General features: G+C 39.3%; 2 protein-coding genes and 2 long non-coding RNA genes across 12 annotated transcripts in view; 2 read left to right on the top strand and 2 right to left on the bottom strand.

The window, feature by feature from the left end:
* Positions 1-424: 424 nt before the first annotated feature.
* On the top strand, positions 425-23,105 carry ptgesl (prostaglandin E synthase 2-like). Of its 6 annotated transcripts, XM_036578606.1 has the most exons (10): positions 602-752; positions 7,850-7,891; positions 11,825-11,899; positions 13,520-13,563; positions 18,996-19,190; positions 19,287-19,342; positions 19,486-19,626; positions 19,710-19,910; positions 20,403-20,517; positions 22,384-23,105. In XM_036578606.1, exons 3-10 carry the CDS (start codon positions 11,866-11,868, stop codon positions 22,510-22,512), a joined length of 915 nt encoding a protein of 304 aa, XP_036434499.1. In that variant the 5' UTR covers positions 602-752; positions 7,850-7,891; positions 11,825-11,865; the 3' UTR covers positions 22,513-23,105. The 6 variants fall into 6 exon arrangements, with proteins under 6 accessions (XP_036434494.1, XP_036434495.1, XP_036434499.1 ...); XM_036578603.1 differs by lacking the exon at positions 602-752 and having other exon boundaries at positions 7,590-7,891; XM_036578601.1 differs by lacking the exons at positions 11,825-11,899; positions 13,520-13,563 and having other exon boundaries at positions 425-752.
* On the bottom strand, positions 7,426-13,582 carry LOC118813335. The gene is made up of 2 exons (XR_005007628.1): positions 13,262-13,582; positions 7,426-7,591 (listed from the first exon to the last, which is right to left on the bottom strand). It is a non-coding gene; the product is annotated as an uncharacterized LOC118813335 (long non-coding RNA).
* A 1,153-nt stretch (positions 23,106-24,258) lies between the features above and the next one.
* On the top strand, positions 24,259-26,274 carry LOC118813332. 2 transcript variants are annotated; one of them, XR_005007627.1, is made up of 3 exons: positions 24,259-24,578; positions 25,922-25,988; positions 26,186-26,274. It is a non-coding gene; the product is annotated as an uncharacterized LOC118813332 (long non-coding RNA). The 2 variants fall into 2 exon arrangements; XR_005007626.1 differs by having other exon boundaries at positions 25,918-25,988.
* Positions 26,275-40,740: 14,466 nt separating this feature from the next.
* The window catches only part of snrnp200 (small nuclear ribonucleoprotein 200 (U5)), a 77,219-nt gene continuing 57,011 nt past the window's right edge, over positions 40,741-60,948 (bottom strand). For all 3 annotated transcript variants that reach the window (XM_036578598.1, XM_036578599.1, XM_036578600.1), the window contains exons 24-46: positions 57,609-57,689; positions 57,406-57,489; positions 56,287-56,393; positions 53,667-53,785; positions 53,349-53,503; positions 53,009-53,198; positions 52,723-52,896; positions 52,010-52,170; positions 50,429-50,656; positions 50,093-50,284; positions 48,812-48,990; positions 48,421-48,572; positions 48,172-48,280; positions 47,942-48,050; positions 47,669-47,858; positions 46,987-47,151; positions 45,742-45,863; positions 45,521-45,664; positions 45,182-45,358; positions 44,937-45,097; positions 41,650-41,731; positions 41,417-41,509; positions 40,741-41,252 (exon numbers count right to left, since the gene is read on the bottom strand). In XM_036578598.1, coding sequence (XP_036434491.1) covers positions 41,103-41,252; positions 41,417-41,509; positions 41,650-41,731; positions 44,937-45,097; positions 45,182-45,358; positions 45,521-45,664; positions 45,742-45,863; positions 46,987-47,151; positions 47,669-47,858; positions 47,942-48,050; positions 48,172-48,280; positions 48,421-48,572; positions 48,812-48,990; positions 50,093-50,284; positions 50,429-50,656; positions 52,010-52,170; positions 52,723-52,896; positions 53,009-53,198; positions 53,349-53,503; positions 53,667-53,785; positions 56,287-56,393; positions 57,406-57,489; positions 57,609-57,689 — 3,324 coding nt within the window. In that variant the 3' untranslated portion in view covers positions 40,741-41,102. The remainder of the gene's footprint in view (positions 41,253-41,416; positions 41,510-41,649; positions 41,732-44,936; positions 45,098-45,181; positions 45,359-45,520; positions 45,665-45,741; positions 45,864-46,986; positions 47,152-47,668; positions 47,859-47,941; positions 48,051-48,171; positions 48,281-48,420; positions 48,573-48,811; positions 48,991-50,092; positions 50,285-50,428; positions 50,657-52,009; positions 52,171-52,722; positions 52,897-53,008; positions 53,199-53,348; positions 53,504-53,666; positions 53,786-56,286; positions 56,394-57,405; positions 57,490-57,608; positions 57,690-60,948) is intronic.

Below are 60,948 nucleotides of genomic sequence, written 5' to 3'. Positions count from 1 at the left end.
TTAAAGCTATAAAATGATTGACAGGCCTGTGGATCAAATGACACAGAGTCCCTTGTCTGTAGAAGAGGACAGGGCCATGAGGTGAATAAAACAAGACATAAGTTAATCTACACAAGTATCAAACAACAACAAAGAAAGGTCGCAAGGCAATACAAAAACCGATAATAAAAGAAAGAATAAAGAGCAAGAACCATTTTTTGTTCTTTTGCTAGGTTTCTTCAAAAAATATAAACTTTAAAGTAATTGGGAATCAGCCTGATGAAATTAATGAAAGTGAATGGAAAGCCCTCTCGAATGGTCCTCTCATGCCTGAGCAAATTGCTTCCTATAGCACGCGTTTGAAGGCAAACGCTGGGGACACAGCCAGCTTCTCCACTAGTTTTCTGCTGGGGGCCTAGGGCCTGTTTAGAACCCTAGCCACTCATTTTCGCCCTCTCGCTTGCCGTAGGAGTTTATGTGAAAGCAAGATGGCTGCGGCCTGTGTACGAACGATTAGTAAGACTGGCCGCCTGGTTTATGACAAAGCAACCTGCCATCCAACTAAAATACCAGCATTTGTTATACCTTTGAGAAACGCGGAAAGAACTTATGGAACTAGCCGGTTAGATTTCGGAGCGAGACTTTCATCCTATGCGCTACTGCGCGGTGGCAGGGTTTTGGGTTGCGCCTTCATCTTTGGCGGTGGATTCGGATTCGGTTTGTACCAGACAGTCAAACTCACTCTTCAGCGGCACCTCGCAGAAAAAGCAAAGGTGATGTTTGTTTTTTGTTTGTTTGGAGCAGTTTGTGTTTATCTTCGTTTACTGAAAGTTTTAATATGGATCTGTAGACCTGGATGGACTGTAGAATCAGTAGAATCGTTGGTGGTGTGGGGTGTTGTTGACGAGCCTTTTGCGTGCGTAAGCATAGCATAATGCACCACGGTAAAGTTAGCTTTATTTTCAAGATTCGTCTTTTCGACGCTAATAACATTTAAACGGACTATGGAGGCTAGTAAAGACTTACATAATTATGACAGTACGACCACAGAGAGTGATGCACACTTTTTCATTTGCGGTTTGGGTGACATTTAACGAACTCCTCTTTTTGTGTTAATACCGGAAAAGTGAGACGAGATTTCCAATCGGAATAAAATGCATGCGTTTCTAGACCAAAACTACATCCCTGCACACACATTTGTTTTCCTCCAACTCGTTTCAGTGCTTTTAAAAACATATTTTATTGTTTCCTTTAACAATAGATTCCGTTGGACCAAAAAAAAAGAAAGAAACGTCAATAGCTCCAGAACCACTGTGTCTATACATATCTGATTAATTGTGTTGTTTGCTTTGATCTACGGTGAGAATTGCACGCGAATTGCACGCCAATTGCACACCACAAAAAAGGACATTTAACCGGTAGCTAAAAATGTACATGCCCATATTTATTCTACTCTAATACTGTAATACCGCTGTGTCTGACCCACTCAGACCAGCGCAACACACACTAGCGCACCACTACCACGTCAGTGTTACTGCAGTGCTGAGAATGATCCACCACCCAAATAGTGCCTGCTCTGTGAGGGTCCATGGGGGTCCTGACCACTGAAGAACAGGGTAAAAGGGGGCTAACAAAGTATGCAGAGTAACAGATGGACTACAGTCTGTAATTGTAGAACTACAAAGTGCACCTATATAGTAAGTGGAGCTGATAAAATGGACAATGAGTGTAGAAACAAGGAGGAACAAAATGAAATGATTTGCAAATCTCATAGACCCATATTTTATTCACAGTAGCACATAGAACACATATCGGATGTTAAAAGTGAGACATTTTACCATTAACTCATTTAAAACTTGATGGCAGCAACGCATCTCAAAAAAGTTGGGACAGGACCATGTCTACCATTGTGTAGCCCCTCTTCTTTTAAGAAAAGTCTGTAAATGTCTGGGAAGTGAGGAGACCTTGAGATTTGGGAGAGGGATTTTGTCCCATTTTTGTCTGACGTAGAATTCTAGCTGCTTAACAGTCCTGGGTCTTGTTTGCCGGATTTTTCGTTTCATGATGGGCCAAATGTTTTCTTTTGGTGAAAGGTCTGGACTGCAGGCAGGCCAGGTCAGCACCCAGACTCTTCATCTGCGAAGATGTGCTGTTGCGGTGGATGCTAGTGTAGTTTAGCATTGTCATGCAGAAATATGCAAGGGCTTCCCTGAGAAAGACATTGTCTGGATGGCAGCATATGTTGCCAAAACCTGTGTATTTTGTTTAGCATTCATGGTGCTTTCACATATGTGCAAGACACCCATGCCATGTGCACTAATGCTCCCTCATAGGGAGTCTTGGACGGCATTTCTGGATCGTGTTGACATGTGATTTTTTTCTTTGCATGATACAGCTTTAACTTGCATTTTTGGATTGCACGTTGAACTGTGTTCACGGACAACGATTTCTGGAATTGTTCCTGAACCCATGTAGTGATTTCCAGTACAGAATCATGCAAGTTTTCAATGCAGTGCCGCCTGAGGGCCTGAAGTTCATGAGCATCCAATATTGACCACTGGCTTTGTCCTTTGTGTACAGGGATTTCTCCAGATTCTCTGAATCTTTTGATTATATTATGTACTGTAGATGGTGTGATATCCTAAGTCTTTGCAATTTTATGTTGAGTAACTTTTTTTCTGAAATTGTTTCACTGTTTTTAGATGCAGTTTTTTGCAGACTGGTGAACCTCTGCCCATCTTTGCTTCTGAGAGACACTGCCTCTCTAAAATGCTCTTTTTATACCCAGTCATGTGAGTTAGTTGCTCCTCCAGCTGTTTTTTTATTGGTACCACTTTTCCAGCCTTTTGTTGCCCCTGTCCCAACTTTTTTGAGATATATAATAGCCATTTTGGACACACATGTTGTTGGGAAGATACAGTTGTAACCCTGTTTTTAACATTGAAAAGATAGGAAAATTAAAGTGGCAGTAGAGTGCACAAAAGTAAATAGTGGCCAAATTAAATAGTGATAGATTTGCTATTACACCTAATGTTAGATGCTTTTGTGCAGGTTTCTGTTTACTGTAAAAAAAAAAAAAAAGATAGATTTTCCTTTTTTTAAAATGCCATTTTCTGAAATTTATCATTGTTTAGTGTATCACTGTATTCATCTTGTTTATATTGTAAGTCAATTCTTTCTTCAGGTAGTTAATCCTATTTTTAGCATGCTCCTTTGGAATCACCTGTTATAATAAACATTACACAAGTAATTAAACTTATTCAGTTCTTACCTAACTGAATATGAGTGGATCCATTTTAGTTTATTATATCACTACTTTTACTTCATAATAATAATTTAAAAAGTTCTTAATTCACAGAAATCCTTTTTGAATCGAATTAAAAACTAGTGAATTTTGGTAGCACTTTATTTTATGGTATGTTAAGAAACTAGTATTTAAAAGGTAGAAATATAGTACTCACAAGTAATTTTCTGGTACATATGCTAGGTATGTACAGCAGTATTTGCAATAGTTATAGAGTTTTTTTGGTAATATTGAGTGTTTACAAGTCATAAGTACTTGGTGCATATGTTGCAAGTACAAAGTACACAGTAACTAAGGTGAGAAATATGAGGCATATTTCAGCTTTTACTTCTAAGAAGTTGCATTGTAATGGCAAGTACTACCAAACTGCTTTAGGAAATACATACCTATGTAACAGAGAAGAGTAAGGTACAAGTGAAGGTACAAGTGAAGTACAAGTATAAGTAACAAAGGTGTAAAATTGCAGGGTACCTACCAAGGAGTACTCAGTAAGTACCTTTTTTCCAGTATAGCAATTCATTCCTTAATATTTGGTACATTTACTGGTAAGTTCTCTGTAACATGATGGAAACTGGGCAGTAAAATGTAATTTTGTGTATAGTAATTATACAGTAACTACCTGTTTTCTAAAATTTGTGGTATGCAGAGCATAATCACACACAGTGTTCATAACTGTACATAATGTTATCGAATCTAGGTTAAAAACCAATGGCAAAAAGTGGTATGTTTATTGTATGGTAAAATATTACTCTGCAATTTAGTAAGGCCAAAACAACATACAGGATTAAGGCAGAAATGGAAATGTGTTGTACTAACACAAGCTAACCGGTGAAACAAGACTTTAAATACAGAGAATATTTTTACAATATAAATGAATAAAACAAAAGACTAAGCTACTAAATCATAAAGACAGACAACAGAGTTAAGTAACAATTCAAACACAGGTGCAGAATCTAACGAACAAGCATGCACACACTACACCTGTCATCTCTCTCGCAGCGATGAAGTCAAATGCAGCGATGGACTGCGAAAACCCAGAAGATTTGTAGTGGAGTACTGGATTGAACTCTATCGGACTGCACTCAGTAATGCCAATCCAGTGCAGTCCGGTCCTCCACTTCTGGGTGTTCTCATGTTTCATTGCTGCACAGGACTGTTTGAGACTTGTTACTCTTCATGTGTTTTCCTGTTGTGCTACTTGCTCTGCCCTTTTGGATTCTTCAGTGTTTCATAGATATTCTGTATATAGCAAGTTTGTCTCTCTGGGTGTGTGAAAGGCTGTAGGTGTAAACATGCGCTTGTGTGTATGTTTAGTATCAGGGACAGAAGGAAGTTTCTATATCTTTTGTTGTTTTCTTTGTTTGTTACCCACTGTTATCTTCCAGGTAGTTTGGAATGTTTACTTTGTCTGTGGGTCAAACCTGAATTCTGAAATTCATTTAGTTGTGTATTGTAGTTCACTGGTTTAGTACAATACTATGTGGTGTTTTTGCTTAATACATCCATATTTCATGCTGCAACATAGAGTGCTTTAACCTAGATCAGATCCATAACATTATGTATGGTTATGAACTCTATGTATGGTTATACTCAGCATACCTCAAAGACAAGAAAACAAATAGTTGTTGTGTAATTACTATGTACAGAGTTACACTTTATTTTACAGTCCTGTTTCTATCATTTTTCAGAGAACTTACCACTATGTACCTGGTAGTATGTCTGGTAAGAGAACAGGTAGTTACTGTGTAATTACTATGGGCAAAGTTACACTTTATTTTACAGTCTTATTACCACAGTATTACAGAGAACTTAACAATAAGTAATTAATTAATTACTAATTAATATAGAATAAATTACTGTACATGAATAAAGGTACTTATTTTACTTTTGTACATTCGTACTGTTCTCTTACATATACGTGTAGGTCCTGAAATGCTGAATCATTAAAATCTGAAATATACATGTTATTGCTATTACATTAGTTACCCTTTAATTACATGCAGAGCTTTCAAATTGTTGTAAGAACTACATATTGCTTATTACATTCTGAGTAAGTACTGTTGTACATACTTGATACTAGAGATGAAACGGTTACTGGTTTCATGGTAAACCGCGGTAAAAATTAATGACGGTTAGTAGTACCGTTTGAACTTTAAAGTATCGTTAAAACCGCGGTCGATTACCGCGGTGTAAAAAACTCGGAGATTCGGAGATATTTCAGCCTTCTAAGAAGACCAACTCTGACGTTTTGTCATATTTTGGGTTTTATAAGAATGCAGAAGGAAAGCTAATTGAAGATGACCAACCTGTCTGCAGAACATGCCGAAAGAAAATAGCGGCGAAAGGGGGCAACACATAAAACCTTACGAGTCATCTTTGCGACCACCACCTGCTACTTTTTAGAGAATGCAAGGTTAACTTTAACGTAGAAGTCTGTGGGGACTTCGAAATAGAAGAAATGTCATGGTTTGTGTGGTTTAACTTATGCTTCGTTAATAATATAAAATGAAGCTTTTAGCGTCAAAAAAAAAAACACAATCGGTGAATCAATGTACCAGAAAAGTACCTCATATTTACCACATTCTGAGTTAGTGCAGCCGCACACACCTGGTCTTTTTTTATGTAAATTGCTGTGCACATGCAAACAAAATTACTTGTAGATAACACTTATTAAATACTACTTCCTGACCATAAAATAAACAAATGCTACAAAATAAACCATATCTTTTGTGGGGGAAAAAAAAAGAAAAAAAAACACACACACACACACACACACACACACAGGAAAGGAATCTTGCCATCTTAGCATTTTTTGTTATGTCTGGTAAAGACTCATAGCTCCACTGCCCCTGTTTCTGCTACCTCTACCTTGTCACTAGGCTGGAGAAAAAGAAAACATTTACCATGTGGGGATCCAGGTCATCACAAAAATAAAAAGATAAAGTCAGTGGCATGGTACTTTTGGCTTGTGAAGTCATTATAGAAGTTATTGAGAATAAACTAGACAGAGTCGTGCACTTTTGAGGAGAAGGTTAGAGAAGGTTTATTTCAAGATGTCTTCATTTAGAGATGTTCACAGGTCACCGTTTGGTTTCTTCTCCCACAGAAAAGCAGGAGCAAACACGGATCTCACAGATTGTTATCACTCTCAGCTCACTCACAGCTATCAGTCACCCCCGTGCCCCCCCTCAAGTATCAGTGTTGTGTACCTGTGATAGAGAGGCACAGAAAAGAACAGAACATTCTAAGATGACCTGAAAGGATCATTAGAGACAGAATGATTATTCTGATAACACAGAATAAGCATATAGGAGTTATACAATTAACCACAATCAAACAATTCCCCCCTGTGATCATGTATGAAAGAAAATGATCAAAATGCATACAATATTGATTAAATGCTGATTATTAAACAGAACTACCTTGCTAACATTCTAGCTACATTGATGAAATGTGATTAATGATTAAAAATGTCATATATTGATTACAAGCAGAGGAAGAAAAATAGAAATTGGAAACTGGAAATGAAATTTGAATTAAATGAAAGGCATATGATTAATGAAGTAAATATAACACATGATATATCAGCACAAAATGGAGGCCAGTGTCATAAGGATCAAGATTTGGTCAGATGAATGTTTGACGTACCACACAGTGACTGGTGGTGTGGTCACAGCAGTTAGGTGTTTAGATAGTAATTGCCTCAAAAAGCCATTTGATAGTGTATTGCATTGTTACAATCACCAGAACCAGGAATAGGAGACCCAAAACACTCAGCATAAGATATTCCACTATTAAGTTGCCCATGTCCCCTAGGCTTTCAGTCAACCAATTAAACCACCCATCCTGAGTAGATGGAATGTTGTGAGCCACATGTGAAAAGATCCCCAAAATTCTAGGGTTTTAAGGGTTAAGCTTTGCAGCTGAATTTGTGTCCAACAAAACTTGATAAGGGCCCTCCCATTTAGCTTCAAGAGGTAATCTTTGAGGTTTGTTCACCATCACCCAATGGCCTAGCTCTAAACTGTGTCCCTGTGATAAAGTGCGTCCCTCGACCCGGCAGTATGCTGTGGCAGGGGACACACCTTATGGGTAGCGTCGGGCAAGTGGTCCAAGTAACTGGAATAAATACAGCTTAAGAGTTCTTCTCCCCGCCACCTTTATTCACACACCAACGCTCAGGATTATTTACATATTTACACGTGCACACATAACAAATGAAAACAAAACGAAGACAAAATGAAAATGGTCTCTACGGCTATGAGACTGACCAATGACAGCAAAGTCATATAGGTCTGCACACATCACCTTCAGTCTTCACCAAGCTGAAAGAAGGGATTCCCTTGTACCCCCCAGTAATGCTGCTTATATTTGGGGTGCTCCTCCCCTAGGATATACCATTACTGGCCCGGGTTAAAAACAAGTGCTTCAGATATTTAAATATATTTACATGCAACAGTAAATAATTCATGTTCTTCCTTACTGATCAAATTTACATTCATGACGTCATTAATATTCATTTACAACTGAGTGTACACTTCTTAATCAGTTTTACTCTTCTTGCAGGTTTTGTCCTTCCCTCCTCTTCTACAGGATGGACTCACCCAGGTAAGTAAAGCACTGGTGAACCCGTTCAGTTCTCTTTGCTCCTCAAAGCAAGGATAATCAGTCCTCAGGTAAGTACAGGTAAGTGTTTACAATCAGTCTTTATATTGTGATGTGTAAGAGTGTACTTTACATCATCACAGTCCCCCTTTAAGCTCGACACCTTCCCAGTGGCGAGAAAGGAAGTCGGCTGTGACATTCTGGGAGCCTTTTCTATATTGAATGTCAAAACGGTAGGGCTGCAATGACAGATACCAGCGTGTGATCCTGGCGTTGGAATCTTTCATCCTCCTAATCCATTGCAAAGCCCTGTGATCAGTCTCTAAAACAAAGTCATTTCCCAGCAAATAATACTTTAATGAGTCAAGAGCCCATTTAATGGCGAGAGCCTCTTTCCCAATGGTGGAATACTTCACCTCTCTCGGGAACAGTTTCCTGCTTATGTACAGGATGGGTTTTCGGTCCTCCCCCTCCTCCTGTAATAAGACTGCACCCAGCTTTAAACCCGACGCGTCCATCTGAACAATAAAAGGATTTGAAAAGTCCGGGCTGGCTAAAACTGGCTCCTCACACAGTGCGTTCCTGAGCTCATTAAAAGCATTTTCGCATTTCTCAGTCCACTTTACCCTTTGTGGCATGTCCTTCTTTGTTAAATCCGTCAATGCTGCTGCCTTGGTTGAAAAATTGGGGATGAACCTGCGGTACCATCCCACAAGATCCAAAAATGAGCGCACCCTCCTCTTTGTAGAGGGTTGCTCTCACGGCCTCAACCTTGTCCACTTGAGGTCGTATTTGTCCCCCACCCAGGATGTAGCCTAGGTATGAGGCCTCCTTACAAGCGAGATGACACTTGCTCGGGTTTGCTGTGAGGCCGGCTTTGGTGATCTTCAGGACGATGCTCCGATGCCTCAGATGTTCCTCCCATGACGAACTGTTCATCTTGGCGTTTCCCAGCCTCTCTATGAGTTCATCTGCCCGTGACATGGGGTAAGGATCGAAGGCTGACATGGCGTTTAACTTTGAGTCAACACAGAAGCGTAGGCCTCCGTCCATTTTTGGAACAAGGATGACCGGACTGCACCATTCACTGTCTGAAGGTTCAACGACGCCCATTTTCAGCATTTCCTTCACCTCTTTCCTCAGTTCTGGGACGAGTCGCGCTGGCACTCTACAGGTGGTCTGCCGGATTGGCTCGTCCTTGGTGAGTCTGATGCTGTGCTGTGTCACTGCTGTCCGTCCTGGTTCTTCTGAGAAGAGCTTTGTTGGAATTACCTGCAGTAATTCCTTCTGCTGTTGTGCACTCAGGTGAGACACCACAGGCAGAACATCACCTCCCCCCTCCTGGAGGAAAGTACTGCTCCTTCACTTCCTCATCTTCCTCAACAGCCCTTATCCACAGCTGTTCTGCGCTTGTGGTGTCTGGTTCATTCCACGGCCTCAGCATGTTTATGTGGAAGCTCTGGAGCTTCTTTTTCTATTCAGGAAGGTACAGTTCGTAAGTGGTTTCTCCAACCTGTTTGTGCACTTCATATGGCCCCTGCCATTTGGCTAAAAGTCCAGTGTCACTGGTAGGCAACAGGATAAGTACTTTCTGTCCTGGTTCCAGCACTCTTTTCCTTGCCGCTTTGTCATACCAGCACTTTTGTTGTTCTTGAGCCTTTTCCATGTTTGCATGGACGATCTCTGTCAGCTGACTCAACTTTTCTCTCATCTTCAGGACGTAAGACAAGATGTTCAGCTTCTGCTCTCTGTTTTCTCCCTCCCAGGCTTCCTTCAAGACGTCCAGAGGGCCTCCCACGTGTCATCCATAAAGAAGCTCGAATGGTGAAAAACCACTAGAGGCTTGGGGTACTTCGCAGTATGCAAACAGAACATAAGGTAGCCACGTGTCCCAGTCTGTTCTGTTGCTGTTTGCCAGTTTCTTCAGGGCCTGTTTGAGTCTGGTTGAAGCGTTCTGTTAAACCATCAGTTTGAGGGTGATATGGCGTGGTATGAATACCTTTAATGCCTAATAGGTCGTATACAGCTTTCATCTGTTTTGAAGTGAAGTTTGTGCCTTGATCTGTCAATATCTCTCTCGGGATCCCTACTCTGGAAATGAGCTGAATAAGAGCATTGACAATCTGGCATGTTTTTACTTTTTTCAGTGCGAAAGCTTCTGGGTTTTTTGTAGCATAGTCACACACAACCAGGATGTAGCGGTTGCCGTTTTTAGTTCTGGGTAATGGTCCTACTACATCCATAGCTATGCGTGAGAATGGGATGTCAATGATAGGCATGTTCACCATGGACACCCTGTCTGACCTCTCTTGAGCTGCTGTGAGCTGACACACTGGGCAATTTTTACAGAATTTAACAACTGCATACTGACCTGGCCAATAAAACATGTGTGCTTTTTGACTAAAAGTTTTGGCCTAGCCAAAATGCCCTGCCCAAGGATCTGAATGACCCAGTCTAAGCACTTCACCCCTGAGACCCTGTGGGATTACCAGTTGTTCACCTTTATCCGTGACTCTATATAGTAGGGGTGCGAGAAAAAAATCAGTTCTTAGATGCATCGCGATGCAGACGTGGATGATTCTGAATCGATTCATAAATGTCAAAAATCGATTTTCTAAATATTTAATTTATAACGTAATGTTAACAGAACGCAAAGGGCAGAACTTGGAAGTGGGTAAGTGCGGCGCCCGGACAGTCTGTGGCGGCACATAACAAAAACACAACAGGATGAGTGAGAAATCCGACCGGCTCCCTCTGCATTAAAGCCAGGTTAGATCAGGAGTCACAACCCAAATGTTAAGAAGAGCCATTTTATCCTTTCAACAAAAATCAAACCAGCTTGGCCGCCACAACATTTATGTCCAGTATGTGATAATGTGCTAGTTTAGGCTAAAAAATATAAACGAAAACGCAGACTTACTCTGCTCTGCTTTAAGCTTCAGCTATAGCTGCTTTTCTTCCATCTCCGCCAGAAAACTTTTCCTCAAAAGTTGAATAGTTTCTTGTAAACGAGGCTGAAGTCGCTTCTCATTCGCCAGCTTCTTGCTGAACTTTCTGGTTCCACCTTAAATTCTGACTGAGGCGCCGAATGTAAAAGCGGCACCATTTAAGGTGGAACGGGAAAATTAGAGAAGCGACTTCATCTTTGCAGCTTCGCATCTTTTAGTTAGTGTGTGACAGTCTCTCGTTGCAGATTTAACGCACCAGGAAACCAACTGCGCTGCTTATAAATGCGAATCATTCATCTCCAAATGTTCGTCTGTCTTTCTCTTTTCCTTTTTCGTTCGCTACTAGCTTGGCGAAACCTTGCTGCTAGGTGACCTGCAGTCTTTCGCTCCTCAGAAGAGCAGTGAATGAGAGCCTTCCAGTTCATTTGCCACATCACTTCCATTTGTTTTATTAATAAAAGATATTGGATGTAAATGCATTATGGGTCATTACAAATACTTTGTTTTAAAACTACAAAGTCCTCAGACAGTAAGAAAACAGAAATCATGTATAGAAAAAAAGATGCATCGATAATCGTTTTATAATCGCATCACAGCCCTCTGAATCGCAATCAAATCGTGAGGTGCCTTGAGATGCCCACCCCTACTATATAGTTTATTTTCTTTTACAGTTAAATGGCAACCTTCATCTGGGTTATCATTGTACTGTTTGCATTTAGCGAAAAGAGGTTTTAACGTCTCGTCCTCACTCTGAAGCTCTTCGAAATTAGCAGGTAAACCGATGTTGCTAGTGCCTGGCAGCTCTACTTTCTCTGCCACTGTGGTTCCCTTGACTTTCTTTCCTTTTTTCCATTTTAGACTTTTTTAGTTTGGGTTCTACGGCATAAGGCAGTTCATTTAGCAGTTTCACTGTCTCTTTAGCAGCGTTTTTAGATTGCTGTCTGGTCACCACCATAACCTCAGCTTTGCTTGCTTGTTTTTTATTTAGGTCAACCAGAACGGGGATATCTCTACCTAGTATCACAGCATATGGGGAGTTCTGTACTACTCCTACATTTACCAGGTAAGTTTGTCCCTTAATTGAGATGCTAATTTCAGTAGTTGGGTAGACCTGTTCATCACCGTAGATGCATTTAACCCTTAGCTTCCCTGTGAGGCTGTATTGTAGGTTTTCTATACAGGATTGGGATTGACTAGTGTTTGGCTTGCTCCTTTATCTATTAATGCTTTGTACTGTTTACCTTTTATTCTAACTGGTATTGTGGTTTCCTCATTGCTCTCCTGTGCGCTAAAAGAGTTTTTTTCCTGTAGCAAAGGATGTAGCAAAGTTGGTTGGAGCTAGTAGGTGGGTTTTGGCATTCACTGCTTTTATGGCCTATTTGGTTACAGCTAAAGCATCTAATTTTTGGCTTTTATGGCCACTGCCATAATCACGTTTCTCAAACTTACTGGTTTGCTTGCTGGAGTGTGGTTTTCCGAGCCGGAACTTTCCTTCAGCTTGCCGTGCTGCGACGAAAGCGTCTGCCATTTCGACCGCCTGCTCTGCTGAAGCCGGGCTCCTTTCCATTATCCAGCTCTTGAGTTCGGGGTTGATCATGCTCAGGAACTGCTCCAGCACGATGGTTTGTTCTTACGTGCTCTCCCTCTGGCTCGTGTGCTGGTACCACCAGTCTGTATATCCTTGAGTGCGTTGTTGTTGTTGTTGAATGTTGAGCTTCCGGGTCCTGCTGCACTCCCCTTTGACCCTGCCGGACTTCTTCCTGCAGAAGCCTAAACTGGTGCTGTAGCAAGCGCCACCTCTGGTCCTGCCTCCTCGCTTCTCTCTGCTGCTCTTCGTCCTTTCGCTGCTGAGCATCGATGAAGCCTTGGAGCATTTGCCGCAGGTTAGCAATCTCGGATGCACTCTCCGTGGGTCTTTGTGCTGAGGACGGCTCACATTCTTCTTCGCTGCTGTTTGTGTGTTGTTTTTGGGTGGTTGGGGGTTTCTTGGGAGCCATCGCCTCCTCGTGGCGAATGCTGGAACTGTCCGTCCCGCCGCCACAGTGTGTGTTGCTCCGCCTTGCAATCTTGTGTTCGCTGAAGTTGACAAACTACTGCCACAGTTGTGCGTGGCTCTGCGCTGCTGCTACCATTTGCGAAGAACCGTGGCTCTTCGCGGCTGCCACCATTTGTGTCCCTCGACCTGGCAGTATGCTGTGGCAGGGGACACACCTTATGGGTAGCGTCGGGCAAGTGGTCCAAGTAACTGGAATAAATACAGCTCAAGAGTTCTTCTCCCCGTCACCTTTATTTACACACCAACGCTCAGGATTATTTACATATTTACACGTGCACACATAACAAATGAAAACAAAACGAAGACAAAATGAAAATGGTCTCTACGGCTATGAGACTGACCAACGACTGCAAGGTCTGCACACATCACCTTCAGTCTTCACCAAGCTGAAAGAAGGGATTCCCTTGTACCCCCCAGTAATGCTGCTTATATTTGGGGTGCTCCTCCCCTAGGATATACCATTACTGGTCCAGGTTAAAAACAGTTGCTTCAGATATTTAAATATATTTACATGCAACAGTAAATAATTCATGTTCTTCCTTACTAATCAAATTTACATTCACGATGTAATTAATATTCATATACAACTCACTGTACACTTCTTAATCAGTTTTACTCTTCTTGCAGGTTTTGTCCTTCCCTCCTCTTCTACAGAGGATGGACTCACCCAGGTAAGTAAATCACCGGTGAACCCGTTCAGTTCTCTTTGCTCCTCAAAGCAAGGATAATCAGTCCTCAGGTAAGTACAGGTAAGTGTTTACAATCAGTCTTTATATTGTGATGTGTAAGGGGGTACTTTACATCATCACAGTCCCCCTGAGATGGCTCGAACCACGCATCTTGAACTTGCTGTTCTGCTCATCGGACAGCATGGCTGAGAGCTAGCCAGCCAAGTGGACATTAGCCTTGCACAGATCACCTTGAAAGGACTCAAGCCTGTTTTCTTGTTGTGAGTAGCGCGAATGCTACAGAGCACTGCTGGAAGGGCTTCAGGCAATGGAATGCATCTTTGACAGGCGTTCCTTGATGACACGGTTCATCCGTTCCGTTTGGCCTGAGGCTCAAATTTGACAAAATATCTGATAGATAGAACCTTATAATTCCAAGGGAATGAATAGTAATTGAAACAGTAGTGTTCAACATTTAATTGATAAGTATGAATGATTATTGGCCTTCACAAAATAAATTTTTTGTGCATGTTTGAATACAAACATGTTTATTATTTTAGTAATCTAGTATTCAACCGATTATCCCATTGATTAATTAAGTAATCAGATAAATACTTTTGGCCTTATTTAAGACCAATAGTAAATAAACAAAATAGAAAATAGGAGTCACTGGTTTCTTAAAATGAACAACTACTTGGTTTCCTTTTTAGAAAAATCAACACTTCTATTACTTAAATTGCATAAAATAAAAACTAAACCCACTTAGTGTATTTAAGTGCCATATTACAGTCTGGGTTTAAAAGAAAACATTTTCTGAAGAGTAAAAATAAATAATAATTTTTAAATTTAAATAATAATTACTTTAAAAGGGTATACATACAACCTAAAACTAAGGCATACATAATAATAATAATAATAATAATAATAATAATGATAAAAATAATAGTAACAATAATGCTAATAATATAATTTATAATTAGGCCTAAATATCTTACTGTTCATAAGACTGGCTAATGTATGTTTATTTTCTATGTTGAAGGGTTGCCCTACACCTGCTGACCCTACTTACTGCAGTCAAAGTAAATGAATATACTGCTGTCTTGGATTGGCGCATTTTGCAATCTGTGCCAGAATTGTCTTTGCCACCTGCCCACAGTATAAGCACATTGTGTGACAGTAACAATCATCTGTGCAAAATGCAGTGAGCTGTTTGTAGTTATATAGATTAAACCAAGCTCTGATGCAAAAAATTAGCTTCAGTGATTTTTAGTACTTTAAGTAGCCTGCCACCATGTCTACATTTGCTTCTTCACACAGTTGTGATAGCTTAGCAAGTTCTCATTAGGAGGATGAGAACTTGCTAGATTCTATGCTAGCAACAGCCCAGGCCCTAACCTCAGTAACCAGGATGGATGCGGCCTTATGACAGCTGGACGACCCATGGCCTTGTTTGGGTGTGGGATTTGTCCTTTGCCAGACAGAGCCTTGGAGCATGGCCTGTGGGAACTTGTGGGGTGGTAGACGCTCTGCACTCCACCCTCTGCCCCCTGAAATATCCCTCTGAGCAAGAAATTCTCCACCTTGAGCTTGAGGACTCCCACTTATGTGGATCCCTTGCTCACCTCTTGTGCTTTTGGCAACCCCATGCCGAGGGTCAAAAAGTTCACAGCAGACAGAGCTGGGTTGCTCTTTTCCAACAGTTTGAGAAGTGCCCATGCTCCCCCCAACTGCAGGCTTCCTTGTCGTAGCATTCACGCTGGTCCCTGCCACTGGATACCAATGCACAGCACTCATGCCAGACCCCACAACTGGACACCAATATGTGGCATTCACGCCGGTCATCTTCGCTCGACACCAACACATGGCATTCACATCAGTCCCCACCGTTGGACACCAACGCACGGCATTCACGCAGGTCCCTGGTGTTGAATATCAACGCGCATCATTTATGCCAGTCCTTGCCGTTGGACACAAATGCACAGCATTCATGCCGGTCTCCACTGCTGGATACAAACATGCAACATTCATGCCGTCCCGTGCTGCAGTAACCACCAACCACTTTGAGTCAAACCTCAACAGAGCCTCAGCAATCACTTACTCCCTCTCATGTGCCAAAGTAAATAACATTATGCAGCAGCTTCCTAGTCTCCTTGCTAAGCAGTTTTGTAATGCAGATTTCCATGTAGGCTGTAACAATATCACAGATGAAAAAACTGAACTTTTGAAGAAAGATACAGCAGCTTGACTCACTTAAACAAAGAAAAATGTTTTGAATTTTTAGCCTTAGTACACAATTTTTAGTACACAGGACGCAATAAGTTTTGCTGGGATCTATAGACCTCTTTCCGTGTCCTCTTATACTTTTATCCCCATGCATCAGAAATGCTTACCCTAGGTGATTTTAATCAGAATTGTTTGACTAATGCATCCAGTCACTTGAAGGAAGTTTGTGGAAATCTCTAATGCAACTAAATCCAGAACCAGCATGACCAAACTTGCGAGACCCCACCAAATCAGCATTAGTAGATTTAATTTTATCCAAAAAATATGACAAACTTACTTCTATAGGTGTATTTGGCCCTTGGTTTTAGTGGTCACTGCCCTATCGGATGGTGGTTAGAAGGAATTTTAAACGTTTTAATGACCAAGACTTTTTGAACAACCTGGCGCTCAGTGATATTAATTACACTTCTGAAATTCTGCTATCAACTGTTAGGCCATTTTAGCAAAACATTCTTGGTGGTGGTAAACAAGCATGCCCCTTATAAAAATAATAAAATTCGAGATGGAACTAATCCCGGGTTCAACACTGAAATATCTTGGTTGCTTAATGCAAGAAGTAATAGCATGGGCCCTCGCAAGAAGAAATTGTGACTGAGACCAATGGCTCATTTTCAGGCAACTAATGCCAAAACTAAAGCAGAATATTACCTTCAGTTGTTTACATATGCAGCTTCAAATTCTAGAAGACTAATTTACTCAAAAACAAATCGAGTGATTCTAACCCATATCCTAATTAATGATCATCAGTTTGCTGATCAAAAAGAGCTCTGCCAAACATTTTAACACTAACTTTGCAGCTACTGGGCATTATTTTGATAATACTAATATGGAAGCGCCTGTCAATATTTGTCTCTCTCCTTCACATAGTAGCTAAAGCCCTCAGCACCATCAACACTAAAAAAAAAAATAGAAGAGTGGATAGTTTGGAATCCTTATTTCTGTGACCATGATTAGAACACAACACAGATTTTTAATCTTAATTTTAACTGTTTTATCAAGCAAAATTCCCAGTATCTGTAAAACAGCACAGGCAATTTCACTCCACAAAGGAGGTGATGCCTCAGATTTTAATAATTATAGAACAGTCTTAAAATTGATCTCTCAATGGATCAGTGAAATCAATCAGTGACTTAGGGCTGGCAGATTAAAAATGTTATTGCCCAATGTTATGGGCCAAAAATGTTAGTACGATAAAAATGTACGTATCACTTGATGTCAATAATTGCCACGATAAATGTCATCATTATTTCTTTCAAGTTTAAAGGCTCAGAACATGACAAATGCTTGGCAAACAGAGGAATATTTTGCAAATCTATCAGGGGATAGTGGGAGAAAGTTTCCCAGGTTAGCTGTTTTTACCAGCTGGTTAAAGCAGCACTCCTACACGCACAGCATGGCTGTGATTTTTGTAAAATTTTATAGATTAAAAAGATAACAGATTATTTTAAGGTGTCTAGTGATAAATGCTAGGCTATCTGGTTACAGGTGCTAAACTCAATGTCAGCTTAGTATGAGCAGAACATTAGATGGCTCAGTACATCAATGATGGATCATACCGCCTTACTCATATCACTAGTACCAAATCCATGTCAGAGCATATCACAGTCTTCAAACACAAGCTAGCAGACATTTGGATTTCTCTATGTTGTCGTAATAGTTTGAGGGGTGGAAGAAACACAATATTTCTGATGCTCGCTGTATGAAAGATGGACGTCGGTGGCATTAACTGCAGTGTGATTCTCTTGTACCAGACGACAACAACGTCTTTGTTTTAGGTATGAGGTCTGGTGCAAGAGAGTCACACTGCAGTTAATGCCACTGAGGTCTTTTCATGCTGAAGCATTAAAATTACCCTAGCCGAAACTCTGGAAAACCCCATGCCATTATCCCTCCTCCGACAAAACCTAGACTGACTGCCAGATAATGACGCATGATTCATTACTCCAGAGAACACATTTCTACTGCTCCAAAGTCCAGTGGCAACGTGCTTTAGACCACTCCAGCTGACGCTTGGCATTGCACATGTAATCTTAGTGATCTTAGGCTTGTATGCGGTTGCTTGGCTATGGAAACCCATTTCCTGAAGCTCCCAACACAGAATTCTTATGCTGATGTTGCTTCCAGAGGCAGCCTGGAACTCTGTAATGAACAGAGGCGATTTTCACATGCTACGTGCTTATGTTGGTAAGCACGTAGGTTGGTATTACAATGTCAGCGCCAGGACTAATAGTGGTATGACAGTCGTTAATTCATGAGTGAGTTTACATAGTGCTTTAGTCAGGAAGGTTGGGTTTTTGGTATAATGTGAGAAATAGGAAGTTGCCTTACTCCCCTTCAATTGGCTCTGATTTTACCTACTGTGGGGATATTTGCAAACATTCGACAAGATTTTAGCAGGCAGGATTTTAGAAGTTGAACAAGGCAATATGTTTATACTTTATAATTAAAATAACGCTAATGGGCAAACATGTTCTTCTGTGAGGTAATCATATTGATCTGCTTCAGATGGTAGACTTTTCTGACAAGCCAGTGTACCAAATGTTTATGCTTTGTAGTGTAGTAAGCTACCATGCATCTGCAGCCACTCGTGCCAGTTACAGACTTTTACTTTAATTTTAGTAGGTGTCCTTATACTCTCAGCACAGCCACTCTGTTTATCTTATAATGACAATAAAATATGATGGCATGAGAATTTCAAGGAAAGGTCCTTCTCAAACATTAGTCAGAATTGATGTACCTTTCTTGACCTTCTCAAAGATGTAGATCATCAATAGAATCTCATCAAAAAGTTTGTTAATAATTCAATTATCTGTAGATGATGTATAGAGGACCATCAATGTAAAGTGTGATAGATTATGCCGAGTGCATCCTGGTATAGACATTGACAGAAATCTGTTCACTGCAGGTATGGTATTTAAAATTCAAATAAATTTAAATATAACAAAACACAAACATGGGTAATAGTCAAATTTGATTTTTGATCCAATTTTACAGCACCAAACATATAAATGTGTGCCATTTCTTTATGTGTGTGTGTTATGTCAAATTTTACTACTTTGAATTTGCCTGAATCCAGTTTTTTTTTTCCTTACAGTTGTTAATCATGCAGCACTCATTCTGTTGTATCTATTGCAAATTAATCTTTTCTGTAGGCACCAGATCTTGGAACAGATCTTAAGCTGAAACTGTACCAGTACAAGACCTGCCCATTCTGCAGTAAAGTGCGAGTGTTCTTAGACTACCATGGCATCCCATATGAAACTGTGGAGGTTAATCCCGTTATGCGACAAGAAATCAAGTGGTCTGGTTACAGAAAAGTTCCCATCCTGATGGTGAATGGAACTGTTGTAAGTAGCCTATAATATTTTGAATTGGAAATAATCAAACAACCAAAAAAACCCAATGTCAGTCTCCATCTCTGTCCTATGTTCCCTTTTTGACAGCAACTCAATGACTCATCTGTCATTATTAGTGCTTTGATGACCTATCTCATGAGCAAGTAAGTATGTTTGACAGTTGCATAATATGTATGAAAACAAAATGAAATGTGATGATGTGTAAACATGATGCCATTTGTAAAAAAAAAAAACTTCATTGAAACGTTGATGTGGATTAATGTGCGCCTTTCAACCCCCTTCTTAGAGAGAAGATGATTCCTCAGATTCTTGCCTGTTATCCTGAAATGAAGGCAAAAAATGAGCATGGAAAAGAGGTCATAGAGTTTGGCAACAAGTACTGGGTGATGGTGAATGACCATGAATATCCAGAAAAGGATTCCAGAAAGTAAGTGATGCAAAATGGATTAGTCCATGCTATATATTTAACATGCATTCCATATTCTAAATGCTTTTTGCTTTTACTTTCAGAGAGGAAATAAAGTGGCGTAAATGGGTAGATGATTGGCTTGTGCACCTTATTTCTCCTAATGTCTACCGTACACCTGGGGAGGCTCTGGCTTCATTTGACTACATAGTTCGGGAAGGGAAGTTTGGCAGATTTGAAGGATTTTTTGCAAAGTATGTTGGAGCAGCTGCAATGTGGATCATCTCAAAAAGGCTCAGAAATAGGTTAGTGCAACGTTTGCTCATCTATTACTTCTTAATTTAAATGCTTATAATTGGTGTTCTTCATATTCTGTTGTCTAAAAATCTTAAAAAGTAGGAGTGTAACAATTTACAAAATTTTAAATTTGGTTCAGTACCATATGGTTGTCTCTGAATTCGATACAGCAAAAATAAGGTGTGCCTTATTGTGTCTTGATGGGTTAATTTTATTATACTTCATGCAATATAATTAAACTGAGTATATTATTTGTTCCAGTCAGTTGAATGTATTGTTCTATACTTGTGCATGTTGAATTTAGAAGCTCATATTGAGCCATGTAATAAGATATGCTGGGTTATTACACTCCTGTTAAAAAAAAGTTAATTCAAAGAGAAAAGTTTTGGGGTGATTTTTACAGTGGTATGTTGTTACAAGTTAAACTACATTCGTTGAGTTTCTTTTTCGTTTTTGCCTTAAAAAGTTGTTGTGTCTGTATATTCTTCTTGATAACCTAGACACAACCTGCAGGAGGATGTGAGACAGGACCTCTACAAGGCTGTCAATGACTGGATGGCAGCTGTTGGAAAGAAGAAGTTCATGGGAGGAGATAGTCCCAACCTTGCAGATCTGGTATGATTTGTTCCTTCATAAGGAATTAACTTAACAAAGGAAATGGAGCTGTCGAAATATAATTTGATTGTTCGCTATATTTGATGAGAAACTGCACATTAAAATATAGAAAATGTCTATTTGAATGTGTAAAGTTGTCTATGCAGTGGCTCCTGGCATGTTTCAGGCCAGGAGTTACTAATAATTTCATGCATGCAACATCTACCTAACATAAGTAAGAACAGGCTATTGCTGACCATAAATCAACAAAACAGCAAAGATCTAACTTGGCTTTAATGAGATATAATGAGTATATAATCTAATATTATTGTATAGTAATAAATAATAGAGATATAATGAGTAAGAACAGGCTATAGCTAACCATAAATCAACAAAACAACAAAGATCTAATTTGACTTTATTCAGATATTTAAATGCATAACAATGTTGTAAATATCAAGTCAAGATGAGTAAAAGCAATGGGATAAATGTTCTCTTTTCAATGGTCTGCTTCAGACGTCAGATTTTTCTGAGAAGCGAAAAGCCAAAGTTACAAATGTGGATTCTTTGTTGTGTAGTAAGCTAACAATCATGTGCTATTGATAAGGTAAGGTAGCATTAAAATAGCATTTAAGCTGCTAATTTGATCTGAAGTGTCGCTATACAGAAACTGCAGGTATTAGCACCAGTTGGAGATTTTGTTTTCTACACTTAGCATGTGCACTTTCACTGATGCAGCCTATATATTTTAGTTTAGAATGACAACTGGATATCACTAGAGTGTGAGAATTTTTTTTTCTTTTCTTGTTTTTTTTTGCAACCATCTTCCAACCCCAGAACACCATGAACTTTTAAGAATGCTTCATAGTGCTTTATTGAGTAATACGCTGAGTGCCCACTTGTGGATTTAGGAGACACAACACTTACTTTAAATGGCTTTTTTGCAGTTATGTCTTAATCTTATTTGCATCTTTAAAAAATGTATTTAAATATAAATGTATATTGATATCTGGCAGACAAGCAAAGAGAAATTTGAATTTCATATATTCATCCAGCTGACAGCTCTAAAAGACGATAGAGTTAAAAACATAGATGCAGTGCCCACCCAGAGGAATTTGTAATTTTAGTAATTTATTCACAGTAGTGGCTAAACCTGAGACATGGTCACATTCTGCTGTTTTTTTCTTGGGTTACTGAATTACCAAGGCAGAATTGATCATAGCAGTGGTGATAAGAACCAGACGTCTGAAGTGTTTAAATACTCGTAGAAGCTACCTTGCAGACAGTTATTACACAAAATGAATACGCAGTTATAAACATGCTGCATGATATCTGAGACATTGTTTTGACATAGGGTTTTGGGCTAAAACATTTTTTAAACCCATTCATGGCTGGAAAGTACATTCAAGACATTGTTAGCAAAAAGAGTCCCCAAATAAATTTTATTTTTTCATATTTACCATTATTCTATAATTATCAGCATTACATGTAACAACTCAGACACCTGCAGATACACTGATGGTTTTGGATAGCAATTAAAATGGCTATATTTGTATTGTAGACACTGCAACCCCTAGTTCCTCTCACCACCACTGTAATTGGAGTCAGTACATTTCTCTACATTTTATCATTTTATATCAGAGCATTCTAAATTACATTATCTTAACTATTTAATTATGTTGAGTTTTTAAATTAAAAACCATAATCTGCTGTGGTAAGAGATTGTTGTATGTTTTTGTTATAGAAAAACTGAGGGTTAAAAGAGGGGAATTTTGTTAATACAGGCAAAGCTTGTTCTAAATAAGGTCTTTGGCTGCGCACATTTGTAGACATACATTGAGTTTTACAATTCACTCTCTTTACAATGTTTTATGTTCTTCTGCACAGGCAGTGTTTGGTGTTCTGAGGGTTATGGAAGGTCTTCAGGCTTTCAACGACATGATGGAGAACACCAAAGTTAAGAACTGGTACAGACGTATGGAGAACGTTGTGCACAATCACAATCATTCTGAATAAAGAATTTCACATCCTTCTTAAACGGTTCCCTGTCAGAAACGTTAAAGGTGTCTTATGTCAGTCCAATCAGAAATGCAGTGTAATAAAGTAATGGACAGTAAGCTAAACTGAACACAATTTCTCCTGGATTAAAAAAGTTTTTGTAGTTTTCTCTATGATTTTTCCTGTTAAATTACAGTTTAGTTAGTGAACTTTGCCTCAGATGACATCTCTTTTACGCTTCCCCAACCTTACACTGTCAGTAGCAGTAATATACTAAACTGTAAATGCTGTTTGTTTGTTTTTTGCATTACTTTTGCTGATGATTTGACACAAGTTGCCAAGTGTTATTTGTGCTTGGAGCTATATGGGCAGAGGATTACATGCCTAGGAAACTGGGTCATGAATCGCCATGCTGATACATGTTGATTCAGACTTAATTGTAAGAAATAATTTTGGCCAGTGTGTAATTTTAATTTGTCTTTATGGGGAAAGATACAAAATACAAGTATGATTGATAGAGATGAGCATATGAATCCTTAGCAACCGTTTGAATAAGGATAGTATGTTTTGTCTCTTGATCACAAAAATAAAAAATTGTTATAAACTGAGAACCTCTGAAGTATTTAACAGTGGCTGCTGTGGATGCTGGACAATAATCTAGGTGGTCTGAGGGTGGACCAGCGGCGGCAAATAGTCAGCAGGGTGCTGACCTTATCAAGCCAGCAGACCGATATATGCTTGCTCTCTGGGCCCTTACGGCCACCCTAAATGTTTCAAGTTTCAAGTTTATTTGTCATTTGCACAACATGTCAGGACATTTATGCATTGAAATGCTTGTGGTGAGGCTCAGGTAATCACTCTACAGAAAGTAAATAAGTAAAAAATTAAATATGCAAGAAAAACAAACAAATATATTAAATATACACAAGATATACACAAAATATAGAGACAATATACATTTTAAAGTGACTTAAGTGACAGTGTTATTATTATTTAAAGTGACTTAGTGTTAAAGTATTATTGTCCATAGCAGAGATATGATATAATAATAATGCTAACAAAGTGACTGAGTGACAAAATGAGCAGTGAGTCTCCTCACTCTTGTGAAGGAGAGAAGCAAGGAAGAAATAAAGGTGAGTAAAATGTTTTGTCAAAGCTGTCTATCTAAGCGCGCCACGCTAGTTGTATCACAGTCGTGTAGGCTAGCATTATTGAGAACCTGCTGCGTTACAAAATACATTGTATAGCTACGTAAAATGTTATCTATCTAACGCATCTGCAATTGTAGTGGCATGGCATTTGTTTTTCTCATCTATAGTTCTTTACAATATGAAGAAGAAAAGTGACATACGCGATAGAAGAAGTGCAAATGCACTAATAGTTTCTACAATGCTTTAGAAACATAATTCTTATGTAATATTTGTCCATGACAGGATGGATACCATTTCTCTGATGGTATGGAGCTGTTTTAGTGCCTATGGTGTGGCAGCTTACACATCTGGAAAGGCACTATCAATAAAATATGGGTCTATAAGATTAGCATATCATTGCATTCTGTTTTTATTTACATTTATTTGGAATTTGGGTTGTGTGTGTGTGTGTGTGTATATATATATATATATATATATATATATATATATATTTTGCATCTAATTTAATGTTCTTTCTAATGTCACCTCTTTACTCACTGTACTACAGTATGTTCCAGGAACAAGTCATAAATGCTGCAGTATGATTCTGCATTTATTCACAGAACATACACAGGCACAGCTTGGTCGTCAGTCTCCTGAAACACTAAAACAATAAAGCTGACAACATAAGGAAGTAGATTAGGAGTCCTCGGTCATCAAAATGTGGAGCATATGTGAAACCTATGAAATCTATTGCTCTTTGAGAAATCATTCCATAGATGTTTGCTCTTATATAGAAATGGAAACCAAAGCATCTGGCAGTGGCATGGCTACAGCGCATGATCCTTGGGCGCATGGTTTTTATTTAGCTTGTTTAGCTTTTAAGAGTAGATGCTGGAAAACAGCGGAAACACGATTTAGGCGACTGGGACACTGAAAGAGACATCACAACAGGTTAAGAGATTTGAAGTACCTTGAATTATCTAATCGCAATTCTGCCAACATTCTATGTGCTATTTTGTGTATTTTATTGCTTTAATGTAAAAAAAAAAAAAAAACTAAATTACTTTATGCAGATAATATTGTTCTTAAGCTCTTAAGAAAAGATGCAGGAAAACATCTGAAATACGACTGAGGCATTTGGGACACAAACAGTATACGAGGAGTTAGGAGATTCACACCAGCCTTGATTTGTAAATATTTATATCCGAATAAAATGTTAATGTATTTTTTAATGTTCTGATAAGATGGCTAATATTGTCTGATTTGTTTTGTTCAGACGGCTGAATCATCACTTCATTTCTTATGTGTGCATTTTTATACAGCGATTGACCTTATAGCATATATAGCTTGAATTTTATTATTTAGTTAGTGGCGTGTGCATATTTAAAAAGAACAAACTAATTATATATTCTTTATACTTTATATATTCTCGCGTGCTTTTTGGCTATGCTCAGTGTGTCATGCTGATGCCTTCTGACATTATAACTTGCGTTTCATCTCATTGCATGTTTTGAGTGTTTCTCCATTCAAAACTGAGTAGAACCTGATTCTAGTGATGCAGCTTGCTAAAGATGAACAAAGTGAGATCTGTTACATTTGCTTTTAATTTGGAGTGTATTCATGTAGTATTATTGCAGAAAATGCTGTGTGTGTTATGTTTTAAACTTGGATTGAACAATTTTGGAAAATGTGCAAATGTGTGTAATATGTGCTGTAGATATGGAGTTTTCCTAGTGGTTGAATCTGATAGAGAAACTTAGTGAATTTTGAAAGATTAGGTCAATGACTGCATTTTGTATCAAAGCAAGGAAAACTGATGCACAGTTCAGTCCACCAAGACTGATGTTGCACTAACTAAGGTTAACTAATCTGCAGATGAGACAATTCAGCCTTCACATTCAAACAGGTATAAATGACAATTAGAAGTGGTACTTGACCACTTTATAAATCAACAATGGTGCCTCATGGGAGAGAATTGTCTGGAGACATGAGAAAGAAAATTAACTGCACACAAGATGACAAGGGTACAGTAAGATTAGCAAATCACAGTTGAGTCAGAATACAGTAGCAAAAGTAATACAGAAATTCAAAAAAGATGGTTATATGCTCCCTGAAATACTCAAGCAGTTGTTTAACTGCCATAAATGTCAGTTATTACTTCATATGTTGTTTACATATTTGTGATTTAGTTTTTCATAATTCGTGAATTTTCTATTTGATTTATTTTTGTACATATGTATACTCTTTTTTTTTTTGTCATGTATATCGAAACTAAGTGTTATGTTCCTAGGAAGGCGGTTTAGATGTGGCACTTCAACCTGAAAAACTGAACTGTTGCATGAAAACGACAGAGCAGAAGCAGTAAGTTACAGTGTTCTCATTCATTTAATTTCAAGATATTGGGTTCATTCCCTCTTGGTTGTGTGCAGCCAGCAAGGTATGTTTGTTTAATTTAGTTGTGTTTTGTTTTCTATCGCGTACATTTGTAATAATTTCGATGTGGTTTGTAAAATTCATAACTTTCCGTTTGTACTGTACATTTTATTTATTAATTACAGTTCGACGGTGGTGAAAAAGTGAAGTGGCAGCAGTGGTGATGATGTTGACATATATGAATGATTGTGGCGTGCGCCCGCCCCCCCGGGCCCCGACGGCGGCTGCAATAGGCTCGCCGTCTCCACACCTGCCGCCGGCATTCTCCCTCCATTATTAAAGTTGCTACATTGGTGCCGAAACCCGGGCAGAGGAGGCCAACACACCGAGGAAGTCTCCGCGGCAAAAGAAGAGGTAATCAAGACCCTCGTCCATCTGCACCTGGCCGGCTGGCGGGAGCAGCAGGCTGTCTTCCAGGATGCTGAAAAGCACTGGAAGCAGCTTGAGGAGCAGCAGGTGACAACTCGTCAAATGGTCAGGAGCCTGCTGGCAGAGCGGCAACCCTCGGTGTGCGGGGGGGGGCAGGGGCCCATCCTCTCACCACCCCTCAAGTCTCCAGTCCCAGCTCCAAGGAGGACTGGAGCCCTTCTTCCCCCTCCCCTTCCTGCTCCGAAGGCGCTCGGAGATCACCTTCTCTCGCCTCCCAAACCGGCTCCGAGAGCACTCGGAGCACACCTCCTTTTCCCTCCCGTCCCCGCTCCGAGAGAGCTCGGAGCTCACGTCCTGTTCCCTCCCTTCACTGCCGCCGAAGAAGTCGCGGAGGCCCCGCCTGCCGCCGTCGGGGCCCAGGGGGCGGACGCACGCCACACTGATGCAATAGGCGTTTATCACGCACGGAGGAGGGGTCAAGTTCCGGGGGAGGTTATGTGTAAACTTATTTCCGGTTTCCGCGCAGGTCCGCTACGAATATGGCTGCATTTCATTATTCGTCATCTTTGGCTGAACTCTCATGCTTTAGGCAGGACAATGTGGTCAGAATTGTGGAAGAGCTAAGTTATCGAGCACCAAACGTGCAAAACTCGATAAGGGATATAAATTATTTTTTGAGCAGTTTATTTTTGATTATGAAGGTAAATCATTAACTGATTCCCAGTGTTGTAGTTAGCTAGCTAACGTTACCTTACTTAATGATAGGTAATGTAATGTTAGGCTTACGTAATGTTAGATAGTTTCAGCATTCTTCAGATTTAGAGATCTTCTATTTAAGAAGTAAATAAACAATGTCTAATGAATTATTGTGTTAAATTATATCCTTATCAGTGTCCAATGTTGTAGATAGGGAGACATAAGAAGTTCGAAAGAGTTGAACCAGTTCATTGTTACAACATTGCATTTCACAAACCCATTTTAATTTACGCAATTAGATTTACTGTTTTATAAGCTAATTCACTATTAGGTTTATATGTATCACATATAGCCACACATCTTTTCAGTAACCACCGGCTATCACCTGGGTCACAGAACTTCTTTGATGCCAGTCTCGAGGGTCTCATACACAAGCCATGATTTCGGTAAAACCCACGCAGACATGCGGAGAACATGAAAACTCAAAACATATGGCTGTTCAAATGTAGTACAAGCTAAACGAAAATAAATAAAAGTGTAGAAATTAAAATGGGAGCTGACTACAGTGGTTGTTTTTGAAATCTTAGGGGTATATTTTAATAACAGCATTTCACACACAACGTAAGTAATGGTTGCCTCATATAGATTTCACACACACACACACACACATATATATATATATATATATATATATATATATATATAAGTTGACTCTGGGTAGCTTAATCACAAAATATGAGTAGATCTGCTCAATGAACGATATGGTGAGCCATTTGTAATTGCCAAGGCCTTCCGAGACAAATTATACGCCTGGCCAAAGATTGGCTTCAGGGATAGTGTGGAGTTAAGGAAATTTGTGGACTTTTTGCACAGTTGCGAATCTGCCATTACTCACAATGAGAGTCTAAACATTCTTGATGATGGCATTGAAAATCAGAAACTCAGTGCCAAACTGCCTGACTGGTTAAATTTCAGATGGAACCGAAGAGCCACACAGTACCAGTTTCATAACTGTTTCATAACTTTGCTAACAATGGAACCCAGTATTGTTTGCAACCCAATAACATCTCATCATGCAGTTCGGCAAAGTGAGCCTGATAAGGCAAAGATGAACAAAAACAGAAATGTTAGTGCCAAGACCGTCACAACCAACACCAGCGAATGTGTGTGTTTTGTAAGAAATTCGGACACAGCTGTCGTAAATTCATTAAGGTGACACAGTCACTGAGTCAAATTCATTCAGAGTGAGAAATTGTGCTTTGGCTGTTTAAAACCAGGCCATCAATCCAAGAGCTGTAGTAACCAAAGGGTCTCAAAACGTCACCCTACACTCTTGCAGGAAGAACACCCAAAGGGAGAACAAAAACTAGAGAAATTAACAAGGGAAAACAAAAAAGGAGCCACAGGCAGCACAATTACAAGATGTCACAAAGGATGCTACATCCAGTAGAGTTGTGCAACATGGCAACCGCACCCAGACTTTAGCTATTATTCCCGTCTATGCCTCAACACCAAAACCCCCAGGCAAAGAATTTCTAGCTTACGCTCTACTAGATGCACAAACTGACACTTCCTTCATCCTTGATGAAGTAGCAGATGTTCTTGATACAAACACAGAACAAGTAAAGCTGAAACTATCTACAATGGCATCAAAGGCAACAATTGTATCCTGTAAAAGACTCAAAGACCTGCAAATAAGAGGGTTTTTCTCATTTAAGAAGATCACAGTGCCAACAGTGTACACTTGTGAATTCATCCCTGCTAATCAGACACACATCCCTACTCTGTCAAGGTATGGCCTCATTTAAAGCATCTTGCAGAGCACATTGTTCCACAGAAGGAATGTGAAATCGGGTTGTTGATTGGGTACAATTGCCCACAAGCTCTTATGCCTAGAGAAGTTGTATGTGGTGAGGGAAACCAGCCCTTTGCACAGAAACATGATTTAGGTTGGAGCATAGTAAGCTATGGGGACCTGTGTGAATACTGGGGTGATGCAAGAGACACCTGAACCTCGACCATTAGTCAAGCTCAAGAGTGAGGGTCACTATGTTTGCAAGACTCAGATCAAAGGAATCACTCCAACTGATGTAATGACACTGCTAGAATTCGATTTCAGTGAAAGAGCTGGAGAGGAAACAACTGTCTATCAAGACAATCTCCTCTTCCTGACTAAACTGAAGAAGGGAATCAAACATAAACAAGATGGGCATTATGAAATGCCTTTGTCTTTCAAACATGATAGACCAAATTTTCCTGATAATAAGGCATGTGCTGTTCAGCGTCTAAGATGCTTGGAACGAAAGCTCAAAAAAGACCAGCAGTATTACCTAGACTATGTGCGATTCATGAAAGACATTATTGCTTGTGGTGATGCAGAGCAAGTCCCAGTAGAAGAACTTGACAATCAACCAGCCTGGTATATTGCCCATCATGGGGTATACCACCCTCAAAAGCCTGGTAAAATATGCACAGTCTTTGACTGCTCAGCAAAATTAATCAGTTCCATGAAGAAGAAAACCTGAAGACCAGGAATACCTGAGATTCTTATAGTGGGATCTCCACCATCAACTTTTCGAATGAAGGTCCATTTGTTTGGGGCAGCCTCCTCACCAGGCTGTGCCAATTTTGGTTTTAAACATCTACTCACCGAAGGTCACAATCAGTTTAGTTAAAACACTGTTCGATTCATCCAAAGGAATTTTTATGTTGATGATGGACTTGTGAGTGTAACATCTAAAGCTGAGACTATTCAGCTTGTGAAAGAAGCCAGAGAGATTTGCAGCAAAGGCAAGCTAAGGCTACACAAGTTAATTCCAACAGCAAGATGGTATTGAAATCAATTCCAAAGGAAGAGTGTGCTGAAAGTATCCAAGTTCTGGATATGGTATTAGGGCAGTCACTCATGGAAAGAGCACGCGGTGTGCAGTGGTGCATTGCCTCTGATGATTTTCAGTTCAGAATCACTGTCAAGAAACACCCAGTAACCAGACGTGGAGTGCTATTCACAGTAGCTTCCATCTATGACCCTCTTGGGTTTGTAGCAATGTTTGTCCTTGTGGGAAAGCAAATTCTACAACAAATGTGCTGAGACAAGGTGGGCTGGGATGAGACACTATCAGAAGAACTCAGACCACGGTGGAAATCATGGCTATGAGACCTTCCAAACTTGTCCAGTGTGAAGATCAAGAGATGCTATATTCCACCAGCCAACAACTTTAGCAATGTCGAGCAGTACGAGCTCCACCACTTCTCAGATGCTAGCGTCACAAGTTATGGGGAGTGCACCTATCTCAGAGCAGTCAACACCGATAACAATGTCCATTGCTCGCTAGTCATGGGAAATTCTCTTGTTGCCCCCCAACCAAAGTGACCATGATACCGTGGCTTGAATTGTCTGCAGCAGTGACAGCAGCAAGAACAAGTGACATGCTCAGGAATGAGCTTGAAATAGATGGTCTTCAAGAATATTTTTGGATGGACTCAAAGGTTGTCCTTAGATACATCAATAATGATGCCATCCAGTGTGTTTGTGGCGAACAGAATCCAAAGGTGGTTTAGTCCACCACAGATTCCAAGCAGTGGCATTTTGTAAACTCTGAAGATAATCCTACTGATCACGCTTCGAGAGGTCTCGATCACGCTTCGAGAGGTCCATTCTACCAAAGGCAAATCATGTCTTCTTTACTTATCAAGTATTACCATGAAAGGGTGCACCATCAGGGAAGAGCTATAACTGTAAGTGAATCGCCATCTAATGGAATATGGATCATAGGATGTAGTAGTATGGTCGCCTCTCACATTTACAAGTGCACAACATCCAGAAAGTATAGAGGGAACACACAGGCTGAGTCGCCATTGTTGCTGATGAGGCCCACCACCATTGTATCATCCACAAACTTAATAATGTGGTTCGAGTTGGACTTGGCACAACAGTCATGAGTCATCAGAGTGAACATTAGAGGGCTCAGCACACAGCCCTGGGGAACTCCAGTGTTCACGATGATGGTTTTAGAGATATTTCTTCCAACTCGTACTGTCTGGGGTCTGTCTGTGAAGAAGTCTAGTAACCAGTTGCACAGTGGGGTGTCGATGCCTAATGGGCTGAGTTTCCTTACCAAGTGCATGGGGATGACTGTATTGAAGGTGGAGCTGAAGTCAATGAGGAGCATCCGCACATGTGTTCTAATAGCAATAATTGATTAATCTGCCAAAAGATTGGCCAGTTCCTCACTTAGAATCTTTCTTTACAGGGTTATGGCTATTGTAAATAGCAGACCGTTGACAACTGACAAGCCTAAAACCCCTAACACCTAACCACATCCTCACATTGAAGTCTAGCATAATATCACCCCCTCCTGGTCAGTTTTTGAACCAAGATTTATATTTATGCAAAAGATGGCACCTGGTTCAGTTCTTGGCAAATGATTTTTGGATAAGGTGGAAAAAGGACCTTAACCTTCAACAAATATAAATATGGCATAAGAATAGAAAAAATGCAAAGGTTGATGACATTGTCATCCTTCAAGAACACAATTCACCAGGGTTGGGATAGCTACTGAAAAATGAGTAGTTAACTACTTTGTAGCTACTTTCCCAAAAGTTGTAGCTATCTACAATTTAGCTACTTTTCCAGAAAAAAAGTAGTGGCTACTTTTTAGCTACTTTTTGAAAAGTAGTGCACTACTTTTTAGCTACTTTCAAAGCACGATTGTCAGGATGTTTGTGAATCTCCACCTGACACACCAAACAAGCCCAACTGACAGTGTGAACAAGACACTGCATTTTATATGACAGAAAAAAACATACAATTAAAAAGCAGCAAATACACAAAAAGATCACCAAAAAGTAAGTTTAAGTGTAACCAACAATCCAAATTCCAACAGAAACAGATCAAATATCCAACAAAAATTTAGACTAAGTAAAGGCAAAGTCAATCATTCCAGGTTTTTCCTAACAGAAATCAACAAAAATAACCAAATACAGACCAAACGATTTTGTGCAAAGCATTGCCAACTGTTGAAATAAAACTGCTCCAATTTAAACATTTCAGCAAGATATTTACAGACATGACATTCAGAGTCCTTTTTTAAACTTCAGCAACACTATAGCCTCAAAACTCTCATCAGTGACCTTGACTCTGTTTGGGGTGAGAATCAGGCCTGTAAAATCTCCACTGCTGCAGAGCTGTCGCAGCTCCACAGCAGAACTAGATTTTTAGGTAAAATAACATCATCCTCCTTTGCTGTAATATCGTTATAACACACAGTTCTAAGACTCTCAGTTTGTGTCCTCGTACGTTAAATCTGCAACATCTCGAGAAGCTGGAGAAGTTGACTTGCAGATTAAACGTCTCGAGATGTTGCAGATTAAACTGCTAATTAGTGACTCAACCTTAGATGACAAAGGGAAACGCACTCCCAAGCGAGTTTAAATGTCACATTTTAGCCTAAAAGTACTGTTGCATTAAAACAACAGAGCAGAAGCGAGTTTCAGTGTTCTTATTCATACATTTCAAGACATTGGGTTCATTCCCTCTTGGTTGTGTGCAGCCAGCAAGGTATGTTTGTTTAATTTAGTTGTGTTTTGTTTTCTATCGTGTACATTTGTAATAATGATTTCGATGTGGTTTGTAAAATTCATAACTTTACGTTTGTACCGTACATTTTATTTATTAAATACAGTTTGATGGTGGAAAGAAAGTGAAGTGGCAGCAGTGGTGATGATGTCGACATATATGACTGATGCCATTGGTGAAGTTAATAAACCACCAGTAACTGAGAACTACAGCGTCGCCGTTTCACTGAGGGAGTGAAACGTTGCTGTAAGCTTCTACCTCGTGATGAGCGAGTTTAGCTGAAAAAATGTGCAAGGGAATCAATCAAGTGCTAATTAGAGCTCGAAAAAGATGCATCCTGCACTGAAGTGGAATGCATGGTTATCGTTCACGCAACCCTTGATTGAGCCAAGTTGCCTGATATCTTTATTTTACAGATATAAACAACACATCTTTCAATGTATGTTTATTAAATTTCAATTTTGCCATCCTTCCATGTATTGTAAAAATGATCATAGAGAAATAAATATGTGCAGAGGGGGTGTACTCCTTACTCTGATGATGCAGGGCAGCATAAATATAAAAACATTTTCCAGTCTCACAATTGGCTCTGCCGCATGTTGTAGAAGCTTCGTACGCAAAGGATAATGGGAGATTGAGACAAGAAAGGACTGGTTAAAAACTATACTACTATACTAAATAGCCCAGGTCGCTATACAGAACAGAGTGTGTGGGTGTTTTTAAATTGTAGGCGTGTTTCAATCGCCCAGTGTAGTGGATGTAAAACCTTCAGAAAGTAATGAGTCATTAATCAGGAACAAATAAAGAAGTTATATATTAATAACCATAAGATTAAATTAATAATGCATGTACTAATAAACAAGGGTAATAAATGTTTCTTCAGCATCTGAATTTAACACTTATTGATGTGTTAATTGAGCACACAAAAATAATGTTCACATTGACGTACTGCTAGAAACTGTTAGTTTCATCCTATTCATGCAATTTACGATTACCTATGTCATACTGCACTGTCATACTGTTACAACATAAAGGTAAACTGTTGTTTTTATTTAGTGTATTTACTGAAAATTGCCATTTGATTTAATTAAAACAGTGACTTATTTTAATATATGCCACCGTTATTAAGAAATATACCACGTTAATAAAAATAAAAATACCATAGCCAAAAGTATGTGGACACGCCTCCTGATTATTGAATTCAGGTGTTTCAGCCACACCCACTTCTAAAAGGTGGATAAAATCAAGCACATAACCATGCAATCTCTATAGATAAGCAGTGTAGCAGAATTGGTAATACGGAACAGTAATGTTAATGCTACAGTGTACTTCCAACTTTGTGGCAACAGTTTGGGAAAGGTCTTTTCCTGTTTCAGTATGACTATGCCTCTGAGCACAAAAAGAGCTCCCTTAGGACATAGTTTGATGAGTTTGGTGTGTAGGAACTCCAGTGGCAGAGCCCTGACCTTAAACCTTTAGCATGCTAGGATGAACTACAACATTAGTTGTGTGTCCAACATCAGTGTCTGATCTTCTAAATGCTGTTTTGACAGAATGGACACAAATTCCCACAGACATTCTTCAAAATGTTGAGGAAAGCCTTTCCAGAAGAGTGGAGGCTTTTACAGCTATTAATCTCTATGTTTTTGGAATGGGATGTCCAACAAGCTCATATTGGCACGATGTACAGATGACCACATATTTTTGGCCACATAATGTATAAGCATCAAGTGAAAACACTACATATTACAGATAGAGAAAGTTTTGATAGCCTTTTTGTTATTTGAGTAATATAGTATTTGGAGGCCAACATACAGACTGAGAAAAAAGGCACTTGTTATTTGGGGCGGACAGAAAGATGGAAAGAAAGGGGGGTGGGGGTTGTCCACAAACATATATTCCTGTTACAGTATAAAATTAACAAACTGTCGGTGAAATTTGCATTCACATTTTACAACCCCAGTTCCAAAGAAGTTGGGACACTGTGTAAAATGTAAATAAATGTAAATAAAAACAATGAGATTTGCAAATCACATAGACCCATATTTTATTCACAACAGAACATAGAACACATCAGATGTTGAAAGTGACACATTTTACCATTTCATGAAAAACATGAACTCTTTTATAACTTGATGGCAGCAACGCATCTTAAAAAAGTTGGGACAGGGCCATGTCTACCATTGTGTAGCATCCGTGGACAACTGGGCCTCGTTTTGGGAACAGCCAGCGCTCTTCCGGAGGGACGGCCTCCACCCCAGTCGCCTGGGATCCATAGTTCTCTCACGGAACATCGAGAGGGCCATCCGCTGACTCCAGAGCGAAGGCCACGTAAGTAGCGGCAAAGATAGAAACGCTACAGCTCATTATGATAGTGCTACTGCTGAAGATTATGCGATTGCTAGCTTTTATACTGTAAATAGGGTAACAAATGCTCATTCTATAAATATAAATGCTCATAGGTTTCTCCCAATAGAGACTGTGTCTGTTCCCCGAATAAAACAAAGCATCAAAAAGCCTCGAAAAGTTTGCTTCAGTAACTTGATTAATATCAGACCAGTTATACCAGTTTGCAGTGACAGCACCTTTGGTCTAAAACTAGGACTGCTTAATATAAGATCCCTTACTCCTAAAGCTGTCGTTGTTAATGAAATTATTACCGATCACAGCTTTGATGCTCTGTGCCTCACAGAAACGTGGATTAGACCCGATGACTTCTTTAGTCTAAACGAAGCCACACCCCCAGGCTACAGCTATGCACATAGCCCTCGTTTAAGCGGCCGACGTGGAGGTATAGCAACCATCCATACTAAAGCTTTAGGCGTGAGGCAGAAAGTAGGCTATACATTCTCTTCTTTTGAAGTTCTTTTTCTTAATATAAGTGATCAAGGAACACATAAAAATTCCTTTACACTAATTACAGTCTACAGGCCACCAGGGCCGTATTCTCAGTTCTTACAGGAATTCTCTGAGTTTCTATCAAGTCTAATAACGCTTTCAAATAAAATAATAGTTGTCGGAGATTTTAATATCCATTTAGACAATCCCCAAGATGCACTAAGCAAGGCATTTATATCTATCATAGACTCCATAGGTTTCACCCAAATCATAAAGGGGCCCACACACTACCACAACCACACTCTAGACTTAATACTGACTTTTGGTGTAAACATAGATAACTTAGCCATTCTCCCCCAGAGCACAGCAGTCTCTGACCATTACTTAATCTCTTACGAAATTCACTTTAGTGGTAATGTGCGTTCATCACCATGTTATTGTGTCAAGCGGACGATAACTCCCTCCACAGCTGGTGGCTTTATTAGAAACCTTCCTAAATTATCAGCCGCTCTCATCTGTCCATCTAATCCTACTGAGCTAGATGCTATGACCAAGCTCTTAGAGAATAGTTTTCGATCTACTCTAGATAGTGTGGCCCCATTAAAAAGTAAAATAGTAAGGCAGAAAAAACTCGCCCCCTGGTATAATGACAACACTCGGGCTTTAAAACAGAACGCCAGACAACTTGAGCGTAAATGGCGCCTGACTAAGCTAGAAGTGTTCCAGTCCGCCTGGAAGGAGAGCCTTACAGACTATAGACAAGCACTTGCTACAGCACGCTCAGCTTATCTCTCCTCTCTCATAGAAAACAATAAGAATAATCCTAGATTACTTTTCAGCACAATCTCTAAACTAACAGAGAACAAAACAGTTAGTGAACCCCAGATGCCATCAGCCTATAGCAGCAACGATTTTATGAATTTCTTTAGTCAGAAAATTCAGAATACGCAATTAAACTCTAGAAACCTGCTTCCCCATAATGCCAGCCTCAACCTTGAAAATATTATAATTCCTGCAGAGAGGCTGGAATCGTTTACCTTACTCCAAGAAAATGAACTATTTAAAATAGTCTCTTCCGCGAAATCATCTACCTGTATTCTAGATCCGATTCCTACAGGTTTACTCAAGGAAATTCTGCCAGAAATAACCAAGCCTATTCTGTCAATAATAAACTCTTCTCTTAGCCTTGGGTACATCCCAAAATCTCTTAAACTAGCAGTAATTAGACCGCTGATTAAGAAAGCTAACCTCGATCCATGCGAACTTTCAAATTATAGACCCATCTCGAATCTCTCCTTTATATCTAAGATCTTGGAAAAAGTTGTAGCAAAACAGTTAAGCTCCTTTTTACATAGGAATCAAATACATGAAAAATTCCAATCTGGTTTTAGGCCACATCATAGTACAGAAACAGCACTAGTAAAAATTGTAAATGATCTATTATTATTTTCTGACCAAGATCATGTGTCCTTGTTAGTCCTCCTCGATCTTAGTGCGGCATTTGACACAATAGACCACACTATCTTACTAGACAGACTAGAAAACCTTGTAGGGGTAACAGGAACAGCTCTTTCCTGGTTCCGGTCCTACCTCACTGATCGGTATCAGTTTGTTAATATAAACGGTGAATCATCTGTTCTCACAAAAGTAAAATATGGTGTTCTACAAGGCTCTGTTTTAGGACCTGTATTATTCACTTTATATATGCTACCACTGGGCACCATTATCAGTAGACACGGCATAAACTTCCACTGCTATGCCGATGACACTCAGTTATATTTAGCAAGCGACCCAGATGATAGAATTAAACTTAGCAAGATTGAAGACTGTATACAAGACATAAAGGACTGGATGTCGAGTAACTTTCTCCTTCTAAACTCAGATAAAACAGAGGTTCTGCTTCTTGGTCCAAAAGCAGCTAGAAACAAACTGTCTAATTTAACACTTAAACTTAACAATTTCTCAGTTGCATCAAGCTCATATGTAAAAAACCTTGGTGTCATTATAGACCCTCATCTGTCCTTCGACACACATATAACTAATATTACTAGAACAGCCTTCCTGCATCTTCGCAATATTGCTAAATTGAGAAATGCATTATCTCTACAGGATGCAGAAAAGTTAGTTCATGCATTTATTACTTCAAGGCTAGATTACTGTAATGCCCTGCTGGCTGGATGTCCCAGCAAAAGCATTAACAAGCTTCAGCTAGTCCAGAACGCTGCAGCCAGAGTTCTTACTAGAACCAGAAAGTTTGACCATATCAGCCTTACACTGGTTGCCAGTAAAATTTCGGATTGATTATAAAATTCTCTTGCTGACTTATAAAGCACTAAACGGACTCGCCCCGCTGTACCTGAGTGAACTTCTCTCTCACTATGAACCATCCCGCCTACTTAGATCACAAGGTGCTGGCTTACTATTAGTACCCAGAATTAATAAAGTTACGTCAGGGGGGAGAGCTTTCTCATACAAAGCCCCCCAGCTTTGGAATAGTCTTCCTGTTAATGTTCGGGACTCAGACACAGCCTCAGTCTTTAAGTCTAGGCTAAAAACCTACTTGTATATTCAAGCCTTTGGTAATTAGTTTTCCCTGTTAGTTCTATACCTGCCAGAGTCTCTGCTAACACTGTAATTTGTGATCGGTCACCCATTACAGAACTAACTCTGTGTGTTTTCCTCTCTGTGTGTTTTCCTTTCTTTTCTTCGCCGAGTTGAACAGCTGCCCATCCTGTGCGTTCTGATGCTGCTGCCTTTTCTGCCTCGATCGGGTGCCACTGCTCGCCAGCCCTCTGGACCGGGTTACCAACATTGAGCCTCCTGCTGTACAACGCTGTGCAAACCTCACCCTCACAACCTGACCCCACTGATACTACTGCTGTTGCTGCATGAACTATTCAAAATTATTCACTCGAACCAATCAATCATTCAAACTAATTCAAATTAATCAATCACCCATTGACTGTGTTTTTCCTCTCTTTCTTTTGCCGAGTTGAACAGCTGCCCATCCTGCTGCTGATGCTGCTGCCTCTGCTGCCTTGATCGGGTGCCACTGCTCACCGTGCAAACCTCACCCTCACAACCTGACCCCACTGATGCTGCTGCTTCTGCTGCATGAATTGAACTATTCAAATTAATTGTTTCCTTCACGTTTTACCCTGTTTTTTGTACTATAATACTTTATACTAACAATGTTTACTATCCGGTGTCGACCAGAGGAGGATGGGTTCCCCTTCTGAGTCCTGGTTCCTCTCAAGGTTTCTTCCTGTTTCTCTTAGGGAGTTTTTCCTTGCCACTGTCGCCACTGGCTTGCTCATGGGGGCTCGGACCCGGACTTCTTTTTGTAATGCTCATTTCCTTGTAAAGCTGCTTTGTGACAACACCTGTTGTAAAAAGCGCTATATAAATAAACTTTACTTACTTACTTACTTACATCCCCTCTTCTTTTAAAAGCCTGTAAACATCTGGGAAGTGAGGAGACCAGTTGCTGGAGTTTTGGGAGAGGAATGTTGTCCCATTCTTGTCGGATTCTAGCTGCTCAATAGTCCTGTGTGTACTTTGCTGGATTTTTTGTTTCATGATGCACCACATGTTTCCTATTGGTGAAAGGTCTAGACTACAGGCAGGTCAGTTCAGCACCCGGACTCTTCTTTTGCAAAGCCATGATGTTGTGGTGGATGTTAATGTAGTTTAGCATTGTCTTGCTGAAATATGCAAGGCCTTCTTTGAAAAAAGACACTGTCCGGATGGCAGCATATGTTGCCAAAACCTGTATATTTCGTTCAGCATTAATGGTGCCTTCACAGATGTGCAAGTTACCCATGCAATGTGCACTAATGCTCCCCCATACCATCATGGATGCTGGCTTTTGAACTGTGTGCTAATAACAAGCTGGGAGGTCTTTAGCGTGGAGGATGCAGTGTCCACGATTTCCAAAAAGAATTTCAAATTTTGATTCATTGGACCACAGGACATTTTTCCACTTTGCCTCAGTCCATCTTAAATGAGCTTGGGCCCAGAGAAGTTGGCAGCGTTTCTAGATACGGTTTATATCTAATTTCTTCTTTGCATGATACAGCTGTAACTTGTGTTTGTGGATTGCACGGTGAACTGTGTTTACAGACAATGATTTCTGGAAGTGTTCCTGAGCCCATGCAGTGATTTCCAGTACAGAATCATGCCTGTTTTTAATGCAGTGCCATCTGAGGGCCCGATGATCCCGAGCATCCAATATTGACCATCGGCATTGTCCCTTGTGTACAGGGATTTCTTCAGATTCTCTGAATCTTTTGATATAATGTACTGTAGACGGTGTGATATCCAAAGTCTTTGCAATATTATGTTGAGTAACTTTTTTTCTGCAATTGTTTCACTATTTTTAGATGCAGTTTTTTTGCAGACTGGTGAACCTCTGCCCATCTTTGCTTCTGAGACGCTGCCTCTCTAAAATGCTCTTTTTATACTCAGTCATGTGAGTTAGTTGCAAATTACTCCTTCAGCTGTTTTTTTTATTAGTACCACTTACTTTTCCAGCCTTTTGTTGCCCCTGTCCCAACTTTTTTGAGATGCATTGTCACCTAAATGACAAGTTCTAAATGAGTTAGTTTTTCATGAAATGGTAAAATGTCTCCCTGTCAACATCTGATGTGTGTTCTATGTTCTATTGTGAATAAAATATCGGTCCATGAGATTTGCAAATTATTGCATTGTTTTTATTTACATTTTACACACTGTCCCAACTTTTTTGGAATTGGGGTTGTACAATGTCATTTGACCATACATATCTTTGATGAATACTGTTCTACAAATTAGTCCAAAATTGAGCCTACTGAACAGCACTCACTGTGTAGGCTACATTGTTGTCTACGGCCCTGTCCCAAATGGTTTTGTTGGCTTGATGTGAAGAAAACTTATGTTCAAGTTATGTGACATTAAATGTGTAATTGCACTGTATTTGCTGTCAAAAACATCTCCACAATGGTTTCCTCAACAAAGTTTGTGCTAAAGCCATAAAGTTTTACAAAAAGCGCTAAAACATTTTTCCACATAAAATACCTTGGATGGAATCCTGCCTATTATGCGTGCGCTAAAAATACACTTTAAAAATAATAAAATAAAATGCTCTTTTACTATATCTCTGGCACAGAACACTTCTCCTGGTCAAGGATATGCATTGCTGCACAAGTAGCAAAAGTATGGTATCTTTAAAGCAGTAAATCCTTTTATTGAAATTCATGTGTACCAAAAAATTAATCCACTTTTTCATCTCTCTTTTCAGAAGCATTTTAATAACACAAAAACATACACTACAAAACACTAGTAATGCAGATGAAAAAGCAATCAACATGTAAAACATGTACTGTTCATCTAGCAAACCAACTTGAATTTATGATTATGAATACTTACACAATTTACCAAGAATGACTACTACCAGGCAATACAAGTTTTACAACATTAAAATAATAAAAAAAAGTAAATCCTACTTCCTCATCAGTAAGCAGGGTTCATCACAGTTCCAGAATTTCATAACATTACCAACATCATTCTGGTCTCAGATCAGATCAGTCTGAGTCAGTGTCTCTGTCACTGTCAGCCTCCTTCACATCCACACTGAACTTGTACTCCTGGTCACAGCCCATGTAAGCATCACTCATGAAATACAGTGTATAGTTATGGACTCCAACAACAGGGGCCACAAAGTCCAGTTTCACCTGATCGAGACAAAGAGAGGTGAAAATGCTACACACATTAAATCTTAGACTTTTGAGTCTGTGTACACTGTTTATTAAAAACAAACAAAAAACAATTTTAAGAAAATTATATAAACAATGCTTAGAGTACTGAATTCACAGGTACAGCAAAAGCCTTAACTAACCTTGGCCTTCTGCTGCAGAGTCAACCTCTTAATGGAGATGAGACTGTTAGATTTCGGGTCTCCAATTACAACCCACCAACCTTCTTCACGTTTCTGCACAAACAATACAAAACTTACAATTTTAAAATATATTAAAATTATTCCCAAAGAAAACTATAGGGTAAATGTGTAATGCAGCAGTCAAGACATACTACTGCTGACTGTTCTGTAAAGGCAATGTGTATTTTACCGACCTGGGGAAAGAGTGGAGCAATGACAGGTCCTGTAACCTCTTCCTCTCTCTCTAACTGCACCTGGACCAGAACTGGACTGCCACTGCAAATACAAGACATTTTATTTACAATTTATTTAGACATCAATACATTGACTTGAACACTCATTTTCATGTTGGGTGTGTAACAGCCTTCACAAACTGAATGGTATGGGGCGTCATACAGGTTTTAGGTGACAAACATCCAGTCACATACACTTATACCACATGTACAAGAAAGACGGTCACTCTCAAAAAGCATTTTACAAGCAAGCTTACTTCACTGACACACCAAAATAAGATAAGGTAATAGTGGAAACAGCAAAAGTGTTTCCCTCTACTGCCACTTACCATTCTGAAGACCATTACCATGTAAATTACCATGCTGCAAAGTAACAATGAAATGGTGACTAGATGTGGAATTTGATTGCTTTATAGTCCTAACCCAGGGATGGGGGAGTAGCTAAGTAGCGCGCTACTTTTTGTAGTTTATTACTATTTGTAGCTAATAGCTGTAGCCGCTACAGTTTTATGCAATGTAGCGCCTACAAATTTTCATGTAGCTATAGCAATAATTTTCGCTACAATTTCGCTGCAGGCTTCAGGCAATCCACGCAAAATTTGAACCAAAGAGCACGGTCGTTAACTGGGCTTGTGGTGCAATCCTGACTGAGCCGCGGACAGTTCGAGCAAACAGTCACGCGCTGATCACCCCTTACAGGCTTAGCTCAGGGGTCGGCAACCGAAGCATTTCATAAACGTTTTACCATCTTGGATGTAAGTAAGTCTCAGTGTGTGCTAATGTGCTAGTATAGGCTAAAAAACATAATATAAACGAAAACGCAGACTTACTTTGCTCTGCTTTAAGCTTTAGGTCTGCTGTAACCACTTCTCTCGCACATCAGCCAGGAAACCTTAAAATGTAAAATGTCTCTGAACGTTCGACTTTTTCCGAGGCTGAAGTCAGATATTCATTTACCAGCTTCTTGTTCGAATTGTCCTGTTTCACCTTAAAAATGGTGCATGAGGCGCCAGACCTGCGCCATTTAAGGTGGAATGGGAGATTTCGAACGAGAAGCTGACTTCACGACTTAGTGTTTGACAGTTTCTCGTTGCAGATTAAACGTATCCGGAAACCAGTTTGAGTGATTATGAATGCAAATAAGTCCATTCGTCTCCAAATTACTTAGGTTCGTATTAAATCTGAGGACAGAATATTATGCCTCATTTTTTATATGAAATTTGATTTGCTCTCTCTCTGAATTATAGCCAATCAAAATCTGCCAAGCTCTGTGTTATTTTCTCAACCCTCCAATCACTGCTTAAGCGCCTGTGACGTTCGTAACTAGCGTTAGGACTCCGAGCTCCTCAGAAGTATCTCAAGGTTTTATGAGATTCAAAAAGCGGTGAAACTACACAGCGAGCAGGGAGAGGTTCTCAGCTGACTTAAGTACAGCTGTGGCTAGGCCATACACTGAACTGCCTGCTCTGTTTGTCTTTGTACGAGACGCTACACAGCCCAGAGAACCAGAGTAACTTTGACTTCTTGAGATGTTCAGGTATGCAGCACACAAGCTATAAGTTAACACAACATGGCTATGGCAAAAATGTAGCTAGCTGAGAGTTTATGAGCACAATTAACACATTAAAAAATGTAAAATGAAAACCCTATATTTCAATTTTTTTTTTGCTTGGACTGCTCATAATATTGCTAGCCAAATCAGCATGCTTTAGTCTAGCTCCAGTCGCTGCTCAGTTTAGGCTTTAGGCTCCATAGTAGGCTATATTAGAGATTAGATGCGAAATTAAAGTTAGATTGTGTTACCTACTCATAACATACTACAAGCAACATGAAAGTTCACTGTTAACCAGCATATTGAAGGTATAGTATCATGTAGCAAACATTAAGAAATCAGCAGGTACATTAGACTATATTTTGTCTCATTAACTATAAGTATAGCCACCTTTCCCTCTAAGCTGGGCTTTGGTACAGACAGCCTTTTAATAACATCTGTTAAATGTGTGCTTTTACAATAATCAGTGAGTAAAGAGATGCAAAAGAGACAAGCAAAGATAGAGAGGTAAATACAACAATCAATTTGAAACTATCGCCTGATTTAATGTAGATTTAATGTATTCTTTTAGCTGAAAATAAACAAATAAATAGTTAAATGATTAATTAAACTTAAACAGGGCAACTGAAGTCAAATAAGTTTATGGAACATTAATAGCAGTTTATGGAAGAACGGAGGGATGAAGAAGGAACAAATGAAAGAAAAAGGTGCATAACAATTATAAATGGGTAAAAAGGAGCAGTGATTAAATAAAAAGCCAAAGGAGAAACTTATTGTTGCTGTAATACTCATATTTGGTAGTTATTTTAATCACAATCAGATGTGAGTAACATTTTGGGCAAAATGGACCTCACAAAAATTCTGATCCTAGTTACGACCCTGTTAGCAGTTATATGTTAACTCCAGCATTTTAAGACCATTTGTTGTTAAAACTGTGTTAGACCGATCAGCAGAGCTGATTGTTATTTTACCTAAAAATCTAGTTCTGCTGGGGAGCCGTAACAGGGCAGTAAAAGAGCCGCGTGTTGCCGACCACTGCCTTAGCTAAAGTGGAAAAAACATTTTCGTAATAGACTATTACTAATAGTACTCTGCAGAGCCAGGGTCACTGATAAAAATGTTGAGGCTGAAGTGTTGCTGAAGTTTAACAAAGGACTCTGAATGTCATGTCTGTAAATATCTTGCTGAAATGTTTAAATTGGAGCAGTTTTATTTCAGCAATTGACAACGCACAAAACTGTTTTGTTTGTATTTGTTTTTTTTTGTTGATTTTTGTTAGGAAAAACCTGGAATGATTGACTTTGCCTTTACTTAGTCTAAATTTTTGTTGGATATCACGCCTTTGGTTGTGTAAATTTGATTGTTGGTTACACTTAAACTTACTTTTTCATGATCTTTTTGTATATTTACAGCTTTTCAATTGTATGTTTTTTTCTGGCACAAGATTAAATGCAGTGTCTTGTTCACATTGTCAGTTAGGCTTGTTTGGTGTGTCAGGGGGAGATACACAAACATTGACAATCGCGCTTTGAAAGTAGCTAAAAAGTAGTGCACTACTTTTCAAAAAGTAGCTAAATATTAGCCACTACTTTTTCTGGAAAAGTAGCTAAATTGTAGCTAGCTACACATTTTGAGAAAGTAGCAACAAAGTAGCTAACTACAAATTTTTCAGTAGCTATCCAAACCCTGTCCTTACCTTTTGATGTCATCTTTATCAGCTACTTCGTAGGACAGCTCAATGTTGGGGTAGCGGTTACAGAAACGTGCCACATCAGCCATCTGAACATCCGACAGTTGCAGAAGAGTGGTGCGGTCCTCATCCTCCATTTCCATAATGTCAAAGATACTCTCCACACCCTACACAGAGAAAAAAGCAAAGACATTAGCAAATCTGCACATATTAAAACCCCCACTGCCCCAAAACACACAGCTGTTTCTTACCTTCTCAGAGCAGCGTCTGATGTGCTCTGAAGTGAAGTGCGGTAGCTGTTTGAGATACGAGTCTTTGGACCACATGGCCTGAGTCACCATCTGAGCCAGCTCCATAGCAGCCAGTGCAGGACTCAGCCAGCCATTACTAGAGAGCACATCCACGCATGCTTGAATGAGACGCACAGCCTTTATGGACACAAAAACAAAGAACACAGGAAGGTCACATTAATATTAGATATCAATATGAATAATTTTCCTCTTCACTGTACTACGTGGAGGTAAAAAAGGTACCAACATAAATACAGAAAGTGCTGATACATGACTTCAATGGTTTCATGTCTTGCTCACCTTGCTGAGGATTTCTTCAGTGTCAGACTGAAGCTCAGCACTGAGCTGCATACGAGACAGATGGGCCTGCAACAGCAGGTTGGTCTTCACATGGGGGTCATTAAACTTTGGGCTGTTCAGCTTGTGAGGCACTTTCTGGGCCAGCTACAAAACAGAATCAATATGTTCAATACTTAAGACTGGCGTTCACTACTTGAAAGAGTTTGAACTATGTAACGGACCTGACGGAGCAGGGTGTCTTCATGGTGTCTGATAGGAATGTTTTTGTACTCTGCTGCATTGGAGATGATCTCGATCAAGCCACGGATCTTAGTCTTGGCATTCAGAGACATGCTAAACAATTCTAAAGAAAACAGATAATAAGTTTCAAAGACATTAAATATACACCTCCAAAAATGTTTCCAGATTTCCAAAAACATAGGTAATGAAGCAGAGATTGTGGATGTAGCACACAGTAAACACATGTTTACATCATTTACCATCATTTATCTTTTACATAGGAAATGCCAATTCTCCCCTTTATTTTTTGCCTACTTCAAAAGAGAAAAAACCTTACTAATTTATTTTACGTTTACTCACTCACTTTTTGGGATTTAGTGAAAGTTCTTCATTTATTTCTTCAGTTTGCTAATTTCTTCCACACCCGCAGCATAACAGAGCCACCAGGAGCCTCCCTACTGTAACAGCACTGCATTTAGGTCTGTACTTTGGTGTCCACATGCACTCACCCTCTTGTGGAGAATATGGTAAAGGATGACTCCTCTAACCATATTACTTTTTTCCAGATCTTTGTAGACCAGCACATTTCACCACAAAATGTTCTTCTCATAGACCTAATTGCAGAGGTCACTTTAGTCATTCTTCCTACTGAAACTGTCCAGTCTTTGTGATTGAAGCCTGAAGCTCCTGAAATCCAAGCCCTAATATTGAACCCTATTTCAAAGCCATTTAGAGCTTTTGCTCTGGCCATCTCAATCCAAAATTGAAGTCAACTCTGCTTGCTTAGCATTGTTATACATGCCACAAAGCAGAGAAGGATGTACCTGCTTAATTGTATCATGCAGTACACCTATCTGAAAGCAACTACGCTTATAGCCTCTCGCTCTTATGGAATTTTTCCTTGCCACTGTCACCTTTGGGTTGCTCATCGGGGCTAGAATCTGGATTTCATGTAAAGCTGCTGTCCATCTTTCTAAAGTTATGTGACTGTGTCTAGATTTAAACTTGGGTTTTTTTTTAATAGATGAAATACCTTAAAGAACTGGCTTGTAATACACCCACTCACATTTTTAGCAGGCTAAAAATTTTCCACAAGGGTGTGCCATTGATGCTGAACAGCAGTGCTCTGTATCAGTGACACCATGCCCTTTTAACCACTACATTCCTTGTCAAGATGGTGTGTAGGCTGGTGTGGATGCATCTCAATGGCTACATATTAAACAGACATATAATACATGTTTTCTTACCAATGGTGGTATAGTTAATATAGTAGTATGCTGCAATCATGCCCAGGTTGAGAGGAGCCACATCCATCTCGTCCTCTATGCTGATGCACTTGGACTGCTCCAGATCCTGCAGTGTGTTCTCCACTAGTTCCGACAAGTGGTCTGACAGATGCCGGTGAGACATGCCTGCCACAAAAAAAGGGGGGATGGAGGACATGACAAAGTAAACGTCCAAGCAGCTTCACAGCTGTGTTGTAGTGTCACTCAAGCAGCCAAATACCACCAGTCCATGCTGCCTTAAAGCCGCAGTGTACAGTCACTTAAGCAGCTGTCCCAGGCAGGCACACATTTGTGATGTAGCGTCATTCATATGGCCAGCCTAACAGCCACATAATTGTGATGTGGCAGCACTTAAGCAGCTGGTGTGTGTCCAGGCAGCCTCACAGCTGTGATGTAGCAACGCTTAAGCAGCAAACCCAAGCCAAGCCTCTGAAGCATGAGGTAAAGTTACTTTTGGCCACTACCTCAGTCAATACAAAGGCAAACTAATCAGCAGGGAAACATCAAAACAAACACTAACAATATAAAACAACTGAAACCGATGTAAAGCAACAGCCATATTGCACCAGCGTACTTACACCATAACACACACACAAATTCTTTCTGTACTAAACTTTTCCATGATTGCATAGCATTGTCTCACCCTGCAAGTTGTAGTAGTTGGGGTTCTGGGTCATACGTCGGTAAAGGAAGGTCCATGTCAGATAGTCCACGGCATCCTGCTTATTCTCCACTGTCTTGGTGACAATCTCAGCATTAAAGTGGTCATGAAGACAGTGGTCCAGATGAGATTCAACTGGCAGAGGCTCATAAAGGAATTTCTTAAAGAAGTCCTTATGAAGTGGAAAGGTGAGAAAAGGTTAGAAATTATGTAGAAACTGAAAGAAAGGTTTAAAGCTTGACAACTTGGGTTTACCTTTTTGGATCCTTGGCACATAATGACACAGCGCCCCTCGTCATCCTGTAGGGGGCGATTAGCCTTCCCCACCATCTGGAGCACATCGTAGATTGGGTAGTCCACATAACTTGGGAAGAGAGAGTAAGATAACACTACATTTGATAATTGATAAATCAATAACTGAGCAAATTTATCATGGTTGCTGATAAGGTTACATAAAGAGAACATTTTTATGCAGAAATACGCACGCATGAATTTTGCCATTGTAATACTGTGTGTCCATGACAATCACCAAGTGGGCAGAGATGTTCGTTCCCCAGCAAAGGGAGCGGGATGCCACCACAACCTGAATGGCACCTTAAATACATAACCAGTTGTTTTTGCAAATTAAACAAATAAACTTAACTTACTCATGTTAATCCACTCAATTCAAGCAATATTATATTATGGATTTTGACCAATATTCTTATTTTGTGGACAACAAAATCAATTCTTACCAGAGTTAAAGAGCTGCTCAACAATCTTGCGTTCGGTGGTTGAGAGGCCCTCATGCAAATAGCCCACACCATTAGAAAGGGTCTCCTTTAATGTTACATCAGACAGTTTCTCCAGAAATGGGGCCAGGTCCTTCTCAGAGCAGTGCAGGAACCTACAGGGGAATAAGGGAAACCAGTGAGAGTACTGAGGACACAAAGGTTCTGAATGTCCAGTAGAAATGTTTTAGGTTAAATTATCAGAACTGGCTCTATGAACATCTCTGGCTATTAATTTTTGAGTTTTTGGGGTGGGGGAGAAGGTGCAGTTGTGTTTGAACACTGATGTGTTTACTAGACATAGAGTCTGAGCAGCAAAATTTTGCTAACGCAAACATTGGCTAGCTCACTGTACCTCTGAGGGACCACATCAGCAGCGCAGAATGTAAGGATGTCGATGGCAGTGAGGCGAGTTTGTCGGCGAGAGGGCACAAACACCAAGGCTGGTTTGGATGGAGAGTGTTTCATAATAGCATGATACACAGGTTTAGCCATAGACAAAAGACGGGTCTGTGTGTGACTCACGTTGAAACCCTGAGAAACGGGCAGGCAAGGAAAGGAGAGTGAAGGGAGGGAGGAAAGACAGGCAAAAAATAAATAAATAACTTTAAAACAGAAAAAATATCTTCCCAATAATTTGGCTATGATTAGCTGACAAGTTTAAAAATAATCAAGGGAATTTGGGGGTTGTTTAGTTTAGCAGGCTAATGATTCACTGCAAGCAAGAGCATGTGTGTAACTGAAAAGCAGAAAATAAAGAAAACAATGCCACATCTGTTCAACTTTGTTTCAAATATTCAAAAGCTACAGCTTCTATAAATCACTCTTAAAACAAGTGTGCAAAGTGAATGTACACTGCTTCTAGTTTAGTACTAGGGAAAATTGGATAAGATTTCTGCATTAACACAGCTTGGCTGTGACATCTAAAAGGCATTAAACTGAATTTGCTAATACTTGCAGCTACCCTGATTAAACATTTTTTAAAGTCTCCTTCTGGTTTCTCTCAAAAGTCTCGTTTACAGTAAGAAACAGAGCCTGACAGACATCTTAATCTTCATTTTACATTTCTTTATTTGTATTGATATTAAATTTATTAATATATTTTATCTAAATAAAGTCTATGTACTTTATCTTTTTACATTCAAAGTATTTCTAATCTTTAAAAGACTCTGCAGAGTTTTTTTTAGTAACTTGATTAGAGAAAATAATCAACTACACAATTACAGGTTTTCCTAATAGAATACACACTACTTAGATGTTACTTTACACCAATAATGGACCTCACTTTTTACTGAAAAGATCTACACATTAAAACCTAACAATCCAGTCAGAATCAAAGACATGTTTGTCTGATTTGTGCTGCTTGCACTGAGAACTGTAGAATATTGCAAAAAAGAGAACATTACCACAAACTGTACTGAATCAGTGAGGATGTGTTTACAGTTGTGAAAAGTATAGAATTTTGAAATTTTAAGGGACAGTTTATTTGGTGTATTGGTTTAATCATTATATCTAAAGAAAAACTAAAAACTGATAGTGAGAAATAAAAGAGGATATATAATAGGAATCCTTTTTCAAGGTTCAGAGTACACTTGACATCAAGCACCTCCAATGTCATGTGTCTGAGGCTCTTTACCTGGATGTGGAGCTCCAATGGCACAGGCCTGACATTGGGGTGGAAGTTGAAGGTAGCTGTGGTGTTGCAACCCAGCCAGTGGGCTACATCTTTAGCATTGGACAGAGAGGAACTGAGTGCCACAATGCGGATGGGCCTTTCAATCTGAGAGGAGATGTACCTCATTCTGGAGCAGATCACTTCCAGCACAGGCTAGGACACGCAGAGCAAAGGAGAAGAGTCAGGTTTACAATGTCTGTTTTCTTGCCAAAATAATCCATGGGGGTGGGGTGGTTGGTGAGGGAGAAGTGTTACATCAAATCTAACCAAAATACTTCAACCTGTCAACAGCCTTACCCCGTTCTCTCCCCCTATTAAATGAGTTTCGTCCACAATAAAGAGGCTGACGTTCTGGACATTCTTCCTCTGTTTCCATCGGCGAGACAGGATATCCCACTTGTCTGGGGTGCTGATGATGATGTCTCCTTTTCCCAACAGCTTCAGGTCAGTGCTGGTCTCTCCAGTGAGTATGACCACTTTCTTATTCAGAACATCCTGGAACTTCTGGTGCCAATCCACAAACACCTACACAAACAGAAAGTAATGGGTAACAACTAGCACAAGTGTATGTAAGCATTTCATTCCACCATGTGTCAGCTGTCAAAAAGGCTGCATTTGTCAATTTTTGTCAAGTTGACATAACACCTGTCAAGTGACAGATTTTTGCTGACATTAAATTGTGTCAACATTTTCTGGGATAAAACTTTTCTCTTAGCCTTGGCTAAAATCAGCAGTAATTAAACCTCTCTTATTCCCTGACCAAGATTTTTTTCTTTTCTGCTTGATCTTAGTGCAGCATTTGATACAACAGACCACACCATCCTACTAGACAAGCTAGAAAGCTTTCATGGTTCTTACCTAACTGACTGCTATCAGTTTATAAAATGTAACTAGTGAACAAAAGTAAAGTGCTCCATAAGGTTCTGTTTTAGGACATCTATTACTCAGACTAGCTAGTACTTGGTACTGTTATCCATAAACATAGCATCAATTTCCACTTCTACACTGGTGATACACAGTTATACATCAGCCTTGACTGTGTAAAACACAAGACTGGATTTTCTCCTACTCGAAAAAAAAATTAAATAGCACAAGAGGTTCTTCTTGGTCTAAAAGCTGCTAGAAACAAAACTAATTTAACACTAGATTTTAAAGGCTTCTTAGTTGAATCAGGTACATCTGTGAAAAGCCTTGGCATCATGATCTACCCGGATCTCTCCTTCAATGCAGCTTTCCTTCATCTTCAAAATCCTGCACTGTCCCTACAGAATACGGTCTTTTTTACCTTGAGGTTGGATTACTGTAATGCCCTGCTGTCTGGATGCTAATGGTGTGTCATTGTGACCCACCAGTGGCACAGATACAAGTTGGAGGAGAGAGGGGGGAAGGAAGAAAATACTGTTCCACAATTGCAGTTGCATGCCTACCACAGGAAAAGTTTTCTGAGACAAGTGTAAAGAAGTAGACAGCTATCCCAACATAAGATGTTGTTTCAATCACAGTTACCAAAATTAAATTGATTACATACAAACATAAGCCAAGAGCAGGCTGTAAATACACAGCATACAGGACCATTTTAACTGTAGGACAAGTGGGAATTACAATACCTCATGTCAAGAATCGTTTACCAGGTGTCATGTCAACTTAAAGTTAACAAAAGCAGCCTTTACAACAACGAACGCTTGTTGGAATTAGCCTTTATAAATATAAATTTTGGATTATGTCAGCTGAAATGGAAGGATTATGTAGGTCTTCTGCAGCTATATGTACACTCAGGTTGGCACTGTACTCAGTGATTCATAATGGGCTGACACCATAAAGAAACGGACAAGAATGAAATGGAATTTCTAAATTTGTGGTAATAGGCTACAAACATACCTGTTCAGCCAGAGCCTCCATGGGTGTTATGTAGACACAGCGCCCCTCTGTGTTATGCAGAAGCATCCTGAGAATGGCAAACTCTGCACAGATGGTCTTACCACTGCCAGTGGGGGCTCCCACAAATACATTATCATCACTGTTGTATACTGCATTGAACACTGAAATGACAGGAGATTAGCTTATTGGGGAAAGGCACTACGAGAGTTTGGAATCACTTGTCATTTTTGTTATTTCATATAACACTAAATGCAGATTCACACAAACTATGCATACCCGATTCATTCACATGATATTTAAAGACTTTTGGGAACAACAAAAAGTTATTAGATGACATATATTGTAATTTCTGGCCTTGAAAACTGATTACTACTTTCAAATTACAATGCATTCTGGATATTTAATGTTATCAGAACTTCATATATAATTTGTTAGAATTTATATTTATTTGTTCAGAATTGTATTAGAACTACATGCCATATAGCTTTTCAGTCAGTTTAGAATCATCAATACACAAGCCTGTTCTGGACAAATCTAAAATGTCTTCATTTTGTAAGAGCTTCCTACTTATTTGAAACGTGAAGTTTCCTAGTACCAGCATCATATAATCAGTTTATACATGTTTCTGCAACAAAATAGTTTTTTATTGAAAACATTGATTTGGGAGTGTATTTGTAAGTTGCTTTAAGTGCAAGTGCAAGCCTGATCATTACCTTGTGTTTGAATGGGGTTGAAGAAGGGGAACTTGTTCTGATATAGACTCTCAAAGGCAGCATTTCTCAGGGCAGATACAGGCAGAGGTTGTAGATCCAGCAGCTCAGTAGGAGGAGGATACTTTTCAGGGAGGATGAGGTGACGAAAAGACACTGGCAACTGGGTTTCGCATGCTGCCCGTGAGTAAGACAGAAGAAAGAAAGAGAATGAATGACTGTAACGAGAGACTGAACGAACAGGTGAAGGTCAAGACATGTCAGCAGAATAAAGGCTCATCTAACTCACACAGCCAGCGGTCTGAGACCACTCTGATGAAGTACTGTGGAGGCAACGGCTCAAACACAGGCACAAAGAAGGTGACCAGGTGTTCATCCTGAGCGTACTTGGCTTTAAGCAGGAAGTATTCATGATGTAGGATCACCTCACTGTCAACGTCCTCGACCAATATCCAAAACGCCTCAGATGAGCCATGCGCCTGAGACATAGAATAGCACTTATCACACCACAGTATCTACCTTTCCCCCCTCTTATTTTTGTGAATGCATGTAATGAGAGGATAAAATACAAACATTTCATAACATGACTACAAAATTAGATTTAGCTCAAGTCTGGCTGGCAGACTGACCTTGTCATCCCACTGGAAGTCTGGTGTGATTGTGAGCTCCACCTTAAGTGTGGAGCGGGTGATGGGCTGAAGGTGCACTGCCAGGTCCAGTTTGGGAAACTGGTGCACATACTTATGGATGGTTTTTCCCATCTTTGGCATGCGAATTAACTCACCTGGGAGAACAGAACTCTCACTTTGAATGAAAGCAAACGGCGTCATGGGTTATAAGTCTAAATGATTAAGCTAACCCCTTCTAAATTACTGTCTGAAAAACAAAGCTAAAAGTTTTTTTTTTTTTCTTGTTTTCAATTAACAAAATTGAAAGACTGCACTAACCGATTTCATTGTGATTGAGATCATACAGCCGTTCAAAGGGAAAGCTCTTCTTCTCAATCTTTTTGATGACTTCTTCTGGAAGCTTGCGGAACTGACGCAGTGGAGACATAGACTGCCACCTGAGACAAAGACACCAGTTTAATCCACAAGTGTCAACAAATACAAAGAAAAAACATATTTTAAACTATCACAACTTAGGGTCATGTAACTTAATGTACTACATTTTGTTATAACCCCATTCTCAAAAAAGCTGGGATGCTGTGCAAAATGTAAATAAAAACAAAATGCAATGATGTGCAAATCATTTAAACCCTATGTTACATTGAAAATAGTACAAAGACAACATATCAAATGTTGAAACTGATAAATTCTATTGTTTTTTGAAAAATGTTTGCCCATTTTGAATTTGATCCCAACAACACGTTCCAAAAAAGTTGGGCTGGTAAAGTTGTGTAATGCTTAAAAAATATATATATTTTTAGACCCAATCATGTTACTGACCTGTTGATTGGCAACAGGTCAGTAACATGACTGGGTATAAAGAGAGTCCTTCAGAAGTAAAGATGAGGAGGGGTTCACCACTCCGTGAAAGACTGCACAATCAAATAGCACAACAATTCAAGAATAACGTTTCTCAACATAAATAGCAAAGAACTTTTGCTTTATCATCATCTACGGTGCATTACAACATTAAAAGATTCAGATAATCGGGAGAAATCTGTATGCAAGGAACAAGGCCAAAAAACAATATTTGCTGGCCATGATCTTTGGGCCCTCACTGCATTAAAACCAGACATGACTCTGTAGTGAAAATCACTGCATGGGCTGAGGAACACTTCTGAAAACTGTCTGTGAACACAGTTCGTTGCTGCATCCACAAATGCAAGTTAAAAGTCAAACACAAAGAAGAAACCGTATATAAACAGGATCCAGGAATGCATGGACACCGTGTCCTCTGGGCTACAGACCACTCAGCTTGTTATCAGTGCACAGTTCAAAAGCCAGTATTCATGATGGTATGGGGAAGCATTAGTGCACATGGCATGGGTGACATGCACATCTGTGAAGGCACCATTAATGCTGAATGATAAATACAGGTTTTGGCAACATATGCTGCCATCCAACAACGCCTTTTTCAGGGAAGGCCTTGCTTATGTCAGCAAGACAATGCCAAACCACATTCTGCATGTATTACAACAGCATTGCCCTGTATTAAGAGAGTCTGGATGCTAAACCACTGAAAACATTTGCTGTATTATGAAATAGAAAATAAGGAGACCCCCAAAATGTTGAGCAGCTGAAATCCTATATCAAACAAGAATGGGAAAACAACTTACTTTCAAAACTACAGTAGCTGGTCTCTCAGTTCCCAAACACTTATTGTTGTTAAAAGAAGAGGTGATGAAACACAGTGGTAAACATGTCCCCATCCCAACTTTTTTGGAAATGAGGTTGTAAATGGAAATAGGGCCCAACCCATATATGAGTAGGCTGATCTATATCCACATAAAAATTCCAAAGTTTTCAAACATATTTCTTAAACTGTAGTTTAAAATATATTAAATATATTTCCTGGGGTTACACCACGACACAAGAAACTGTACCTTTTTGTGCCAAAGTCACATTTTCAGATAATTCTAAAATACTTATTGAACTTCACACACAAGCATGGGGTCTTTAAGTGTCTGTTCTGTGACACAGTTCACTCTTCTGGTTTTCTTACTGCATGATATCAGTACAACTTTCTGCACACTGATTAAACATGCAGATTTTGAGGAAAATTACTTTTCAGACGTGTATATAGAAAGTAATGATATTGATGCTCCAAAAATTACTTCGCCATTATTCTTTTTAACATATACAAAGATGCAATTATGTCAAAGTACAATGCAGTAAATTGTAAATTATGTAATTTTACAAGTGCTCAATATTTCTGTTCTTCAGTGGTCAGGAACCCCATGGACATTCACTTTTCCACAACCATAACGTATCACCTGGTGATAATGCTGATTATTCACTGGTCTGTGTAAATTCTGTTTACTATTTCTCAGGAAAATGTATACACTGACAGGTTATCAATGTATTATACATAACTGAATTATACAAAATACACCTTATTTTGTCTATTTAAGGATGGCTGGTAAAATTGGAGGATTTCACAGATGATGATGCTAGCACTACAAAATGTAATATCTGCCTGGAGACCGAGAGCCAGGTTTCAAGCATTAAAAAAAAAAAATAATAATCTAAAACACTTAACAACATTGAGTTCATGTTATTTACCTGTTCTAATGTTACATTTTGAAGTTATAAGGTTATTTACTAACGTTTTGTTTTTTATTTCCAATATTTAAGATGGCAATATTTAAAGTACTTTGATATTTAATTTCCACACATTTAGGTTCCACTGAAACAAATTATAAAAGGAATCGAAATTGAAAATTTGCAAAACATTGTTCAACTAAAACTACAGAAGTCTTCTATATTTTAAATTGATAGATGTTGGTTATCAGCATTGTTAGAGGCTTAACAATGTCAGAGTTTTTTTTTTTTGGAAAATATCAGTCGGGTCACACACACAAAAACTATGGACAACTTACATCCTCCATGGACAACTTACATCCTTTTGTCGATCATCTTGCACAGGTTCATTGTTTTGTCTGTGAGCTGGGCCCAGCCTCGGCCAAGAACAATCTCAAAGATGGCCCTCATCAGCCGACCGGCACTCTGGACACAAACAACGAATAAAAACGAATGAACACAAAATTTTTACTCGAGATGAACTTTCAATTTTTGTACAGTGTCCTACAAATGAGATATTATAGTACACTGTTTTTGAAGCACTCTAAAGAAGTGTGACCCTCACAAGTTGACTTCAACCTGAGGTAAACTTTGATATTAGAAAGTGAATGCTGCTTTGGCAAAAAAAAAAAAAAGAGGCTCTCATCTTTTAATTCAAAATGACACTAGAGAGCTAGCCTGACAGCTAGCTAGTTACTGAAAGGGCGGGGGGGGGTATATGACAAAAGTTAACCATTTTTGAAAGAGGTCTTCATGCAACTGTTGAAGTCAGGAAGCACAGGTAAATTTGTTGTAAATCCACACTTAACTGTAAGCCCGATCAGTAACAAACCTGTGAAAAATAATGTCATGAGACTGGTTGTGTCAGGCGTGACCATGAAAACCTGTCCGAAAAACTGTACGTAAGCTAGCTAATGTGTCGGCTAGGTACCATTTTGTTGCACCAGCTAATGTAGTTTGAATTTAGTTGTCATGAAGTGCAGGTAACCTAATTTTGTAGCAAATTTACATGCAACAGTGAAAGTTAATAATAAATATGTTCTGAGATGGAAAATGAGCTGCAAACTGGCAAATGTTAGCTAGGAACCATTATGTTGGATAGCACCAGCTAAGTTTTGGATGTCATGGAGCATGTAATGTAGTAAGATTTTATCCCAATGATTTATCAACATTATCATAATGTCGATAAAATGTTGCAGGCCTAAATTAAAACACATCTGTGTGTTTTGAATATGCTGCCTGTTAATAAACATATACTGGTTGTGTTAAAAATAATACAGGTTTTCTTTATCTAGACACATGATGTATCAGAAACATAATACGAGGTGTGTTAACAACACATCCCTTTTAAGTGACATAAGCAGGAGTATAAGAGCTGATAGAATACACATTTTTGATGGTTAACTGCATAAGTAAAGAGTTTTCTTTGTAATCTTGCCTGGGTGACATAGACCATGTCGGCCATTAGAGCAAAGCCCTCCAGTTTGAGTTGAGAGATGTAGGCCTGCAGCAGCACATTTATCTAAGAGAAAAAACAGCAGCACAACATAATTAGCTCAGTGTACAAACTTCACATCACTCGCATGCTTCTCACAACAGACACAGACACACACAGACACACACACACACACACACACACACCTTAGCACTGGGCTCCTCAATACTTTCCTTCACTGGAATCGGCACCCTCTCCAGCAGCTTCTGAAGCTCTAGTTTCTCCTCCTGTAAAAAGATGACATCCATGTTACTTTACATATAAAATACATGGATAATTTAATCACACTGTTACTGTCAGAATTAAAATCCTTGATAAACAGAGCTTGTAAAACTATGAAGTGGAAGATAAGCAACACAGAACTGGAGTCTGGGTTCTTCCGCCATCAGTGGATGGCCATTACATAAAACGAAATATCAATGATGAACATTTAACAAACCAAGAGAAAACTTTTTAATTTTTGAAATTTTAAAACATGAAATCCTAAGCACCCGATTAGTCAGTCATCATGCATTCACTCCAGTCTAGACAACAGATGTGCTGTTTGCTCAAGTGCCGATGAAATATCCATTAATTCAGAGTCTATGTATTTTTTGACGTCATCCAAAGTCCATCCGTTTCATTTGCAAAAACTAGTCAACACATATGGAGCCATGTTGTGATTGCACTTTCACTACACTTTAATCCCAGATTTTGTTTTTACGTCAAATAAATTAAGTCTGTTGTACATAAAACTCAGTATATCCCACATATTGCTAATCTATTTTAAGTTAAGGTAACGTTTTTGATGATCTTGTACACTCAAATGTCATTTTTGAGTTGAATTAACAATGTTATTTAGTTTAGTCTGTTGGCAGCTTTGAAACCCCACAGTCAAAAAAATGCAACGGCACTTTCGTTGATTTTAATCGTTTCTCTCTCATTAAAGTTGCTGAACAAATGTATAGAACAGTGAAACTAAGCTATAAAATACAGATGTTTGTTTTGTTAACACAATCCTGTGGGTTAAAACGTGTTTCTTTCCCACTGGCTCCTGGCTCCATCTATTTGCATACTGGGTGATTGTTTGTTTGTTTTACTCACCATCAGGGTGTTTTCACTCAACCCAGGCTTCCTTTCCTCATGTGTATGCTTTTCATATGCGCTTTACTTAGCTCTCTGTCCTCATGTTTTTGGCCAAGAGTGCAGGTTATCATTCTCTTTGCTAATGACTGGGGGTGTTTGCTGGTCAGTGACCATGTTCAGTAAATTCAACTCATCTGGGCTTACAGTGTACAAGACACCTGATGGGGGCAAATCTAAATGTGCCAGGACAGTTGCATTTTTTCCCCCATTACACACAAATCTTTGTGAGCAGTGTCCTCACCAGATATATAAAAATAATATGAATTGACCGTTTTTGCTAAGCCCCGCCACCTAGTTACTTGCTTTCGAGCCCAGTATATTATGTGGTTTTCCATCTCTATAACGGAAAGACATTGTTTGTACTTTTTGAAAGAATACACCCGAAATATTATAAGAGTAGAAAAAAAAAGCCATGAATAATGCTTTTACACACACATTGGCTACATAAAATGCTAACACCATTCTTGAGAAAGCAGGAGGCAAACATCAGACAGACAGCAAATAAAATAATTTTGCATTTTTACTATAAGAAAACACGTTTAGTGTGCAACACAATTAGCTGCACACATGATTGAATTCATTTACTGTTGTCAGAAAATACTGCATGAATAAATCTCCGATGTCAAAGAACAGAAAACGAGTAAGCACCACTCTGTGTTGTACTGTCTGAGGTCTTTAAGTAAAGCCTTGAAGCCAAATAACCTGAAGCATTTATCTAACCTACTGAACTGAGCCAGACCTTTTGCAACTTTCATTTCTTCAGCCTGACATCCAGTACTCATTAGGTGAGTCAGAAAAATGTTAGGCTATTGTTTAGTTTACTGTGTTGCATAATATTCTAAAATCAAGCAAAATTCATAGGCTACATTGGTTATGGTTTTTTTGTTTGTTCGCACTTTAAATTATCTCGTCAGTAAAATCTTGCGGGCCGTGGAAGTTTCTGTAGTCGGTTGTGTGGGCTGCGAGTACAAAATGTTTGAGAACTCCTGACCTAACCTGTGCAGTCATGACCTACATGCATAGAAGACAATTTGTTCAAAAATAGGGCTGATTTGTCAAAATTGCTTTTATTATGAAGATTTTTACCCCTTACCCTTATGCTCCATAATTACATGGGCTGAAAAATGTTTACATGATCACCTGATCAGATGACTGCTGAAATATGATAAAGATCAGATTATTAAGTGCATGTAAACACACTCTTTGATGGAGTATCCTTTTGTCCCATTTCGTCTCAATTTACTTTCAGAAAGTTTTCAAAGAGGATATCTGAAGTACTGTGTCCCTTGTATTTATTAGCAGCATAAGACATTTACCTGCCACAAATTTAAGAACAGGGATAAGATCATGTGAAACATTTTTGTATTTTTGCTATTTAACACCTTCTCCTCCACAAACCCTTGATTCAACTCATAAACAAACAAACAAACAAACAAACCAGTGGTTCACAAATTGGTCCTCAGGGACACCCAGATGGTCCAGAAGTCTGCTCCAACTTGCAACACGGGGAGACAGAAAAAAAAGTGGACCATCTTGGGGTTTCTAAAGACCGGTTTGAGAACCACTATTAACCTGTATTTTAAACCCTATATATAAACGCATAAATATTTGAGTATATTATGATTACAGACAACAATTCAAGTTATATTTGATCCACAGCTGTTGAGCTTAGATTTAACTCAGTTCTCTAGAGTGACAAACCACGCTTCTCCATTTGGCAATCCGATGGACGAGTCTGGGTTTTGCAGTTGCCAGGAGAACGGTACTTGTCTAAGTTTGGTGGAGGGGGGATTATGGTGTGGGGTTGTTTTTCAGGACTTGGGCTCACTCCTAAACCTTGTGGAAAGCCTTCCTTGAAGAGTTGAAACTGTTATAGCTGCAAAGGGTGGCCAACATCATATTAAACCCTATGGATTAAGAATGGAATGTCACTCAAGTTCATATGCGTGTGAAGGCAGATGAGCGAATCATTTTGGCAATATAGTGTGTGTGTGTGTGTGTGTGTGTGTGTGTGTGTGTGTGTATATATATATATCTGGATGTGTGTGGAAATAAAATACTTTAACAATACTGAGAGATTCAAGTAATAACAACTAAACAATTAAAACTGAAGAAAAGACTTTAAAACTTCCTGTAAAGTGGAATTTAAACATGCAATTTATGGTGAGGAATAAATTAGGACACCCCCACATAAATTCAAATTTAAAATGGCTATAACCACACACAGTTGTATCACATCAGGTGCACATGATTAGAACATCGTTGCTCAATATTTTGAAGGAGGCTTGCCTTATTTAAACCTCAGACATTTAGTTTGGTGTGCTCCTGACTGTTGAAGTGAGAGTGAACACCATGGTGAGA

Source organism: Colossoma macropomum, unplaced genomic scaffold, assembly GCF_904425465.1.
Source record: "Colossoma macropomum unplaced genomic scaffold, Colossoma_macropomum, whole genome shotgun sequence".
Taxonomy (NCBI): domain Eukaryota; kingdom Metazoa; phylum Chordata; class Actinopteri; order Characiformes; family Serrasalmidae; genus Colossoma; species Colossoma macropomum.
Note: the sequence above shows the minus strand (reverse complement) of the source record. Positions and strands in the feature narration are given on the sequence as shown.

Excerpts from the sequence above, each read along its gene's own strand:
- ptgesl (XM_036578601.1), top strand. The coding sequence starts at position 468 with ATGGCTGCGGCCTGTGTACGAACGATTAGTAAGACTGGCCGCCTGGTT. Across the intron at positions 19,343-19,485 it reads ATGACCTATCTCATGAGCAA|AGAGAAGATGATTCCTCAGA; the intron begins GTAAGTATGTTT and ends CCCCCTTCTTAG. Across the intron at positions 20,518-22,383 it reads GTCCCAACCTTGCAGATCTG|GCAGTGTTTGGTGTTCTGAG; the intron begins GTATGATTTGTT and ends TCTTCTGCACAG.